The sequence below is a fragment of the Netta rufina genome (assembly GCF_964035555.1).
Source record: "Netta rufina genome assembly, chromosome: 2".
Classification (NCBI taxonomy): domain Eukaryota; kingdom Metazoa; phylum Chordata; class Aves; order Anseriformes; family Anatidae; genus Netta; species Netta rufina.
This window is the reverse complement of record NC_140124.1, coordinates 26,724,971-26,797,059: the sequence shown is the minus strand read 5'-3', so window position 1 is coordinate 26,797,059 and position 72,089 is coordinate 26,724,971. Positions and strand designations below refer to the sequence as shown.

At 41.2% G+C, this 72,089-nt stretch overlaps 1 protein-coding gene across 1 annotated transcript; it reads right to left on the bottom strand.

Annotated features, from left to right (window-relative positions):
- Positions 1-37,018: 37,018 nt before the first annotated feature.
- Positions 37,019-62,665, bottom strand: SDHAF3 (succinate dehydrogenase complex assembly factor 3). The gene is made up of 2 exons (XM_084282984.1): positions 62,459-62,665; positions 37,019-37,795 (listed from the first exon to the last, which is right to left on the bottom strand). Exons 1-2 carry the CDS (start codon positions 62,627-62,629, stop codon positions 37,592-37,594), a joined length of 375 nt encoding a protein of 124 aa, XP_084139110.1. The 5' UTR covers positions 62,630-62,665; the 3' UTR covers positions 37,019-37,591.
- Positions 62,666-72,089: the final 9,424 nt, after the last annotated feature.

The following is a 72,089-nucleotide window of genomic DNA, read 5'->3' as shown; positions in this document are numbered from 1 at the left end:
TCAGAGATCATATTCAAAGAGAGGAAAACAACAGGCATACTAATGCCCTGCCTTTCTGAAGAATATCAAGCTTTCACTGTAAAGGTACTATGTCATTTGTTTGTTTACCTAATGAGATCTAATCAATATTAGCTTCAAAAATCAGCTTGGGTAATATTAGCAGTTGGCATCAGAATACAACCCATACAGTACGTGGCTCATGAAGCCCTTTGCTGTGGGAAGATCCCATCTTGCCTTCTTAAAACTAATTGCCAGAGGTGCCACTGACAATAGCCAGGCTCATCAGCCAAAGCCAAAGTGATGTGATGTGCACTATAGCCTGGGTACTCCATGGCCTCCCAGCCTCTTCTGGTCTGCCCCAGCTTGCAGAGGCAGAGAGCTGTACAACCCCCTCAAAGGAGAATCCTTAGAGAACCTCTAAAAGAAGAACCCCATGAGTAAGCCTAGTCCCAGCCCCCAAGAGCCTGGCAGAGCACAGTGGGGAGAGGATGCATCACTGATCAAGAGAAAAAAATGTTCTTCAGCCTTGTCAACTGAAGAAAGGGTGGGAGAAGAACTGCTGTTTCTCCTTATCTGGTGACAAATTGGAGGATACTTCAATTACCTCTCCTGCCCCATCTTTTGACCCCAAATAGCACTGCTGATGAAGTGGTACCATTTTATTTTAATGTACACAATCTGAGAACGTAGCTAAAGCTAACAATGGAAACTAACTTTTTTTTTTTTCTTTTGAGGATTTTTTCCTGATTGACCTAAAATGAATTTTTTTTCCAGAATTTTCTTCCACAATAAATTTTAACCTTAGTTTTGCTTCATCTTGTATCTTTGTTTGTTGAAGACAGAACAAAACTACAGAGATACCACTGAAATGGAAACATGATTCCCTCCCAGCTTAAACACCTCTGCTCTTCCCTGAGGAAAATTCTTTCAGCAAGAAGTCACAGCAGCTCAGCTGTCCTAGCTTTAGGACAGAGGTAAACTCAGCCAAAACAATTGCTTGGAGCTGAAACCTTCCTTCTCACAGGCAACCCAAGGATTTCTTTCTCCTCAGCTCACGTTGTCTTTGGAGGACTCTTCCTTTCTTCTCTCTTCAGTGGATAGCAAAGGCAATATTTGCTAATCTATATTTTTCAGAAATGGTTGAGGCAACAGTCACAAGCTGAAGAAAGGGGAAGGCCAGTTGCATACAGGAAAAACAAATTCACTACAAGGGTGGTCAAGAACAGGAGTACATCATCCAGAATTGTGAAGTCTCCAGACTTGGAGACATCCAAAGACCAACTAGAAATGGCCCATACAACCTTGAACTTGCTTTGGAGCAGGGCGTTGGAGGAAATGGCCTCCCTTCCTACACAATTCTGTGATCTTAAAAACCAGTAAAATACAAAAGTTTTTTTTTGCCTGATGTATTCTGATACTGTGCAACAGGCTTTTAAAATTATAAAAATAACATTAGGTAAATAGAAGTTCCCCCAGTTCTCGGCTGCTTTTGCAACAATAAATCTGTTAAATGTTATTTTTCATTGGAAGACCATGAATCAGTGTCCTTGAAAATACTCTATCCATTTTGTCAACAAACCTTAGTCCGTCTGGTTTATGTTAGGCACGCTGGTTTTATTAAATAAAACTTTGGATATGCTATCTATCCAGCAACAAAGAAGACCATTGCTAAAGACAATTGGCCCAGTCTGATCTCTTGTCCGTGTAAGTGAAGAGCAACTTCACTGAAGTCAAATGAATTTATACTGGCATAATAGTAGTTCCTGGGGGAACAAAATGAATCTTGGCTGTCCAAGGCTGTTTGACAATAGAGAATAGCAGCTCAGCAGAAGCTTATAATTTTATAGTGTTTACTTCTATAATCCCTGGCAGGGCAGAATACCTCTGCAATTCATGATTTCATGCATAGGTACATTAGGGATATGGTTTAGTGGAGGGCTGTTAGCGTTAGGTTGGAGGTTGGACTCGATGACCTTGAGGTCTCTTCCAACCTAGAAATTCTGTGATTCTGTGATTGGGTCAACAGCACAAAGTCATTTCTGGCAAGAGAAAGACCAGTTCACCAGGTGGTAATGGGAATTGCTACCACGAATAGGCAAAGCATTCAGGATGTTTGGTGTAGGGCGGCTCAGAAAACAGTCTTGATCTCATCTACCTTTCTTTTATTTTCATTTTTTATGTCTGTACTAAAGTGAGTTAGCTCTATCATTACCTGAGCCAATAAAGATGTCTAAATGCAAGACACACCTGAAACCACCACAGCAAGCCTTGAGGTGCCAAGGAGGAAAGAATACTTTTGGGGCTCCTTCCATTCTGTGGGTAAAATTTAATAAAGCATCTGCTTACAGGCTATTGATGACTTGCTTTGCTGAAGGCAGATGGAAGGAATACAGCTGTTTTACTTTGGGGAAGGACGTTGACAGGAAAGTGGTACAGACACCAGCTTGTGATAAGTTTCTGTATTGGTCTGAGTTTTCTGCTAAGATTAAGTCCACTCAGTCTATAGAGTCATTGTAGTCATTATAAATCTAATCAACATGCTGGAATCGATGAAACAAAAAACAATTGAAGCAGACATTATTTTTTTTTACTTTTTTTTCTGGTCAATGAGAGCTGAAGCAGAATGCAAAGTTCTTTTTCAAATTGATATAGACAAAGGGGTTTAAGACTAGAGCATTGGTAGTGTGCATGCTGCCTCAGGAAAACAGCAGAAAATTCTTTTATTGTGGGAAATAAAAGATCTTCACCATTTATTAGGATTTCTTCTGAAATATAAAACCTTATGTCAATTTAGGTTCAAGAAATGCACTGCTTTGAAACTTCTGTAAATCTTCATGAGGAAAAGAATATATGTAATGACTTCAGAAAACAGGGCTGAAAATAACCATTCTACAGATTTGTAGAAGCTTATTTGGAGGAGGAAAGAGGGCTGTAAAAGATTGCCTCCATGAAAATAGCCTCGTAAAGAACTCTGCATTTTTAAACTAAATCAGCTGAAGTTCTGTGTGTCTTTAAGAAAAGAATCCAAACTCTTTTTTTTTTTTTTTTTTTTTTAATATACACTTTTTTCAAGCATATTTAGACTAATTTAAATTACAAAAGGTCCTTTCTGGCTGAACAACAGCTTTCAGTCTCTAATACCACCTTTGTTACAATATACTTTCATACAATTCAAGAGTGTTTTTTTTTGCAGGGCCCAAAGCTAGCTTTAGTCATCACTGGGTCCTGCAGCATGAACCATTATACTGTATAGAAAATATACATATAAACTCATTCTGCTTCTGGTGGTAGTTCTGGAGCCTTCTTTTTTTGTGGTTTGTTTAAATTGCTTTTTCTGTTATTTGCTCACATTGCAGCTGGTGTTTTCCTGATGCTGTGCTCCTTCAACATTCAGTGTCTAAGAAGAGAAGGATCATCACCAAGACAGTGATGGTGGCCAGTGGAAGGGGTCAGGTCCATGCAGTTCTGCCTGGTTTTTGCCAGGATAAGTGGCAGGGACATTGCTTTTGCAGCTGGGGTCTACTTGTATCTACGGTCCCCAGCTGAAAACACCCCTGCCCCCTGAGACACTGGGTTTATCCACACGCGAACTGCAGTTAGGTTAGCAAAGTACTGGTTACCCCTTGTTCAAAACAATCCTATTAAGTGTCAAAGCAAAATCTCAAAGGCAGCATTTGCATAGAACACCTCAGCTCTCCTGCTAACAACAAGATATGTTTTAGAAAAACAATAGCACCTTTGAAGTACTTCTTGAGTGTTCTAACAATGCACAGGAAAGTGCAAGAGCACTTAAAGTGTGGATCCATTTGAGTAATGAAGCATGTGCATCTGACAGCGTCAGGTTGCTGTGGAGAGCCCTGAAATGATTCTAACTTTCCTGTCTCAGTAAAGAGCCAGGAGAGCCTTGGTTTCCGAAAACAAAAGGCAGTTTACTGGTATCAAGAGCTAATATGGTATTATTGACCAACATAAGCTCTGTTCCTATTGATGTAGGTAGAAACCTGCTTTTGAAGTTATACCTCCAGTATAAGAGTCTGGCTTCAGTCGTTAACATCTTAGCCAAACACAGACTATGTCCACCTAAAAAGCTACAATGCAGGCAGGAGGAGGGGAGAAATTATAATGAAAATGATATAACCATTTCTCAGAGCTCATTTGCCCATCCTAATAATTCAGGCAATTATTCTTGTGGAATTTGGCTGGATATTGTACATGGCCAGGTCAGCTCTCCTCCTATCCCCTAAAAGAGCTGCTCAGGTTCAGACACAGTTAAAAAGCTTCAGCTGAGAGAAGTCATCTCATATGAAGGGTACGGTGTGACCTTGTAATTTAAAATTAGACATAATGCATAGGCAGATGAGAGCCAGCTGCTGGTGTGAAGGCCACACAGCTGTGGCAGGACAGTGCTGCACTCCCTCAAGCACCTCCTGGTTCCCAGCACAGCCCAGTGGCTTGAGCACATTGAGGCTCAAAAATTTCCTTAATCAGCTATTCCCTAGCTTTCTAAAAAGTATAGGTCATCTCTGAAGTTACACCAGTCAAGAAAAAAGTTTTGATTTCAAAGTAGTTATTTTTCTTTTGAAGTTGTAAAATTTCAGAGGAGCTGGTGTTTTGTATGCAGTCTTAGCCTGCTCGGTGAATGCCATTATAGCTAGAAACAATCCTACAGAACTGATAAAATAAGACACTAATTGTTGTATTTATTCCCCTGTGAAGGTACACTCTGGCACTATTAATTGTACTTAGTCACAATCTGTTCATCATCTAATTGTTCTCCACAGAGCTGAAGAGAACCAAATATTTACTCACATGAATTTATTAATACTAAGTCATGAATCATAGTTCTACAAGGTGGTGTTTTTTTTTTTTTTTTTTTTTTTTTTAATAAGGCAAGAAAAAAGTGCAGAAAAGGAGATGGGCAATGTGGAATAAGGTTTAGGTGTAGGGTTCAGGTGTTGGGCTGTCATGCAGGCTAGGGGCTCCCTGGAGTCCAGGGCCACAGGGGTCCCTTGGGAGGATGAGGACAGGGATGTGTAGCCGATGCCTGCCCCACTGCCCCAACCAGGAGCAAGGTAACTCAGTGGCACCAGAACTGCCCTGGCCCCAGACATCGCTGTGGGTGTCGTGGGCAGAGGTTCCCCAGCCTGCAGGAGCTTGCCCTGCCAGGGTGGTTGGTCTGAGACTGTCTCTGAAGAGGAAGGTTTGGCCCCAGCTGGCTTTGAGCTCTTGTTTTGGCCTGCCTGTGCACTCAGGGTGAGGTTTCTACTGCATTTAACTTTAATGCAGAGGAAGCTTTTCAGTGGCACCTCTGGAGAGACACCTTCTTTAAGACTAGCCTGAATTAAACACATGAGCTGGCACTCTGGTAATCAACCAGTAGGGTTAATTGGCTTTCCCTGCATGTCCTACAGGAAATGTACTAAAAATACTTTCCTGATAATAATGTGGGATATTCTCAAACTCTGAAGGCAGAGGCTTCGAGTCACTTATCACACACCTTTGATGTAAGGCTATGGGGTGAGCTAAAAGCTCACATTAATACTTGTTTCTTCCAGATAGATCTTTCCCTTTACACTTTACAGCATGGATTATTTGTTCCTATATGTGACAGGTGACTGGATCATCTCACAGGGATAAAAATGCCTCTCTTCTCCTTTGATGACAAGGGACATTTACCTTTTAGTACACTGTAAAATATGTAAAAGCGACAGGCTTTGGGTCACTCTCTTTTCTTTAATCAGAAGATTCCAATTTGCTTTAAGAAGTCCAGGGTTTTTACAACTTTTAGGCTGAAAATAGTGCAGTCTCTCTAGCTGGGCAGAAGTCAAACTCAGAGTCAAAAAGTTGGTACAGGTGCCTCTGTATTACAAACTGAGCCCTACCCAGGCACGCATACACCACAGACATTAGATGGGATTCTCAACCACAAGAGACCTGAATGCACAACATGATGCCTCCCATTTGCAGTGTAACTAGTGGGATCAGGGTCCACGATGATCTCCCTGAGATCCCAAATCAGCAGTGTTCAAGGAGGGCTGTAGTGCCCAATCTGGCTGTATGATAGCATCATTTTTCCACTTTCAAAGTGGAAAAAATGAGGCTTTTAACATTTTTTCTTGCTGCTGCAGTTTCTGAATACAAATGTGTGTTTGTCAATTGAATACTTAACCTCTGGATTGGGGTCTAATGAATTTTGAGATGATGGCACATTTAAAATATGGTGTGAAACCAAGGAATTTGTCTCCTCCTCAGTAAAGTTTAATAGCTAGGCTAAGTTTCATGCTCTAGTCAGGTGGGCTTGACTTTGAATGTTTCCTTTTGAAAGTAAACCAGATTTAATAAATATGTCATGAATACAATTTACCATTATTTCTGCCACTTAGTGAAATTTTTCACTATCTTTCAAGGAAATATAAACACCACTGAAGGTGACTTCTAAAGTAAAGCTCTCATAGCTTTATTTATTACAGGATTATTCTTCATTCACTAAACCCAAGGCATATTTTACAAAAATAAAAACATACTCCTATACACAGTGTGGCATATAAAAGCCCTGTGTGCCTTTAAATTTGGTACTTTAAACTCTTTCTTATTCCCTTGGAAGCTATTCAGCTCAGAAGACACTAGAATATATAGTATAGGAAGAAATGTCAAGATTCCTCTGTGAAAAAATATCTTCTCCTTGGTCTTGGTGTTTGGTAGCCTAAAATTACAGATCTAAACATGCTAGGAACATTTTTTTTCTATAAACTAAAATAAAATTTATCCTGTTAAATTACTTAAAATGCAAAGCGCTAGAAAACTGAGTGTGGTTATACAAGTCAAGAAAATTAAGTACCTTGCATAGGAAGTTTAGAAATATGAAGGATGGTAGTTTTTCATTCTGGTGATACTTCAGAGCAGAACAGCAGCCTCATCAGAAACAGATGAGCTACAGAAAACAAATTTTTATTTGTAAACACTGTGGGTTCACCTCATTAGTAATGTACTCCCCAAGAGACCATCTCAAAATATCACTCGATGTGTTGAAATATAGTTTTCTTTCACCACAGCTTGTGGCCGTTTGTGTTGGATCTTTAGATTGACTGCTTCCACATTACAATTGATGGTAAGAATATATCACCAAAATAAAATTTCCTGGAAGAAAAAGTCCCTGGAAGAGGGAAAATGTATGGAGCTTTGAGGATATTTTGGTTTCTTTTTACTATAAACCCAGGGTGCTGGCACATCCAAGTGATTATGCACCTGCTTCACTGAGCTTTTTTTGTTACATATTCCTTGCTGTTACTAGAAAACTTGTTGACTAAGTTCTCAAAGGGAATCAAAGGGAATAAAGCGTGAGCACTGCCCATGGAATCACAGATAACAGGCTTGCAAGCCTTCTGCATGCCCTCAGTTTCCATCTCTCAAAAAGACAGACGTTCTACTGTCACAGTGACATTTCTGACACAAGGTGTTGTCCCTCTCTTGACCTACAATAAAGTGTTGACACCATGCCCTGTGTGGTCCTTGCTGGACCAAGTTCTTGTGAACAAAGACAGTCTTTCGCTAAGTCTTTGTGAGGGTTTTTGTCATGAGCAACACTGAACTGGACAGAGAGCCAAAACCCAGAATGTGCCCCCTCAGGGCATTCAGGTGAGACTTGAAATCAGATCTTCAGATCAGATCATTGCAACCTGACTGTGCCATCTTGTTTCTCCTCTTTTCTTTTCCTTTTTCTTCTACTTTTTTTTTTTTTTTTTTTCCCCCAAAACACCAAATGGTTTATTCAAGAATTTATTTAAAGATATTATTCTCTGTGGATACATCCTCTGTTCCTGCCACCAAGCACTGAGCCAATCACTGTTCTCTAATTTAATGTTGACGTCCTTTTATTGAGCTGCGTACATAATGGGGAAGTTGGGAGATGAGTGAGAATTTTTGTTAACTTACATTATTAAGTAGATTCCATTAAGTCTTGTATCTTTTACTTCAGGGATGTCAATTAGATTCTTCTGAAATGCAAATAATCATGCTGCAAGACAGGAGCCACTTAAATGTGAAAAATGTTTGCTGCTGAGAGAAACCAGAGGCAGTGAAGAACACAAATCATCAGAGCATATGACACAGACAAAACCTTTGGAAAAAATCCTCTGTGATGCCTTCATTTGGATCAAAACAACATACTGGGTATGCACGTTACTGATACATGTTCTTTCATGTTGGCAAAAGTGAACAAAACCAGCAATAGATATTCAGTTGATAGGAAGGTAGTGGTGAAAGAGTGCACAGATGTGACATAATAGTTTTTAATAAGAATAGGTATGCTCCAGTTTTTCCCTTTAGCACTGTTATTCAGGATCTGTTCTAGACTTGTTGGATCTGCAGTCTGGGCCAGTTTTGCTCCCTGGTGCTGCTCAGGAATTTCTGTGATGAGCTGTGCAACCAGAGTGTCATGACTCCGGGCAGCAGTCTGAACGGAGACTGGGAGCTGAAAGCCAGACTGCCCAGCTCAGACCTGGCAATTTAATGAATCTAATCTAATCCTCAGCCTTCTCATACACATTTACATTGATATAACATGAATTTTCACCCCCAATAAATAAATAAATAAATAAAGGGCTAGAATTTTTACATTCTTTGCTTCTATTTTTCATGATAACATATATTACAGAACGCTCTGTGGTTTACAGTTTATTCAGTGTGCTTGGTACCCTCAAATCCAGACAGGCTGTTTAGTTAGTAAGAGGCATTGCTAATGAAATCAATTTATTTCTCAACTCTTGTCATTGTTCCCACTCTAAAAGCCAAATTTTAGTTTCTAGTGCCAAAAATAATCATTATGTATTTAACACTGTTCATTTTTTCCTGTTATATTCACAAAATGTTTTGTCCCATGGATTTCCTTGATTATTTCCTTTTTCTCTGGGGACTTACAATGACAAAATGAACTGCAGAGTTTTCCAGTAGGTCGCATGGTTTCGGTCTCTTGCAGTCCTGTATAGAGACAACTCTACATGGTTTCAAAGATGGAAGACAAGAACAAAGAATTTCCAAGATGACTGATATAGCTGGGTTTTTGTTTGTTTGTTTCTGAATACCCTTAAAACTATGTGTCCCTGAAAATTCCTACCTTTCTATATTTATTTAAAAAAACTGTCATATGTGACTAAAGGTTGGGTACATGATCCTATACCCAAATCCAGCAGGAAGGCACAGAGTACCAGAGCTGTATGGTAGCCACACATTTTCTGAGAAGGAAATCAGAGGGGTTTGTAGGGACCCACCTTCTTACTACTACTGTCCTGAATCAGACTGTTCAGTGCTATGACCCATTTGGGTAATTCCTACACCTGAACTGGTGAATGAAAAATAATTCAGTTGCCCACGCAGATCCATACTAACACCTAAACTCTTCTGATCCCATCTGTCTTGTCTGTAACATTGCTTCTTTCCAAGTACCACGTGGCCAAAAAACTCTTCCTAAAACTTGCTGGTGTCAAAAGTAAAAGCCATCAAAGCATTGCTCCCTCAAAGCATCGCTATAATCACAGTGAGGCATATGACAAGCAGCAATAACTTTGGCACATTCTCATGGATCAGGTCAGTCAGGACCTGCCGCCACTTTCCAGAAGAAGGTCGTGCAGCTCCCGTTGACGGGGAAGTGAACAGCAGCAACCAGCATTCGGCACTGGTTTCATTGAGACTGACGTTTTTCAGGCCAAGTTTTGTTACAAGCTGTTAGGAGATGGCAGCGAACTGTGAAGATGAGATTTCACCGCACTGTGAAACTCCCACAAAAGAGTGGTAATTGAAATTGCAGGTCTGCATTGAGGACTGTTTGTTAAGATGCTTGGCTCCACTTAGAAGCAGGCCTTAGCAGCAAATGACTGTTATCAAAAAATGACCCTCCCTCCATTTCGTCTGCAGCAATTTAGAGAATTTAACCCACCAGAAAGTTGTGAAGGTTTGGGGTTCTTCAAGCATGTAACAGGTACTGGATACCTGACTGGTGACTGATCAGGTGGAAAGTTTGAGGGATCTTTGCAATGAGGAGGAGCAGGAGTTAAAAGTCAAGACATTGTAACTTATTCTGTTAGTAGGGAAGCTTACAGATCTGTGGCTAGCTTGGGAAACATTTGTAGAATTGCTTTAAGAAAGTGAGAAAGTAGCGTGGTCTCACAGGCATGCTGTGGGCCTCACCAGCTCATGGAAGGTGCCCATCCATGATGACCCCATCGTTCTGAGATGAGATTCACCGATCAGGTAAGTGGGTGAAACCCCACAAGAACTTTGTGACTGCCTGTAGCCCAGTGTTTAAACCTACAAACCATAGCCTCCATAAGCGACATCCATCCACCAGAACTGGGTGAGCTTGTACCACCCTGAGTCATGAATGAGATACCTCCTGACCAGCATCCATTGTGCTTTCTCTGGGCCTCAACTATCCAGTCACATGAGACAAGTAAGGAAACCAAATCCACCACAAGGCTTTCCTTCTCTGTGTTTCTCTGAGCTGAGATTTTCATTGCTTTAGCTCGCTTGCATGGAGGCATGATAACCTGGGGACCACACTTTGGCACTGAAAGTAACAATTCTGGTCAGAAAGAGAGGGAACAAAAAAAAATAAATCTGAATATTTCTATGGTTTTGTTCCCTAAAAAAATGGTACCACAATGATATCATTCCTTCCAAAATCCTTGCAAAACTGAATTATAAGGGGAGACATAACCATGCCCTGTAGCTTGGTGGGATGTGTCCAAGCCTTATATATTTCTCAAATTCATATTTCAATAACTGTGCCAAGACACAGAGGATGACAAAAAATCTGTGAGTATCTTTGCTGTCTTCAGAAACTTTCCCGTTTTCTGCAGCTTCCATTTCCTTGGAGTTTCTTTAAGGCACATAAATGAAATTCCTGGAAGCGACATAACAGGGGAGTTTCCACCTTTGTGGAAGATTAATACAGTCTCATGCATTTATATTAAAGAGCAACCTCAGTGCTTTCTTAATGGAAGTAAGGTGCTTGAGCTGAGTACGATCTGCTTTACAAAATAAGGGAAATAAAGTTAAGGAAAAAAAATGGTGAAAACTGAGCTGAACTCTGGTCCCACTGAAGTCCGGGATGGACCTGACATAACTGTTTCAGCCAATGCACTTTGCTGATCCAAGCCGTGCTCATCAGAACACTGGAAGAAATATCAAACCTGACTGGGTAATAAACACCTCAGACAGTTTTAGTGGTATCACATTAAACAGCTTGTGAATCTGTTAATGATTCCCACTCTAGCTCTTTCACTTTCCTTTCTCCCTCATTGTTAAACCCACGCATAATAAACTTCAATGCTGGGAATGTATGAAATTGTTGCCATTGTTAGGTCCATACGGCTAAAATTGTCTCCTTTTCATAACCTGCATGATTCTCCACTGCAAAGCAGCAGCCTGTAGTGTATGCTTTGCTACTGCAGTTGTGTATTTCAAACCATTTCCTTCTTAGTGTGGGTGCCTCATCATCTGGTAAATGGAAAAGATGTTCCATCATTTCCAAATGTAAAGTACTTGCAGCTCTGTCCACTTTCACGAGACAGGGTTTGGGTGTCACAGGGAGTCCTGCAACCATCTGGAAAATAAAATTACAAGGGGCATTGGAAAGCAGCATTTGCAACAGGACTTTGCAAGTGATGAAGGTCTAGAGCTGTTTGGAGTGGATAGCTGAACAAATACAAGAGTAAACAATGAAAAAACCTGCTTTGTTCAGAGAGCACTAGCACCTTGTTAGAGGATTTCAAGACTATACCGTGGAGTTAGATTGTAAGAGGTGTGCCTTTGTTAATTTCTGTGCTAAGAAGTAATTGAGGTATTGATTAAAATCCTGAGTGGCAGCATATCAAGGGAACATGGACATTTTCATTAACTTACGGTCTTGTTCCATGTGCTGAAGATCAGCTGTTGGCTTTGTCCCTTCAGTCCATGGCTTTGTCCCCCCATCCTGTAGGGATCTAGTCTTACTCTAGGCTACTGGTTTGTGCCACGTGGGAGCTGTGGGCTCAGCTGTCCTGCGTCCTCCCAGGAGGCATCCCTTGGGCACAGAGTCTCCCAGTGGGACCATGCAAAAGGCAAGGACAGGCTCAGGTCCTCCATTCTCTTTGGGAAAGCCAGGTGATGCCACACTTGCCTCTAATTAATGGCTCTGTGAAGTTTATGCACCTTTGCTCTAACTGCTTGGACTTTTTCTGTGTTCAGAGATACTGTGCAGCACTTCAGCAGAGGACAAACTGGCAGAGATGTGGTATCTGACCATGAGAACTGCTTATATCAACAAAGTGACTGGCCCCATTTGTATCACAGTCACACGTTTATTAGTTATGAGAACCAATCTAGTGTGTCTCAAATATATCCTGCTTTCAAAATAATACTCACCAAAAAATATATATATATATAGGTCAGTGATGATTTTTGTTTTTCTCTCACTTTATTTTCTCTGCTTTCCTCCCCCACTCCCTTACAGAATAAAATAGATCATGGCAGATGGTTACATTTCTCATGTTCATCAAGGCAAGTAAGAAAACCAGACATGAGACAACAAAAGTTGTACAAAAGGCAAGTGTTTAGTATTTTGCAACTGAATATATTTTATGGAAGGCATTAATTTATGGTGTAAGAGATGCAAAACTCCATGACTTATAAAGGAAATTAAGAGAAATACATTTCCAGGGCAGAACAGAGAACTCAGAACCCTTTATTCTTTGCTTAAATTGTGAAGAATGAGAAGCTATCAAGAGATTTGTGTTAAATATAAAGAACAATCTACATTCCTTTAACTAATGGGGGAGAAAAATAATAAAATGTAAACACATTTCAAAGGAGATATCCTCAGTCAGGCTTTCTTTTCCATCTAAAGGCTTCATCTACAAACCTTTGAAGGCACATAAGTCTCAATTCATTGCCATTAAGAAACACTAGAAACTTGAGAAAGACATGAAGGTAAATAATAACTCATTCTGTGGCTGAGGATAAACTTTTATATTTAATACCAAATTTGAGTGTTTACCTTTGTTCTCGTCAAAATGCATGGCATAGTACTGAACAACTCATTATACTCTGAAAGAGTGGGATTTTTTTTCTCTTGATTTATATAATTTGTTGCAGTTCTCCTAAACTTTCTGAAAAGAGAAGCCTTTCATCAAGTTTTTTGTTTTGTTCTTTTAAATTTGGGTGACTTCTGCAAGGTTTAAAAGCATAGACATGACCTTGTCACATTGTATATCAGTCCTGATGTTGCACTGGGTGCTTTTCAGGACCCATGGGAACCAAACTCCAGCCCACAATGAGGACATCCAGCTCTGGCAGACAGCTGGGAAGAGGTCTTATTTCTGACTTTCCACAGAATGCTCGCATTTGGATGCTACCAGGTCTATTGGCTCTGCACACATACTCTTATAACCTCTTACAGCACACAACTTACTGTCTTTTCAATAGTTATCTTCTCTGTGTTGTTCAGCAGTGAGGTTAAGATCCCAGATCTTTGTTATTATTCTCCATTCCATCACCAAAGGGAGTTGTCTTCCTTATTCATGGGCTTTCCATACCACACTCAGTTGCCACAGCTCTGTCTGTTGGGAGCTACCCTTATAAAAGCTGGAGAGTTGTAATGTTACTTTTCAAGAGGAACAAAATTTTTCAGATATGGAAATGACAACATAATCTAACTTCAATTCAACCCAAGCTTGTTCTGATGTGTGAAAGGGTTGGATTCATTTTTTTTCTTGCAAAATATTTCCATCCCTGAATTTTCAAGTTCAAATTAAGCCAGAAACAATACAATCCTTCAAGACAAGCTGTTCTTTCTGGATTTCTAATGTTTTCCAAATGACCAAAAATCTTGAGACAGTGTGGGTAAGGCTTACCTGCTCAAAAAAAAAAAAAAAAAAAAAAAAAAAAAAAAGACACAATTTTTGTCCATGTCTTGGCTTATTTGCACTCTAAAGTTTCTTGCCAGGAGAAGGCAGGAGAAAAAATTATTTTTATTTTTGGCTCTCAAAGAACCAAAATTTCATTTTCTTCCTCAGTCAGAAAGCTCTTACCCTATTGTATGGAGACACTTCTGTCACGTGAAGATAGTTGTCAGAGGCTGCCTTAACCCACCAGGACACTGTGCTTGACAGGGAAGGCTAGACTCTCAGGTTTCAGTCAAGGAGAAAAAAAAGTAAATAAACAAAACTCATGGAAACCATTGCCACCACTTAAAAAAAAATGTAGAAGAATGTATAAGAGTGTCTGTCTCATACCGTTAGGTAGGCAGCAATGCTGAAGAAGACTTCATCACATCCCTCACTGATGTAATTACATCACTTGGGGATGTCATCCACATGCCTCATGATTAAAATATCTCATAGGTGATTTAACTGAAACTTTACTTGTGTACAGCACAAAGAGAACAAATTAATTTGTCCACACACAATACAATGATGCTTATTAGCTATAATCACAACTACTTACAAACTATAATGCATAATGAATACTAAGGGAAAATACTAAAAGCCAAACAATTTGCTGTAACAGAAACATCTTATTTTATAGCAAGGCCTTAACAATTCATACAGTACATTCACATACTTTAAAGTAGAAAGTGGCAGTGTTATTCCACTGATGTGCAATCGCAAATGAACTATATTTTTTTGACTATGTTAGGTGCATTCCTGGTGTCTACTACCAAAGCACCAAAATATCTCCCACATTTTCCTAAGCCTATCTCCCAGTATCAAGTAGTGTCCTAATTTAACAGTTAGACACAGAGAGGAAATGCAACTTGGCCAAGCTCATACAGGAAGTCCATAACAGGACAAGAACCTGACAAGGGTATCTTGACTGGTCAATTAAAATTTTAACAATTTCTGAAATACTGTAGAGTAAGTAATTTGGACTGTATGATGAAGGCGGGGTAGTGCAGTTTTAACAGTGTTGATTACAGCAAAACTTGTCATGCAGCATGGAAGATACCCTTATCTGTTTATATCGGGGATCACAGATGCCCCATGCTGGTGAATAGAGGTGTACCCCAGTCAGCCCCCCGGGTACCAGTAGGACGATTTGCAGAGGAAAAGAGAGCAGTAGTTCACATTAGCCTGGCAGTACTTCTGGCCACAGTGTGCATGTGTGCAGATTCTCTTCACTGTGTAGATAAGAGCAATGAAGAATGCTGTGAATGAGGTACCATTGTTTAGGCTGCAAACGATGCTGTGGTACCTTGGGTTTGTCCTGATATGAAGCAAAGTAGAAGGCTTCATTTAAAAAACATCTTTTTTTTTTTTTTTTTTTTAATAATCTTTTTGTTCTTTTTTGAAAAGAAGTTCATTTTGAAGTGAGGAACAGAAGAGTACTTCATACCCCCGTACTTGTAAGCTGAGCGTAATTTATTTCATCGTGCACTGCCTGCGTGCTGGTTTTCTCAGTGCTAGATGTTTCCCCTCGGAGTTTTAGGTTGCTGTTCTCACTAATCTCATTCATGCAAAGGTAGACTTCAACACCTGCTGTCATGCCATTAGTGTTACTATTTGATTTTTTCTCTCTGCTGGTCTATACCTTGCAAAGTAATAATTACAGACATCCTTCCTGTGAGTCCTGGTCTATAAGGGATTTCTCCCTAAAGGCAGTCCTGTTTTCATTAAGCTTCTTGTGCCTCGCTAGAAGAAAAGCTTCTTGTCACAGTACAGGAGACAAAAGTGAAAAATGCCTGTAAATCTGCTTAAATGATCTGCTTAAAAACTTGTTCACACCTCTAAGTTTGCAATGTAAGTAATTCCCACAGACTGTAAATTAGGCTTTCCAATATAATTTAACTGCTTCTTATATTATTTTTAAAGGCAGTTGAATCTGCTGCTTTGAAAGATCTTTAAAAATAAATCTTCTTAAAGACTCAAATTGATGCCTGGTCAGTGTCTAATGATCTGGAAAATTGCTGGTTCAGAACAACTGACTTCATGCATACCAGTGCAGTGGAAGCTTGTCCGGGCTGGTGAAAGAAAGGCTATAAAATAGTTACATGGTTAGGCTGCAATCCATCCCTATTCGGATGTAAATGCATTTTTAACATGAGGCACAGATTTTAATCCCACTTAATTCAGTGGGTCTATCTGAATGAGATCTTATTGTCAGAAAATTGCAATTTCCAGTGATTAATATCCAGTGCTTATTGATATCAGCTTAAGGATGTGCAATTAAGGATCCTAATACATAGCAGTATCCTGTTCATGTCTGTAAATCTTGCCTGGAGCCATACTAAAGGTAGATGTCTCTTAAAGACTAAAGCAATATTGTTTCTCATAATCACATAAATCACCATTTCCCATGAAAATCTGAGTTGAAGAGGTTGGGTGCAGGAATAACGGCCACAAAATACCAGAAAGACTGTATTAATAAGACCCAGGTTATATCAAATCATTATTTTTTTTATTAAAGCCTCTTTCATATTGTTTTTACATCAATTATATAGCACTCTCTCGCAGTAGAAAACATAACACTGTCCTGTTTGTAAAGTATAGAAATGCATTAGGTTAAAAGGATGTGTTCCAATTTCAATAGCTACCATTTGTTTAGAAATTAAATAAAGAAATCATTTTAATATCTGTTCTTTACTCAAGAGTAACCTCTCATAAAAGGTCTATTATTTATTCCTTCAGACTTTATTAAATATACAGCATTGCTTGCATCCTGCAGGTTACTTACTTCAGCTCATGATTAGAGAAAAATGCAATTACCTTAAAACAAATTTGATACATATATACATTTTTGGAGGACATAGCCATTGTCATTGTGCTGGAAAATAGAATTAATACCAGGTTCTTCAAAACAGAAATGCTCAGAGATAATGACCTTAAAAACTAATGGCAGCTTGGCTTCATTTACTGACTTTCAATAAGAAAATAAATGCAGTTAGTGCTGCCTGTCAAAATACACGTTTGGGCAGTGGGCATGAATAGCTATGTTGCAAAAGCTTTAATATTTTTGGCCTTTGTTCTTGTCATAGTAAGGAAAAAAAAAAAAAAAAAAAAAAAAAGGATTTCTAAATATTGTTTAAAAAATCAGCATGTAATACTGTAGGTAACAGACACACCTCTCTAGATCAGAGCAAGGATGTCCTTGAGCAGCTCCATTCAAATATCCAGAACCTGACTCCACAGATCAGTTTTCCAGAGACCATTACATGTATATGCCTGCAACTGCTACAAGTAATTTACTCCCTGGCATACGTTTTTTTTTCCACTTTTATGTCAGTGACGTATTTCCTGAAATATCTGTTCCCATAAAACTTTAATTTAGTGAAGCCATTTATCAATGACAGAGTCACCATAGTTGAACATGGACCCTGTGCATTGCAGTTCACCAAAACAAATCAAGACTTTCCACCTGCTTCAGGGCAGGCAAATATCTATATCAGCCTTTGCTATGAGCAAGGTCCCCTGTGCACAGTTATCTTTCAGCTTTATTTCACACAATTTATTTTAGAGTAACCATAACCATTTCACAGAATCACAGAATCATTGAATTTCTAGGTTGGAAGAGACCTCAAGATCATCAAGTCCAACCTCTGACTTAACACTAACCAGTCCTCCACTAAACAATATCCCTAAGCTCTACATCTAAACGTCTTTTAAAGACCTCCAGGGATGGTGACTCCACCACTTCCCTGGGCAGCCTGTACCAATGTCTAACAACACTTTCGGTAAAGAAGTTCTTCCTAACATTCAACCTAAAACAACCCTGGCTCAACTTTAGCCCATTCCCCCTCGTCCTGTCACCAGGCACGTGGGAAAATAGACCAATCCCCACCTCACTACAGCTTCCTTTAAGGTACCTGTAGAGTGTGATAAGGTCACCCCTGAGCCTCCTCTTCTCCAGGCCGAACAAGCCCAGCTCCCTCAGCCGCTCCTAATAGGACTTGTTCTCCAGACCCCTCACCAGCTTCATCGCCCTTCTCTGGACTCGCTCGAGCACCTCAATGTCCTTCTTGTAGCCAGGGGCCCAAAACTGAACACAGTACTCAAGGTGCGGCCTCACCAGAGCCGAGTACAAGGGGACGATCACTTCCCTAGCCCTGCTGGTCACACTGTTTCTTATACAAGACAGGATGCCATTGGCTTTCTTGGCCACCTGAGCACACTGCTGGCTCATATTCAGCCAACTATCAACCAATACTCCCAGGTCCTTCTCCACCAGGCAGCTTTCCAACCATTCCCCTCCCAGTCTCTAGCTCTGCTTGGGGTTATTGCACCCCAGGTGCAGGACCCAGCACTTGGCCTTGTTGAACTTCATACAGTTGACCTCAGCCCATCGGTGCAGCCTATCCAGATCCTCCTGCAGAGCTTTCCTACCCTCGAGCAGATCGATACACACACCTAACTTGGTGTCATCTGCGAACTTACTGAGGGTGCACTCGATGCCCTCGTCCAGATCATCGATGAAGATATTAAAGAGGACCGGTCTCAGCACCGAGCCCTGGGGAACGCCACTAGTGACCGGCCTCCAACTGGATTTGACTCCATTCACCACGACTCTTTGGGCCCGGCTATCCAGCCAGTTTCTAACCCAACGAAGCGTGCGCCAGTCCAAGCCACGAGCAGCCAGTTTCTTGAGGAGAATGCTGTGGGAGACGGTGTCAAAAGCCTTGCTGAAGTCAAGGTAGACCACATCCACAGCCTTTCCCTCATCCACCTTTCATAAACCCATGCTGACTGGGCCTGATCGCCTACTTGCCTTGCAAGTGCCACGTGATGACTCTCAAGACAATCTGCTCCATGAGCTTCCCTGGCACTGAGGTCAAACTGACAGGCCTATAGTTCCCCAGGTCTGCCCTCCGGCCCTTCTTGTAGATGGGCATCATGTTTGCTAGCCGCCAGTCAACTGGGACCTCCCCCGATAGCCAGGACTGCTGATAAATGATGGAAAGCGGCTTGGCCAGCTCCTCTGCCAGTTCTCTCAGTACCCTCGGGTGGATCCCATCTGGCCCCATTGACTTGTGCACATCCAAGTGCAGTAGCAGGTCGCCAACCATTTCTTCGTGGATAGTGAGGGCCACATCCTGCTCCCCTTCCCCTTCCACCAGCTCAGGGTACTGGGTATCCAGAGAACAACCGGTATTGCCGCTAAAGACTGAGGCAAAGAACGCATTAAGCACCTCCGCCTTTTCCTCATCTTTTGTAACTAGGTTTCCCCCCGCATCCAGTAAAGGATTGAGATTCTCCTTAGTGCTCCGTTTTGCGTTGATGTATTTGTAAAAAATTTTTTGTCGTCTTTAACTGCAGTAGCCAGATTGAGCTCCAGATGAGCTTTGGCCTTTCTAATTTTGTCCCTGCACAGCCTCGCAACATCCTTATAGTCCTCCTCAGTGGCCTGCCCCTTTTTCCACAGATTATAAACCCTCTTTTTTCTCCTAAGCTCAAGCTGCAACTCTCTGTTGAGCCAGGCCGGTCTTCTTCCACGCCGGCTTGTCTTTGGGCATGTGGGGACAGACCGCTCCTGCGCCATTAAGATTTCCTTCTTGAAGAGCGCCCAGCCTTCCTGGATTCCTCTGCCCTTCAGAACCACCTCCCAAGGGACTCTACCAACCAGTGTCCTCAGCAGCTCAAAGTCAGCCCTCCGGAAGTCCAATACAGCGGTTTTACTGGTCCCCTTCCTGGCCTCACCAAGAATAGAGAACCCCACCATTTCGTGGTCACTCTGCCCAAGACAGCTTCCAACCACCACATCTCCCACCAGTCCTTCTCTGTTTGTGAAGAGAAGGTCTAGCGGGGCACCACCCCTGGTAGGCTCACTAACCAGCTGCGTCAGGAAGCTATCTTCCACGCTCTCCAGAAACCTCCTAGACTGCTTTCTCTGGGCTGTGTTGTGCTTCCAGGATATATCTGGGAAGTTGAAGTCCTCCACGAGAACAAGCGCTGATGATTTCGCAACTTCTGTCAGCTGCCCGTAGAACTCCTCATCAGTCTCCTCATCCTGGTTCGGCGGTCTATAACAGACCCCGACCAGGACACTAGCCTTGTTGGCCTTCCCGCCGATCCTAACCCAAAGGGACTCAACCTTGTCATTCCCAGCCTCGAGTTCCACAACACTGAACGATTCTCTAATATAGAGAGCCACACCACTACCCCTTTTGTGCTGCCAGTCCCTTCTGAAGAGCTTATAGCCAGTCATTGCAGCACTCCAATCATGAGAGTGGTCCCACCATGTCTCCGTGATGGCAACCAATTCGTAGCCTGCCTGCTGCACGATGGCTTCCAGCTCCTCCTGTTTGTTACCCATGCTGCGTGCATTGGTGTAGATGCACTTCAGCTGGGCCACTGCCTTATCCCCCGGCCTTGCCATCGTTCCCCCTGGCACAGCTCCAACAAGCCTTGAGTGAATGAACGGCTGTGCGAAGGGCTGTGTGGTGCTTAGCTGCCGGCTGGGGGAAACCACGACGACAGCAATGTAGTCAGGTAACCAAATTAAAGCCAAAACTTTCAGCCCAGTCCTTGACCTGAATAGGGAGTGAGGATCCGGATCCTGGCATTTATACGTGATAGTTTATATGCAGCCAAAGTAAATACTGCAGTCGGAGGTCGTGGCACTAGATTTTGAAAAGTCCGGCATAAAGAAGAGATCTCAGAAAAGCAAATTTAAGCAACATTAACGTCAAGTAAAGTCTTTCTGATTGCTATATTCTTTATCTGTTGTGACTAGACAGATGAAAATCTATGACGGCAATTTTGCCTTTTAGGTCATTTTCTTTTTTATTTATTTCTTTTATTTATGTTTATTTGTCTTATTTTAACAGGCTCTGTACTAATTTTCCTCACAGAATGACTAGCAGCAATATGACCCTTACATGCCTTTTGTATTTAATTCATTAGGTCAACTCTAACCCCCACTAATCCCCTTGTCAGGTTATTTCTATTAGCGATAAGGAGCAATTGAACCTTAAACATTGAAACCTAGGCTGATGAGCCTATTCTACAAGGTCTCATGACTCCACACATGTGAAGTGAAATCTGCCAGGTGGGGATCATTTGACCTTTGCTATATAGGAAGCATGAGGAGTTATGGGAAGAATTGCCACTTCAGGAGAGTTTGAGGTTCAGGTCACTTAGGGTGCTTTTCTACTGTCCTGGTGACATGGACTCAGTGTTCCCAAGTGGGGTGCTTTTACTTCGTGTTTTCTACCATCTCTGTGAAATAGTTTTGGAGACTCTATAAGCTACGAACATTGGTGGTGATTACACAGAACAGGAAAACCCTGGTGGTGCTACTTCCCTGTGAAGCCGTTTGGCAGTGAGACAAATTCAGAAGCTGGCAGGTAAGTGTTCTGGGGTTAAAAAATTGATTTGGGTTGGGGAGATTGAGGACTTCTTTCAGCTTGTCTGTTTCTAGAGAACGTAATTTCATGGACTCTCAGCTGGTCCCTGGTCCCGGTCCCCGGTCCCGGTCCCTTGTGGCATCCCAAGCAAGCTGCTCCAATTGCTATCCTTTGACAGAGGTTAGACTTACTGTAGTTCCCAGATTTTTTTTTCCTGCCCTTCTTGAAGATCCAAATGGCACTGTCTTTCCTCCTGTCTTCAGGCACCTCATGTGTTCTCCAGGACCTTTCCAAGATGATAGGGAAATCTCAGCGATCACATCTGACAGCTCCTTTAGCACACACGGATCTAGTAGATTTGTCGTAGACCCCTGCCACGGTGTCTCCCATACCAGCCCACCCCTTAATTCTTACTCACAAGCTCTCCATCTGTCCATCACCCTCCCCCAGCTGGAGCTAGGTACACTCTAATTGCTCCCTCACATAAAGGGCAACTCCACCCCCTCACTTCCCCAGCCTGTCTCTCCTAAAGAGGACTTTGCCCTCCATGACTGTGTTCCACTCGTGTGAGACTAAGGAGACGGGGAAAGCTGAAGAATGACTAAAAGACAAAGCTTGCAGGGGACACTGCACAAGTCTCTGCCATACAGTCAAGTTGGACAAAGGAGAAGAACAAGAGGACTGTTCACAAAGGGACAGGTTATGCGTATGTGCAGGAGCATTGGGAAACTTCATGGATATATAACTCTTTACTAGATATAATCAAAGCAAGTTGCCACGTTAGGCATGCATGACTTTGGTGGGACTACCCCCACCGTGCTGCCCAGAACTGAGTAAACATGCCTACTTTACAATCTTACTGATCATGGAGTCAGCTTTCTGTGAGCCAGGCAGGAGACACTCTGCTCGGCTGTGGGATCGGCTGCAGAGCAGACGCCCCTAGGTGCACCCCGAGTGTTTTGCTCGGAGGGGACTCCACTCTCAGACGCTCACCACAGGAGCAGACAAAGACCTCCTGAAGCTGCAGACAAATGGTATGTTTTCAGCTGCTGGAGGGATACAAACTGGAGTGTTAATAATTGCATGTCTTATTCTTAAATGTCCAGGTATTTTGTGTTGAAAGTATTTGTGTAAGTGTAAGGGTTTGAAACAAAGTGTTACAAGTCACTTCACGAAGAACACAGTCAGAGATAATACTTATTTGGGTTGGTTATTATTCTAAATTATGTTCTTGTGGTATGAATGAGATGCGCTAGAGGCCTCTTTGTGTGATTGCATGATTGTGCAGTGTGAGTGAAACACAGTGTTGCCGCAAAACAAATCACACAGAATCACAGAATTTCTAGGTTGGAAGAGACCTCAAGATCATCGAGTCCAACCTCTACCTAATGCTAACAATCCCCACTAAGCCATGTCCCTAAGCTCTGTCTAAACGTCTTTTAAAGACTTCCAGGGATGGTGACTCTACCACTTCCCTGGGCAGCCTTTTCCAGTGTCTAACAGCCCTTTCAGTAAAGAAGTTCTTCCTAACATTCAACCTAAAACAACCCTGGCAAAACTTTAGGCCATTCCCCCTCGTCCTGTCACCAGGCACTCTCAAGATGACTCTCAAGACAATCTGCTCCATGAGCTTCCCTGGCACTGAGGTCAAACTATAGTTCCCCAGGTCTGCCCTCCGGCCCTTCTTGTAGATGGGCGTCACGTTTGCTAGCCGCCAGTCAACTGGGACCTCCCCCGATAGCCAGGACTGCTGATAAATGATGGAAAGTGGCTTGGCCAGCTCCTCTGCCAGTTCTCTCAGTACCCTCGGGTGGATCCCATCTGGCCCCATTGACTTGTGCACATCCAAGTGCAGTAGCAGGTCGCCAACCATTTCTTCGTGGATAGTGAGGGCCACATCCTGCTCCCCATCCCCTTTTAAGATTGAACAACAGGCTGTATGGAAAAGGTGCCTTACTGTGAATTCAGACCTTGCTTTGTGGTAAGAAGAAACAGATTTGGGTAGATACTGGTGGCGTTATCATTACTTTTGTAAAGTGTTAATTGTGAGAATGTGCTTTTCATAAAAGAAATGCTGTTCTCACAATACACAAGTCAAAAGCCTTTAAACTACTAGAAGTTACAGTTCCAAGGAGATAACTTGAAAGAAATTATTGTTGGCCATCTCCACCTGACCCCTCCATAGACCAGCTACCTGAAGAAAGTGTGAAAGATATCATTATTAATAGTTTCTGAGGTAGGGTCAGGGGAAGACGTGTTTTCCTACTTGTTCATTCTCCCTTTCTTCTCCTCCAGGAGAGTTATGGCAGCCTTCCAAAGCTTCTGCAATCCTTGGGATGTTCAGACGAGCACGTTCTCCTCGGTATTTCTTCAGAATGCACTTGAGGTTTTCTCTAAGGTTAAAGAAATCCTTAGGAGTGTAATCCAGAGAAGTGTCAAGAGGCAGGATAGTTATAAGTGGTAGGGAGAGTGGGAGAATATATGGTCCCTGATCTGCAGTCCTGGTCCCCAGTCCCGAGTGACTGTTTTCAAAGATTTTTTTCATTATTTATTTGAATTTCATCACTGATCCATTAACTTATCAAGGATAATAGGGAACATGTTGCTTCTTGTGTTACAGTGCTAATGTATAGCAGTTGTCAAATTTGGTAATTTTCTGTTTCCAGGAAGTCCACATTTATCAGTCATTAGTCTTTATCCTTTTCATCCTTTTGCAGCAAGGAGTGAACTGTATTTTCTCCAGTGGAGTCACTGAGATTTGTAAGGCATATAGCCTTGAATCTGATATTATTTACAATGGGAACACTCTCTCAAATTAACTTATTGGAGAGAAATGTAAATCAATTATGTTTACAGCTCTCAACAAACAGAATTAAAACCTTCCACCAGTCTGCTTCGAGCTCTTAATCATCTGAGTGATTAACCCAGTGTCTGGGATTTGCAAGGGAGCATGAGATGAATTGGCTTATCTTCGTTATCTGATGTGGTTCGGTTATTCCTGGTGTCCTGAAAGAAACAGGCAAACAAGCAACCCCCCTTAAAACAACTATCTTCAAGAAATGGATAACACCCACTGGCATACCTCAGGACCAGTGCACAGGGTATATGCATGTCCAAACGCTGCTCTCTCGAGACTGCAGATGAAGCAAAATGAATCATGGGCCAAGAACAAACGTATGGCTCTGGTCAGGGTGCTCACTGGGGAGTGTGGGTGAAGGAAAGAGGATAATATAGAGAAATTATATATAATGATGATATATAGAAATGCGGCTCTTAGAAATAAGGAGCAGTCGCCATGCAGGTGAAGTTCTCAGTACTGTTACCTCCCAATTGCAACACTTTAATATTACCCCCTGAAGCAATCCCTGTCAATCCCTCCTTGCTTGGACCCATGTGATAGGAGACTCCAATGATCCCCAGGGTGTCAGCTTTTGCAGCAGTGTCCCACACCAGCCCCATGCCCAGCGTGGTTCCTGGCCACGAGGAGCTCCTTGGGGTTGGGAGCGTGCCTGTGGACAGAGCCCGCTGCCCTCAGCAGCCCATGCCCACCTCTGAATTTCAAGAGCTCAGATCCTCCACATCCTCATTGAAACCTCTGCTCATTCATGAGTTTGAGAAAATGTATACCCTATGTGCAGTCTGTACTGACATCTACAAATACAGCACTTACTGGTTTGGCACACTGATAAAATATCACCTATTATTTATTTCAACCTTATAATCAGAAAGTCAGAATTACAGTAAGTGGAATCTTTTCTATCTTCTGTTTTAAAAGGTCTAATTATTTTATTACTCAATGTATGTACATGTGGATAAGTAATAATTATTCTGAGTATTATCCTGCATAGTAGAGCCAGTTAATGCTCAGAGATAATAGCACAGAGACAGCTCATTATACCAATTTGTACTAAAATAACAGATTTTTTTCTTCTGAACAAACTTGATCTGGTTTGATAATAGCAAGTTTCAATCACTTCTTTATTTGCTGGAAGATTAAACTGTGTGCAGCCAGTATAGTGATTATTATTTCAGAGATGAATCACTGCATGCTTCTATATCAGTTTCAGAGAAGAATTAGCTGTCCAAAAGATGTGAAGACAAATTCATATAAAGCTACACTGAAATAAGGATGATCCTGGAATTATTGCACACCTATTTGTAAACAGCCTGCTTGCAGGAAACATCATTTATGCTTCCGTGTTATTAACAATTGAGAAAACTGTGATGTGAGTGGGGAGGAGGAAAGGGTGATGTTTTCCAGCATCACAAACCACACAAGGTTGAGATGCAGACAGCCAGTGAGGACACCAAACAGGTTTGGTTTCAACAAGGCTAAGGTTATACCACAAAGCAGGAGAATGGCAACCCACGAGGTGACTTTTCTGCACCCAGCAGAAAAATGACAGCCTTATTCTTTGATAATCCAGATGCTCAAAGTATTCCGTCCTCCAGCCTGCTGCCCTCGACCTGCGTAAGGAAGGAAGTCCTGCAACAGGGCAAGAGACCAATTTCATCTGCCCAAAGCTGGAAATCCAGACTAAATTTTTTGTCCAGGCTCCTGTCAAAAACGCAGATGAGGGAGATGGGATGGGATGGGATGTCTCACCCTCAGCAAACACCTTGCTGTTGCATGCACTGTGGCATGAGTCTAGATGGCCAAGGTATTTAGGATTTGCAGTCATTCTCCTTTTTCTAATTAAAATGTAGGGGAATTCTGAACAATGGAAAACTGACTTTCTTTTTCTAAAACCCCACACATTTATCTGCATTTGTGTTGCTTTGAGATGAACAAACTGATGATGCCAGGTGCTGACTCCCGAGAACCCCCCACCTGCGAGCTGGCTGTCACAGACTGGTGAGGGCAGAGGATTGATATGACAAAAAAATAAGAAGTTGTCCTTTCCTGGGTGTGCTGGAGCCCTTTGCTGAGCAAAACCCCTTTCCTGGAGGAAAGCCACTGTGACATCTCTTGTTTTGGCCCAGGGACAAGAGAAAATGCAAGTGCCCAGGTCAAAAAGGGCGAGCCCCTGGAGGTTTCCCAGCTTGCTGTTAATCCTCAGTACGCAAAGTGTAAACACATCAGAGGGCTTAACATGAGTAATAGGTTTGGCTTCCAATTGAAACTCCCTCTCTGAATCAATTTAGTATTAAAGAAGGAACAACTGCCTCAGTAATTAGTTAAAATTACCAATGATTATAATCTTATACAATTAGTATGATAAAGGAATTGCTCAAGGAAAGCAGCAATGGCTTTGGAAAGGATTCAGAGCTCCTCCTAAAGACGTTAACGGGGACAAGGTGGTGGCTAACGAGGAGACAGAGGCACCTCACCTCTCAGCAGACAGATGAGGGTGCTCACCAGAAGTAGGTGTCTGCTGCCCCAGATCTTGTCTGGTCAGGACCTTCAGCTATTCAGCTGTTTTGTTTTTTTTTCCCTACATGTCTCATCGGCTCCTCTGAAGCCTCCTGGTAGCAATTTAACCCTGTTGGTCCACAAGTGTGTGTCCTACAGCAGCAGAAGGACTTGGCAAGGTGGCCAAGGGATGGCCGCCCCTTGGCCAAAGATCCACACTTAGAGCACTGGAGGAAACTGGGCCCACCTGTCCCCTCCAGATGATGAATGGTTTCTAACTTGGGTATTTACATCAGAAATGGGGTGAACTTGACTGTTTGAGACTTCTGACATGTACCTGCTTGATTTATTTTCAGTTTACATGAAAATGTTTTGAAAAACCTCCAGACTAAGGAAACCTACCTATGGCAAGAGCCTGGAGCCTGCAGCCTGTGCCTTTCCCTAAGAGGGAGCGTGCCAGGGGCTCCTGGCTGCGCACTGACTTTCAAGGAAGGAAAATAACTCACAGAGGAAGAACAAAAATAAAACCTCCATAGGCAAGGAGGACTTTAATTCGGAGACTTTCTATCTTGCATCCCTTGAGTCCTGTTCTGCAGAGAAAAGAGAAAATCACTACTATAATGAACACAGCTTCATGGTTCAATTCTGTTTTTGATGAGAACTCATTCATTTGTGTATTTTTCTGCACCAGCATTTATCTGTGTGACCAGGGAATGGAAAGGGCTCCTTTAAACAAATGAAATATTGTTCCTGCCTCTGGACAGACATTACGGATTTTGTGATTTCTATCTCCCACCAGGGAGGGTTGTGAAGTTATTTGCCTATGGCTTTGCTTTTTTTCTCCATCAGCCACTGCCCTTGCTTTGGCTGGCTCTGCAGCACTGACCCATTTTCCTCGCTGGCACGACCAACACCAGCCCAGCTCCACATGCACAGATGAACTTTGCCATCGCCTTCACTGCACCAGGGATTTATTGGAGGAAAGATGGTTTCCTATTTCCTGGATTCCAGATAGTGATGGTGCTGGTTACAAATCTTATTTCCATGGTGCTGATGAGTTCCTTTTCTGCAGATTACAATGGACTTTTTTATCATCCAAGCTGCATGGGCCAGCAGTATAATTCACTGGAATATATTGCCTCTATAAATATTTCATAGGAAGATGCCAAGCACTATAAATTGCTCATACGACCACATTTAAATGCTTCAAAGTATGTTGCACACCAAAAATATCACAAGATCTTTGCTCTGCAGCCAAAAAGGAGGTGTTGTCTGTCCCACCCACTGGCAAAGGGATACCCAGGAATTTTTTGTTTGTACAGAGACTACATCTCTAGTGACCAGCTCCCTTCCTCAGGCTTGATTCTATTCCTCTGTGCTGTCTGAAAGAGGCAGATCGGGGATGTCACAGAGCTGGAGGGGCACCCTGAAAAGCACCAGTCAACAGGAGCCAGCAGGCTCGTCTCACCATAGCCTGGGACCAGCAGAGTCCAGAAGGTTCACTTGCAGCCCAGGACAAAGAGATGAGAAAAAATCTCCTTTCTGTTGCCCTCTACATTATATTAAAAATATCAGGGGGGAAAAAAAAAAAAAAAACCTTGGAGGTCCCTGCTCATTTGGATGGAGGTGATCTTTTACGTGGTGTGCTGGGCACTGAGTTTCCTGAATTTTCAGATATGGTAGTAAAACTGTATCAATTTTAAAACTCTAAATCTGTGCTGGTTCAGCCCTCACTATATGGGAAGGGGAGAGGGATCAGCCTTCCCCAAATGTCCCAAAGAGGACAGTGTGGCACTGGCTCCCTGTGCCATGGAGCAGAAGGTTTGCAGGCTCTCCGCAGTGGTGTGTGGTGGCAAGACAAGAAATGACAGACAGAAATTTAACCAGAGAGGTTCCAGTTCTGTATAAAGCGAGAAATGTTCATTATGTGGGCGGAAGAAGTTGTGGAGGCTCCATCTGGGGAGGTTTTCAAGACTGACCAGGTACAGAGCAGGAGGTTGGAGGGGAGACCTCCCCAGGTCCCTTCCATCCTGAGCGGCTCTGCTATGCTGTGACACTTGTCCTGACCACATCAAGCTGATCACCTTCACTGAGTATTTTCAAAAGGTTTTCCCGAGGGGAAGATAAATGCTGACTGCGGGTATATCACAGAGGTGGAGAAGAGGCAAACCCTTTGCAGTCCAAACCTCAGCCGTCTGAGGACAAAGCCTGTCCAGGCTGAGCAGCTTCAGCCCCAGCAGATAACACTGGGATTTCTGCCAGTGGCTTTCTGTGCTGTGCCAGGAGTTCCCTTCCCCACAACATGGGAAGGGTCCACTCTCCCATATGGGGATGCACCCTTTGGGCCATGGAGGTGCTATAGGGGTGTGACATCCCAATGAAATCTGCTTTAGAAGGAAGCCAGAGCGTGTGGTTTAGCTTTTAATCATGGCTAAGCATCATGCCTTGCATTCCCAAAGCATCCATGCTGCAGAAATACGCTGTATAGCATCCTGTTAATCATATCAAGCTACTGCAGAACAGCAGCTGAATCCCACTGGTAGCACTGGTATTTCATCTTTATAGCTCTCCCCGGTTCCCTTTCATCAGGAAACAAAGTTTTGCTCTTACAAGTGATTACATCATAGCCAATTACAGGGTGATCTGTTTGTTTTAGTAGAAGGGGCTATGTGGCTGTGGTTAGACCCAGAAGAGATTACAAATCACACGTAGCGTCCCTGTGACACAGCCACAGAACTGTGCACGCATCTTGTTCCGCACACTCTCTTTAGGAACAAGCAGTGACATTATTCACTGTCTAAGTCTTTTTCTTTTTTTTTTTTTCCTGCGGTATAGCCCAGGCACTGATTTCTAGCACCTCAGGTTCTTACAGGAACTTTTTTATGGTTATCTTAGTAGCCCAGGTGTGGTTGGTGACCCTGGCTGATGCCCATCCAGCCGCTTGCTCACTCCCCCTCCTCAGCAGGACAGGGGGAGAAATAGGATGAAAAACACCCGTGGGTTAACATACAGACAGGGCTATCACTCACTGGTTACCAACATGGGCAAAACAGACTCAGCTTGGGGAAGGCTAATTTAATTTACTGCCAGTTGATAGGAGAGTAGGGCAATGAGAGCTAAAAAAGAAACAGAGGGAAAGACCTGCTGGAAATTGGCTTTGAGAGAACATCACAGGATGTCAATAACATGTGGCCAGCTTTTACAGGATTTCCTCCAACTCCAAATACCCCCTGGCATTCCAGGTCAATATTCCTTGTTTGTTTTGCCTTACTGCATAGATTTTACTAAGCTATACGATGAGCTCAGAAGTGAGCTTTTATACCAATACCTTATAAAATCACTATCGCAGTTTGAGACTAGGGTTCAAATTAGTAAATTCCTATAGTGTGATTCCTGTCACTCAATTCTGTTTATTTTTCACTCCGAGAGTCCTTTAAATCAGTGCCAGTCAGCACAAAAGGCAGTACGTGGTCAGCCTGACTGCCCTCAGTGCATGGTGGTTATAGTACATGTTTACAGATAGCCAGGAGGACAGCACTGTCCAGGACAGCCTACGGCACTTTGCAGAGCCAGCGTGAGCAGATGAAAGTAAGAGAAAACCCAAACAGTAATTCCATATGATTTGCTTATCCTGGAGCATCCTCATTTAGCAGATTGCTTCTTCTGGGCTCACACAGACTGGTGGGACAGCACGGTGATTCAGGTATGTCCTGCAATGGGGTCATGGTGACAGCCACGGATCTGAAAGGTCAGGGATGGGGCCACACAGCCCTCCCGTGTGTTCCTCCAGCACAGGACTTCAACACTTGTCAACCAAAAGGGGTGATTCTCCATGCTGCTCTGAAACCTCTTTGATCACTCTGTCAGCGATGTCTTGTGCCTCTGCTCCAGCCTTTGGATCCCATAACATCAACATAGCTTTAGTCTGGCAGGGTCTCACTCGGTGGTGTAGATGTAATATTTTTTGAAGGGGCAATCTGTTGTGCTTAAGATGTGTCTTTTTTTTTTTTTTTTTTTTTTTTTTTTTTTTTTTTTAAGTTTCCAAGCTGCTTTTGAAACTGTGCCTAAGCAAATACTGCAACGATCTACTTAGTGTAGCAACATGATCAGGCACACTTCACACTTTGATCTGCAATACAGAAGGGTACAGACTTCATGCACTGTCATTGTACCGTACTGATCATGTACCCAAAAGGAATAGATATATACTTGTGCCTTACTATGCAGCCATGTAGTTTCTGCAGTAGGTTTTGCCTCAGACAGTGGGCTAGCATGGGAAGACTCTTCCACAGCCATTTAGAAGGTAAAGTCCCAGAATTCATAGCCAAGTTGTTTTAAAAATGGATTATAGAGAAAATACATGTAGGTCTTAATGTTATAAAGCATCACATAGCTATCTGTAGGCATCTGATCATGACCTGTGCATGATCTGAGGGGCCCGGAGCAGTGGCCAACACTACACAACCTCCAGCCTCTGCAGCAACAATGGGAAGTGCTTTCCTCCCTCAGTTTTACAAACCCAATGCTATAGTCTCACAGGCAGGCTGGGTTTTAACCTATGAGAGGTGGAGTTGCTCCCCACCTCACTTGTGAAGTTTGCCAAGCAGGCTATGGAGGAGAGGGGTGAGGGGCCAAGTGAGGTCATGAGGCCTTCCTGAGCTCTATGGTGTGACACGGCGGCTTGGAAATGACACACTGGGGACTTTTTTAGCCCTGCAGGACTCGTATGTGGTAAAGCACAGTACTGTGACACAAGCCAGCTAGGGCAGGGAAGGGCTGCCCAAAGTGATGGAGATGAGAAAGCATGCAAGGACTGTCTTGATTACACACTGCCCCACCTCTCTACAGGAAAGTACCTACAGGTGCTTGGAAGACCTTTCTGTTTGTAAACCAGTTCTTCCTAAATATTTTTTTCAGTTTTTCAGTGATAAAGGATTGCAAGATTTGTCCTAGGAGGCTTAGAAATTCTCATTTAAAGATATTTAGGTCAGATCCATTTTCCTACCACTTGGTAGCATGCACTTGCATTAGAAAAATCAATAGAAAGAAATACAAATTCTCAAATCAACTTTAAATAGATCTTTGAAAAACAGCATTTTTTTTCTGCTTTGAAAAGTTTAACTTACTGGAGCATAATCAAAGGTAACAGCACTGACGACAGACAGCATGATCCCGTTAATCTGCACTCAAACAGTAGAAAGAATGTCCTGGGAAAGAATCCCTCTCTGAATAGGAAACGTGGACTGTGATAAATGGGATCAGTCTACAGCTCCTTATGCTTTTCTGCAGTACCAAGAGAGAATTCAGGCTCTTTTAGCAGCCCTCTCAACCCAGAACAGGGACACATACCACAGACTTTAAGGTTCTGACAGAGCCGTGGGCAAGTTAAATCTCAGTCTGGTTGGCAAAGCCTGGTGAAAGGTCCTGCCCCAGGCTGTCACCCACTTGGGTTACTCACCGGTTCCTCCACCTCACCATCCATTTCTGATGTGGGTCTCTTGTACAATGGTTGAGCAAAGGGAGCTTTCATTGCCTTGTTGGACTTTCTGTGCTACAGGTTCTGTGTGTTATTCCTCCACAGCAAAGCGATACCCTACCTTTCTACAACCCCAACAGCGTACTTGGCTGTATATATTTTACCACTTTTGCTGTTGATCTACCATGATAAATGCGTACCGCCATTTAGATTCTGTACTGGATGTTTTACCAGTCAAAACAGAAATAGTAACCTTCCGGAAATGAAAAATGTTAAATATGTTAGCTCTCTTAAAAGAGGATTTAGCAATTTAGCTTCCACTTCAACCCTCCATAAGTGTAGTTGGCATAAAACAGAAGGCTCAGCTTTGCTGGAAATGGTGTTGCAAATGGCAGTGTTTCAACAAACTACTTATTAAGGGCTTTACAGTAATAACGCACACTTGTTTCTACGTTCCTCAGCATTTATAACATGTTGGCAGACACCGGGTAACTCAAGGTCAGCTTATTAAATAAGGGATTCTTGTTTTACAGTCTCAAGTACTGGCTTTGAAATTGGTAGGGAGCAGATAACGGAGTGAACTCCCCAGGCACAAGGACGGGCTTGGCTGGATCATCTATCACCTAACAGGGCTTGTTGAAACACCTGGCATTTACTTGTAACACTGCTACAAGCAGCAAAATCTCGTTTCAATTCTTGGTCACTCAGAAGTTGACTTACAGCTTGATTTTGATGAACAAATACTTTGTGTTTTTTTTTTGTATAATGGTTGCAGCCAGATGAATTTCAATTCTGTGACCTTCAGGAGCTTTAATCAATAGGCACAAATCACTGGAAAAGTTGGAAGAACTCAGCACTGTCGAGGCTGTTCCCAGGGCAGAGCTGTACCCACTGAAATGCTGAATAAATTCCTACCAAAGCCATGGTTTTGCATCAGGTATGTAATCCGTGAACATGGGCAGATCTTTTTCAAATGCCATTATTGTCACTTCTAACACCAGCCATGTAAAAATACCTGCACTGAAAATATTGTCAGCTTCTGGTGGTAGTAAACACAAACCACCTGGTCAAAAAAGGCTCAATTTGAAATTACTCATATTATCCTAATGGATTGTTTGGAAGCACTGTAAACCAGCAGCTTTTCTGGCACTTTCATGATGAAAAGGGTTACCTTCCCTCGGGAGGCAGCACCTTTTAAAGTATTTCTGTTACCCAGATTCCATCGTTGGGCAAATGTAAATGGAAAGACGATTCCAGAAGTGTAAAGCCCCTTACCCGGCAGAGAAATGAAAACTGCTTTCTTTTCTAAGCGCACATTCGGTGAATTCCATCACCCATTGAAAAATGCAGGGGTGGCATGAGAAATGTATAATGCTCTAAGGATACATAGCGTACTGGAAGAAGTTGAATCATTTGATTTGTGCCAGGCTTTACTGAGAACTTCCCGATATGGTTCAAAACGCCTGGATTTCCAGCACCAGAACTCCTCGTCGTGGGGCTGCTTGGTACCAAACACTGCCAGGGCTGGGTCCAGCACAGCGACGTGAATGGGAAGGAGGTGGATCAGGTTTTGAGGCTCAAACCGCTTTCAGTTTCTGAAATGGGTAGAAAGTATTTAGGGGAAAGGCAACGTCTGCTGTGTGAATTCCTTTAAATGAAAGGTATGTATGAGGGCTTTCAGGAATCTGTGGAAAACCAGCCAGAAACACAGCTATTGCTAGGGCAGGTGACTGAATTGGGCACAAACTGGAGTCTGCACCCTCTGGTATATTCAAAAGCCACAGGGATCAGATCAATCTGCTCTAGCCAATCCAGCTGTATTAAATCACATTCCTGTCAAGAGCAGATCTCACAGTTGCTTCTCTGAAAGAAGTAGCTAGCAAGCCATTCATCAAATATATGCTAAAAATTATGTTCTTGGGATGTCTATGGGCATTAAAACTGTAGTCCCTAAGACATGTTACAGGCAACAGCATGCCTGAGAGATCCTCCACTATTACCTTGGCTAATAGAGTAAAAAACAGACTAGATTACAACAGGCAGGGTAAGGTCTAATTATTACTCCTTCACTCACTGTTCAACATCGTTACTTAGAAGACAGTGAAAACTTGGCTGCTAAATCATCCGTGGAGAACCAGCCTCTCATAAATACATATCCAAGATGAAGAAATGGAAAGCCCACTACTAATTCAAGAAGATTAAAGTAACTCCAAATAGCTGAGAAATGTAACTCCTTCATAAATTCTCTCTTCAATGTTATTTATTTATTTTCAGGAAAGAAAAGTCATGTTTTAACAGTTCTTGCTGGGCAGCCAGTTAATAAATGGATAAGCTCGCATCACTGAAATAATAAAACATTGGAGGAATGACATTATTTTGTTGTTCTTTTTGAGATATATAGCTGTATTTTGCACATCAAAAGTGTGGTAATTTTCAATAAGACATATTTCTCAAGACTGTTTGCCTGTTGGCATGACCTCAGCCCATGTGTCTTTCTCAGCTCTCACAACCTTCCCTTCATTTTCATCTCCTGCCAGCTCCTACCAGTTGCCAGGCCATCACGTCTTACTACAGACAAGGTTTAGCCAACTTAACCAATGAATTTTGTCACTCTTTTAGCTCAAGAGAGCCAATGACTTTAAGATCACCAAAATTCAAAGGATCTTCCTTAAGGGATAAGTTGAATGGCCTTTTTGAGTGCTAGCAGCTTTTCAATCTTCAGCCGCGTAAAAGCAATCCATCCCACTACACACACAGCACAGCTTAAAACTTTGTACTAATCTCTAATGTGGCTGTAACTATTCTTCATCATCTTTTTTCAATACAATTAATTATATTTTTTCAGAAGGTGATTGATAGCTTTTTCCTAAGCAAATATTTTGCCACTCGAAACCACAAGCTGCTAGTAGTTTGGGGGTAATTTTGACTGATGCCTTCCATTGTGTAGAATTCCCGAAATTTATAATTTACACAAATAAAAAATTAAATTCCCCACAAAAAATATCCTATACCTTAAAAAAAAAAAAATCATCTTTGTCACTCTCTACGGACATCATAAGATGTCCATTGCCTGCCTCAACTAACAACCATTAATACATACACTTACAAATCAAATAATTTCACTAATCCTTGGTGTTGTTTGGCAGGCCATCCATGTCTGGTGTTTGTCTGAGTGCTGCTTGGATCATAGCATGCCTTACTGTTAGCATTGGCTGTCTTAAAGCCAGCAATCTTCAAAAACATTTTGTTCCCTCGTGAAATTCTGGCTTTTCCAAGAGCTGTTTGAAACAAAAAAAAAACACAAACGCTGTACAAAATATTGGCTTCTATTGGGAATGAAAGAAAAAACTTGTCAGATTTATTAGAAAAGGGGCTGTGAGCTTGCAGATGTTTACCTTATCAACTCGCTTTAGATCTCATTACAAGCTTAAATGTCTCATACCAAAGAACAATTTTCATTATAAATTAATTTAGCCTCTAGAAATGTGCATTATCTAGGTACAAAGGTACCTAGCAGATACAAAAGTTGTAGTTTCTATTTCTGTATTTTCTAACTGGTTTCATTAAACATTAATCGCGGTCCTCCCTATTGCAGCATTCCAAAGAAATCTGAAAGTCTGGATACTTACATGAAAGTAGGGTCATGGACTAGCAATCGAGGAATAGAACCAAACTATGTTGCCAAACACATGAACACTATTTCTGATATTAAAATTCAGTAGATCTACTGTGGAAAACTACTAGTTACTGTAAACCTGAAGATAAATGCAACAGAATATATCTTTCTACCCTAAATTCTGGAGATGGATTAGATTCTTACAGCCTTTGATATATTAAAAAAAAAAAAAAAAAAAAGCTTCAGTTATGTGTAAATGGCAGTATCAGAGACAATTTTCAAGCTTCCTGCACACACATCCCATCGTCTTCCCACTTTGCTACTGGGCAAGATCTCAGTAGGCAGCAGGCCAGAAGGGAGCTGCACTTCTCCCCAAGAATCTGCCTGAAACACCAACACCTGAGACTTGTGAGCCCCAGCCCTACAGCCTGGGTGTCATCTCACCTCTTTAATCTGTTTGGATTAGGAACTCTACAGCCTGTCCATTATGCTAGAGAATGTTCCTACAGCACAAACAGCAGAGGCTGAGGCTGCCACAGGAAGATGTAGTCTGTAAGCATACAAGAGTCATGCAATTGATCTTTTAATAGATACGAGCCACCTGCAAGCTAAAATCCCAGCAAAGGCTTCAGAACTGGGAAGAGAGGTATGGGAAACCGAAGCAGGCTGCTCCCCGTATTTGCCCCCTGTTGGGATCCAGGAGTGTCGCTTTGGCAAACAGCATGTTGTTACAACTTGAGACAGATGGAAATGTGCTTACTTGTCAAAGCTGTTATCCCCAACGAAGCAAGAAATTATGTTGTCTCGAACGCTCCACGGGTAAGGAGACAGTGAAAGGTCCAGAAATAGAACAAAACTAATAATATAAAACTAGGTTTGGAATATGAAATGAAAACTGTCTTTTGAACAGGGGGTTGTTTCTTCTTACCAGATAAAGTAGGATTTTTGTTATTTTTTTTAGTTACAATAATATGAGTATTACAATAGATATGCATTGTCCTGATGAAGACTTACCCGTTACCCCAAAAAACTGATGTCTGTTATACATTATTATGAACCAGGTGATTTTAGTGATTGAGGACTCCATAAATTTGGTCAATATAATATATTATATATGATAATATAATATAATAATATTGGATGCAGAGCTTATAAAGATTATTTGAACTCTAACTATAAACCAACCAACTAATGAATGTGTTTAAAAAAAAAGTTTAGATATGAATAATAGCTTTCAAAAATAATTTCCTTCATAAACCAGCAACTCCTTACAAGTCAATTTAATAATGAATCATACCTTTTATTTTAAAGCAAATTTCACAATACAGCTCAAGAAGAAAACCAACTTTCAATTTCAGCAGCTCTATGTGTTTAATACTGCTCATTTCTTTCTGTTGAAATAAACACACTTTAGCACCACACTTTTGTTCATTGTCTACTGAATTCACATCAGAAAACAAATGTTAATTGCATCTTTTCCATCATGGCAGAGGATGATGTACAAATGGAAAGAAGTTTTGCTCTATGGGTGCTTAAATTAAAAATAAAACTTTTGATTTTTTAAAATGTCAATTTAATGTTACCAAATTCTTTAAGTCTCCACCTTCCATTAGGAGAAAAAACAAAAAAAAAAAAACAAAAACAACTGCAATTAACATAAAAGTGTTATGATTCCATTTTAGCAGTCATTCTTGCACAAGAAGCCAGAGACATCAGCTTCAGATAAGTTATAGCAACAGCAGCATCCGTCATTCCACAAAAATCACATTCTAGCCCAGCTGGAAAGGGAAGTTGCAAAATGCTTCCGTATGAATTAAAAGAATCTTTAAAACCTTTTTAGCTTTTGTGTTCTGAGTCTTTAGAAACTGTTACTTCTTTATGAGGTTTGGTAGCCTCATCCATCAGTTCCTTCAGCTGCCCAATCTGCTCATCGCGGAAGTCATTAAGTTTTTCTTCTGTGAGCTGGATGCCAAATACAGTCTTTTCTCTTGAATTTTGTTTGTCCTCATTAATTTGTTGCCGTATCAGTGCCGCGTAGTTCTAACAAAGAAAGAACACAAAGGTCACAAAAATGACAAGTGCAGGATGTCAACTTTTTAAATACCATTTTACCATAGTATCATACTCTTACATAACCTTCTATAATAGTCTATTTACACCAAATGACAAAAAAGTATACTTTCTGTTAGAAAGAAAAGTTAAGAAATCTCTAACATCTATGATCAATTTTAAGTAGATAGTTTAAAATACATATATAATACAAGTACTGCCCCTAATGATGGGCTCTGCTTTGCATCACTCCAAAGTGGCTCCCATCTGGACCTGTCACCCCTGGCTCTTCTTCCCCACTCATTCTCTAGCTGAACAAATCTTCTGCACATGCCAGAAAGCCACAGTAGTTATGGCTTCACTTCGATTTAAAGTGTAAAGAACAAAAATTCAAAACTGGACCCTGAAAAATGCTGGGGTTTTGTTTGCTCATTACAGAAAATGGTTCTCACTTCATTTTGCCAAAAGGCAATGATGCCCCCATGAAAATATCTTTCCACCTTTACAAAAAGGCTGGAAGCAGAACAAATACACACTATAGCTCATTTTCTCCATCTACAAATCCAGCTGAGAAACAAACAAATCTCAGGATGCCTCGTTGTTTACACATTATTGTGCTCTGAGAAATTCATAGTTTTTTCTGATATCAGGGATCTGTGGAAAGGCACTACATGTCTTGCTGGTACGTAGTTCTGTAATTTAAGATTCAGCTTCTGTATAGAAGATGCACCATTTTTCTAACTGCACATGAACTTTAATTCAGATGAAGTTCAGAAATAAGTGGAAAAACAAAAAAAAACAGCCTGCAGACACAGCAGAGCCACACTTAGTACATGCACAGCACCAGAGGTGTTCTCCCTTGCATGGATGCCAAAGAGTGACAGTCAGGGACTACTTCTGCACCTTAGGATTTTTTTTTTAGGTTGGTTGGTTTTCTGTTTGTTTGTGTAAGAAGCTCTGATAGTCACAATACCTTGTCTGAACCTGCTGTACCCTATCAGGCATTTATATGAAGAAAAAAAAAAAAAAAATCAAACCAAGCCAAAGCAAAACCCACCATGTTTTTGCCTTGTATATGACTTACCCCTTGTATATGACTGCCACCAGAAACAAATAAGACCAGAATCAAGCCCAAGTCAAGTCAACCTCTCCTGATGGTTTCAGTCAAAAGAGAACTATTTATCTCACAGTATGTGGCCATCGGTGTCACAGACACTCGGAGCCCCTCTCCTTGCAGCAAATGTCCCAGGCTGAGAGCAGGTTATGAGCAGCACAGGGTGCAGGCAGCCAGGTCCCTGCACTGCCACGACACACGTGAGGACATGGAAGCTCTCCTTGCAGGCAAGGAAGCAAGGCAGATGCCCAACCATTAGCCTGCTTTAAAATCCTATGTCACTGTTAAATACATAAGCTTGTGTTTGCTACACAAACTCAGAAAGCAAGTATTTGCTGTAATCAATAACCTTTCTTTCTGAAAATAAATTAATTTCCTGAAGTGAATAAGTGGTGTTCCTCTTCTGATTCATAAACTTTCACAGAATGCACAAATTCATCAAAAGGGCATGGGACAGGCAACATCAGAAGTTTTAAAATACCACACATTACAGAAACGGTGTAAGCCTTGCTGTTTCCAAAGTTTAGAAAGAATTAGATACAAAAATAAAAGTGACAACCACACACACACAAAAAAAAAGCCCCGTTCCTGACTGCCAGGTGCAGACTGCCATCTTGCCCAGTACCTGCTGGTAGATCTGATATGTTGATAGGAAATGTTGATAGAAATTTGTGATTTAATTGTAAGATTAAATGGGTTAAGAGCTTGTTTGCATTGGGAAGAGTGGCAATCGTCTTTCCTATCTTCTTCAGCATCTTCCTCAAAGGTAGGCATAACATGTAGTATGTTACATCTTAAACCACTCCCAAAATCTCTGAAAGGTTTTCATTCATTAAGATAGAAACATTCAGGATGGATATGCCTATTCACAGTAACTACCTGTATGGTTCATTTGGCTGCCAGATTTTCTCTTAAAAAGGTCTAAAGGTTTTTAATCTCCCTTCTACGTGATAAGCAGTTAAAGTATAAAGCTGACGTTTTTGTTTCATCCAGACGACCATCTTCACTTGCAGCCGAATTAATGACAGCACTGATCAAACAGCAACATTACTGGGGCCAGGTAGGAAGCAGCTGCTCTGTGCCCTGTTTGTTTAACATCTCAGCCAGGCACTGAAAAATGGTATCAGCTTATTTTAAACTGATTTCCCAAGGTGACATCGAAAAACAAGCATGGCCTGGCAGGCCACCCTCATCGGTCACCGTGAGTTAACTCAAAATCACAGCATTTCAAATTCTCGTTCTGCTGCTAGGAGCAAAACCAAACACATGCTGACAGGACTGTGGCATGAAGAAATGATGATGTGAACAAACAGCACAGCAAGGAACGACCTGTTCTCATCTTAACAGAGAGATGCTGAACGCATGATTATATGCGCAGATTGCTGCAGGTGATTTACGGTGTCTTTACTTTGAAAAAATAACGTATTTGTTTTGTATTCTGTTAAAGTAATTAATTAACAGTAAAAGAAAGTCTTCGCAGAAGTGAATTTTAAATGGGGAATATACTTCGTGAAACTCCAGAGCATTTTCCTGTGATTTTACTTGCAGCTGTAAATATAGTTAGAAATGTAAGAGCAATCCCAGAAAAAATTTACCACACATTAGCTCAGCTTAATGCCTTATTTCAATGGATTTTCATACACTCATGTACACATAAAACCGGAACAACCTACACTTCACCCTTTAAAACCACTTAAAATATCCCATTAAACTTTAAGAAACTGTATAGTTACTCATTCAAATACAATTACTCATTCAAATAAGTTAGTCGATCTGAATAAACAGCTATTTTAAGTCACACGTCCTCTAACAGGAATATATTAGACAACTTCACATCACCTGTCTTTGTGTAAAGGACACGCCGTGATGACTTCATACAAATTGAGAATCTACTAGAAAAGGTGGTGAGTAAGCCCTCCTCCTGCTTTTTAAAATACTCAGTTGTATTTGAATGATACCAGAAAGTGACATATTCCCTGCAGCACTCAGGGTCCCTTATGTGGAGAGTCAAAGCAGTAATTGCTGTGAGAAGGGCACAGAACGAAGGCAGGCGGGTACCCAGCGCAGCCCAGGACCCCTGTGGCACAGCGTGGTCGTGGGCAGATGCCCAGCTCCGGCTGGAAGCCTTCACTGAAGGTGGGAAACCCTTTCTTCTGGAAATGTCAGGCATTTAAACCACCTGAGCAGCCACTATGTTTGTAACACCAGGCCAGAGGCAACCCCTAGCAAAGGGAGCTGTTCACCAGCATTCAGCACTGGCTTAACGCTGCTCCTGCTGGGCGATGCCGTGGGATTTCACACGTAACGTGGAAAACAGCAACATCCAAAAGGTTCGAGGCCAAATGTTTCAGTCCTATTGCCACAGACGGTGCTTACATTCAGAGGCTAAAATAAAGCCTCTAAAATCACATTTAAATGAAGCACTAGAAACAAGCTGATCTTCATAAAATATGGCTAAGTATATACCTGTTACATTTATAACAGGTCAGAACTACCGGCAAGCTTATTTATGACAGAAATCAGCATTTTGCCTTATGTTTTCTTGTTCTAGCATCTCCTTTATTACACTGCAAAATCCATCAACAAAATGCTTAATATCTACTAGAAAACAGAGAGTTGTGTTAAGTTACATTAAGTTCTCCGGTTTCCAAATCAGGAAGAGTTTCCCACGTCCCAAAACCCCAGCACAGCCCTTCATCAGCAGGGCTGGGCTGAATCAGACGGAGCTGCAGACCTGACACAGCACCGAGGCTAGCACAGGCTGCAGCAGGTAAGCAAGAGGATGTTCCTCAAGTGCTGTCTTCACACAGGTCCTAAATAATATGCTTACCCTCCCTGCATTCATACATAGACCTCTGCTGCTCGAATTCAGCAACACCATGAAGCACATGACTAAAATTGCAGTTCCTTCTTATCTTTACAGAACTTTGAATTCCGTGGTATTTTAATTTCTGAGGATGAAAGACCATGTCGCCATTTCTGATGCACAGGGGTAAAACAGATTTCTCCAGTACAAAGTTACAGTCGTAATGACTGGAAACAGCCAGAAAAAAAGTGTCCTAAAAGTTGAGCTGGAAAAAAAAAAGCCATGAGAAATTTAAGAACACCAAGTTTTCCCTGGAGACTCGGGAAGGATGCTAGAATATGTGATTATCAACCAAAAGTTAAGGCTGGTGACCACAGCAACACAATGATGCACACACTGCAACTATACTGAACTGTCTTGGGGTTCGTTGGGGTTTTTTTTGGTTGCTTCTTTGCAGTTCGGAAGGAGTAAATTAAAAAATGTTCAGCTAAAATGGATCCAGAGAACATAATTATGCAATACCTAGTAATCAGCATGGAGAATTACTATTTGATCAGGAAGGTATAAATAGACTCCTTTTTGAACAGAGTTTACTAATGTTGTTAAACTGGAAGAAATAACATTTGTTGAGAGGAATGTGAAACAAGTTCAAGGACCAACTCAGCTTTGCTTGTAGCTTAAATAATATGTAATTTTAACGTCCTTTTCACATGTAAGACTTATGAGATCATAATTTGAGGTAAAAGCGGAAAGCCCGTGGCTTGACCATCAAGGTAAACATACACGTATACCAATTCTATTCAGGCAAAAGAAAAAAGGAATGCAACACCGTTACAGTTCATCAGAGTGACTCTACTGTCACTTGTGGGAAAACAAGCTGTGATTAATCATTTCTTTCTGGATGTACAATACCGATGTAAGTACTGTGCCTCAGGGCCAAAATCTAGGTCACTAAAAGCTTTTTGCACCATCTGGTCACAACCACAGCCTTTGAGATCCATTCCGCTTACATTAATAAGCTTCATCGCAGGCCTTAAATAGAAAGCTCGAGCTCATTCTAGTGAAGGAGAGAGGAAAATTCAGCACATACCGGGTAGGAAAAAACAACTCTAGAAAAAATGAATTGACCGATTAAGTTCTGAGAAGAGCTCAAGCTGCAATGTAGATACAGCACAAGAAGAAGTGGAGCAGAAACAAGAGATGGGAGGTAAGCCAAAAGAGACGGTCGCGTGAATGGGTTCCAACAGCTCACCAAGCTCCTGCAGTGGTCTTCTTTCCTTGGACAGGCTGCAAAATTCAAACTGTAAGCTCCTACTAAGCCAAAAAAACTTCTCTTATGTAATAAAATTCTTCTCTGAAGCATAAACCAGTGTTTGAGAAGCTTTTAAGTTGGTACTTGGAGACAAAAATACTTGAAGAGAAATACGTTAAAATGCCATTGAACTCAAGGACAAAACAAATTATTCAGTCTAGACCGTATCTGTAAGAATTACGATGAAATTACAGCGTTACATACGACAAGCCCTAAGGCTGTTGTGACTGGACAAATAAGCAACAGACCAGAAATGTCAAACTTCTTTCAAGAACATGGTTTCATATTTTTAAACAAATCCTAATAAATCCTCAACTATTTGAAAGATGGTTATTCCCTGACTCAGTTTATATTTTGATTTATTTTTTAATGCTGCATGTGGCAGCTCTCAGGCTCATTAAACAGAGCTGTCCTGTGCACTTTTTTCTACTCCTGATGTTTTGTCTGGCAGATCTCATGCTACAAACTCACAGAAAAGTCAAGGATTTATCACATGCAGCTAATTTAAAGCAGGGTAAAGGAAAAGACCTGAAGTGATAGTCTCAGTACATACTTTAGGAACGTAACTTGTTCAATACATCCGTTATACTGTAATATTACTATTTTAATATTGACCTAGAAAATCCTGGCAGAGTGGTTTACAGCAGGTAATTCCAACACAAACATCAGCTTAACAAGTGAGTAGAGACATTTTAGGTTTTTTAAAGACTGTTTTAGCAACATAATCACACTACAATTAAAGCACACAATACAGACATCACCTACAGACTTCTGTACGAATTCTCTAAACAGGAGACAAACACCTGATTATTTTTTTTTTTTTATTTCTTTGAGAAGTATAACTTCCAGATTTTCAAGGAAGACAATGATTTCACATCTAGATATTTGCAAAAGGAAAATAAAGCCTGTTTCCAAGACAACCACATTAGCTTCTAGACTGCTAGATACTAACCAAGAACATGTAGAAGATTACATATCCCAACTGATGACACTTGAAAGACTCACCATGCATGTTCTTCTACTCCATTTATACCCAGTGAAGCACTTCAGTCGTACAGACACATACAAAGGATACTCAGCATTCTTATTTTTTCCATTGCTCATAGTCTTACACACCCATCAGAGCCAAAGTTTTCAATAAACTAATGATGAAAAACTCAAATATAAACAAAATTTTAATCCGCAAATAGGAATCTTGCACTGATTTCAATGACACCACAAATAACCTTCCTGCTGAAAGTGCACTGAATTTTTCACTGTAATGGACCTGCAGAAAAATAATGTGATTGAACGAATTATGTAAAAAAACATGGGTGCTATTTAATAAGCAAACCAGAAGGTCATTAGCATAAAAGTCAGATCCATTCCTCAGGACAGACAGAAGCATCCCCAGTTTCAACAGAACATTTTTTATGTTCCCTGTTCCCATGCAACACAGCGGTCTCTCTCCTAATTTAGCAAAGCAAATTTGTCAACAGATAATCCTGAGTCAAAGTCTGTCCCAGAGGCTCATTTCCTTGGCCAGCCCTGCCGTGGTCCCTCTGATAACTACGGACAGACACAAGCCCAGCCTGGCTGGAACTACCACCCTGCACTTAAAGCAGAGTCCTTCAAGTTTATCTACCTGCTTCTTCACCAGAAATGTACACTCACATTTCAAGGAGTGCTCTTCACAGAGCCTTCAATAAAAGAAAGCCTGAGTACAGGTGGACTCACAAGCTTTCAGGAATAAGAAATATATTGCCGCTAGGAAATGCAGGTGAGTTCTTATAAGGGTGCTACTTCGACAAGTTGGACATCCAGTCTAGTCATTTTTAAAGTCCTACTCTATAGAAATAACTCCGTGTAGTTAATCACAATGATTTGGTTAAAGTTCAGTCCTTCTTGTTTTCAAACAGCACTAATACAGCATTTCTGTGAAAATAAATGCATACTGATATAACTGATGTTATTTCAGACAACTACAACATACTGGCTTGTATCTGTATACTCACACTTGTGGTAAAAAAGGTTTATTAACGCAATTAGCATGTATTTAATAAAAGGCAAAAAGATTAACTCACTAATCTCTCTGCTAGACCTAAGGCATATTCTTTTAAAGTTCTTGCTGCTGAGCAACAAAAGATGCTAAATGACGTTCACATTTTAGACCAGAAATACATTTCGTATATACATAAACTTACCACCATTTAATGAAATTAATAAAACTGTTTACAAAACCTTCTACACTCTCCACACAATAGAACAAATCACAGCACTTTTTTTTTTTTTTTTTTTTTAACTGTACTGCTCTCAAAATTGCAATAAAAGATTCTTTACTCTGTTTTGCTTTTCTTAAAACAGGTTGATGTAATGCAGCCAGAAAATCTCCTGATATGAAGCTGCAGACAAAAAGATCAAAGAAATTAAAAGTTGCCTTTCTAAACATAATTCTAAGATAGTGATGATTTTTTTTTTCTGGTTCTTTGAGGTCAAGAAATTCTAAAGCCTGCAAATCTATGCAACCTACCAGGGTTTTTAACTCGCAGTCTGCAGATTTCAATACAACCTCTGAACTGCTTCAGAAGTAGCCAGAGAGGTTAACTGAAGAAAGCAAGTGTGCTATGGCCGTGTTTAAGAGTAGCTATAAATGAGTACGCATCTCTACTGACTACATCAGAGCCCCAAATCTGGAAAATGAAAAAAACCTGTGTAATCATCTGCAATCCACTATCTATTTATCCCTCTACCCAATGGCTCTGATTAGGAGGATTTTTATAGCATCTCTCACTTTACAGCAAGTATGGGCTGAGCTGTCACGGAAGAGCAAAAGACTGGAAGGATTACGTACAAAAGGAAAAAGGAAAATTCACTTATCATGGAATCATAGAATAATATTCCAAGTTGGAAGAGACCCACAAGGATTACAGTCTAGCTCCTGATCTGCTGAACAAGTTTCAAAATTCAGTAAAGTACTGTAGGGAGAGCTAATTTAAAAGTGCTTCTGAAAAACTCCATAAAATATTCTGTACTTTTCTTCCATAAAATATTTCTGTACTGTTCTTCTGAAAATCAAATACATATATCAAATTCATGCCTGAACATTCTCCAATAATCTCTCATACAACAAATACTTCAACTCATCTAAATCTTCTCTTACTACTTCTTTCTTGTTTCTGCCACTGTAAAAGGCTTTTCTACTATTAAAGGGAGCTTGCTTTGAATTATCAGATGAGAGGGAAAACAGGGTGGGGAGTAAGAAAGGTACAGAAATCAAAGAAGTCAAATCGTTCAGAGTTGTATTTAGTTTGAAATGAACACTCAGTTACCAAACCTTAATCCTTTACGACAAAAATTCAGGCTGCCTGCTTATTCCTAAAAATTCTCACGCACTTGGTATATTCCTCCTTTCCTCTGTGCAACCAAAGGCTGTCCCCTACCAAGCCAAAATACCCGTCCGACTGGAAAACAAAGCAATTTGCTTCTATCATTTAAAGGAAAAGACAGTAAGAAGAATGTGAAAACACTAAAGTCAAGAAAACATCAGGGCAACCTTTCAGGAAAGCAAATACACCCTGCGGAGATCGGTCACACTGGCTTAGTCCTGCTCTCTGGTGCTTTCCCAGCTGAGCGCGACGCTCTCCAGCTTCAGGTGAAGAGGTATTAACATTCAGAGCAGGAAGGGGCTGCCTGTACGTAAGACAGCAAGAATGGAAAGTGAGGTGTATTAGTTCTACTTGTGGGTCAAAGATTCCTGAGATAAACTACCCCTGCTCTGATTTAAGTGGTAGCATTTACTCATTTCGGTGTGGCACATCTGCATCCCTTCAAATTTCTCTCCACACTGATACCAAGATACTTTTATCATTAGTGCCAATGACAAACTGCTGCATTGTTTTATTTGTACTGTATTAGGAAGCATGTCCTTCTTCTGTTGTGTATGACAACCTGGAAGAGAAGAGTTTTCAATCTGACTACACAGTAAGTCTACAAAAAAATCTTTAGTTGTCATCCAGTGATAATATGAATAAATAGCTTGCCTCAAGATTTCTACCAGGTAGAGAGTATTTAAAATAGTGAGAGGTCCCAGTTTGTGTTTCAAGACTTCTCAATATTAAAGAATTATCTCAACTCATATTAGCACGGCTTTAAAATTACTCCAAAGTTGCTTAAAACTATTCAACGCTATTTTAACATTAAAAACTTGAATTATTTTTGATCTGTTTATACATCAATGATTTCTATTCACTAATCAAGAAAAAAGTGGAGAAGAAGGCCTGATGTGTATCTCAAGCTCACAAGCAGGTAGTTCTCACTCTCCACTCTGTAGGGTAGCTTTTGGACAACTAAATGTGTCTGCTTTGTAATTTAGGCACAGGATTCCTACAGCACCAGACCAAGACCTAGAGACCCAACACAAAAAACTCAAACAAGTTACCTACAGACACCAGCAAGGTGATCTTGGATAACACTTACATCACCTATCAGAGATGCTTACCCTTGAACCACACTGATGGTAACTTACGGGTCTTTTCCATAACATGGCTTAACATCTACTTTTAATGTCCTAAAGCAGGGTGACACCGAAAACAAAACAGAACACTGGTATGAAAAAGAGACACTAGGAGACCGATTGCTCTCATGTTTCTTTTGCACACTGCTTACCTCTAAATGAACTTCAGGAACGTACGTATCAGAAATCAAATTGCATCACTACAACAACACAGGCTCGGTCAGGAGGATTTGCCTAATACCCTACCAAAAAAAAAAGTGCCAAGCTCTCCTAAAATAAAGCTTAAGAGAGAGAGTAGTGGGTGGAAGAACCAACGACAACACATCTTTTAAGGCCTTTTGTTTTGTTTTCGGTTTAATAGATTGTACTTCGACAACTTGTTTTGGGGGTGAGGATAAAGACTGGCTGCCTTCTGAATTTCAGCCAGAGTGAATGAACACACTGTCAATGCTGTTTTGAGAGACCAATTTGAGACGTGGTTATAAAACCCAAACATTTTATTTAGTTAAATATGATTTAAGCTATAGAAATGTAAAATCCCTTTAAAGCTAATATATAGGTTTGTAGGCATATCCTTGTACATATTTTCCTTTTCTTTTTTTTCCTTTGGCAGAAAAGCAGTGGGATCATTTGTATTCTACTGTATTCATTTATGAGAAAAAACACCAAACAGATCTCCTTATCTTCACTGAACTGCTTGTTATACCTGCTATAGGAGTGATTTTAAAAATAATAGCTTTGCAAAACACCTTTCTTCGCAAAATCCAGCACCACAATGTTTTATTTCCTCAGGTGGGTGTTGAATTTCCCTAGGAAAGTTCTGCCACTAGTGCTGTCAAAATTATCACATGTATTTGAAATAGCTTTAGGATCCTATCTTCCCTCACAAACACTGCCTACAAGCATCTAGTCACAAACGAAAACAAACAAAAAATACTCAGGAGAAAGGAAACCTTTGGCAAGTAACTAGGTAACGTGCACTGATCCTTTGCTGTACCAAAAGCTTTAATCAGGAAATGGGATATGCTGAATAGCACAAAGGGCTTGAGAAGTCACCTAACCCAACAGATTGGGAACATCTGAAGGTGAAAAGAAAAGACAAAGCCAAATACAACAAGTTCAAAGTGCTCGTTCATACTGCAATTAAACCCATTACATGCTGTTGCATGCTTTCTGTTAGACTACTGAATGCGTTCAAGTGAAGCCCTGGTAGATATCAATTTAGCTAATGCATCCTCAAACTGTAATGCCATGAAAGGCATTAACTGGAACCAGGTCTCTGATATCAGGGAATTGATTTTCAAACCAAAAAAAAATCTACACAGACTTGTACACCTAATTTAAACCTACCTATACCTGTTGCTGTGCTCTGAAAGTTTGAATTTGTGCAAATAAGTGCACAAACGATACATGGAAAACAAAATAAAAGAAGTTAACAGCGATGAAGACAGCACTTGCATCCTGTATAACACCGTTTTCCAAGTCCTTGCTAACTGCCATAAAGGTTTTTTCATCAGAGCTGTGCTTCATAATAACACTGCAACCCTCATTGCTTCTATGTTGAAAACCCACATAATTTGTATGGCTGATTTTGGTGTCATAATATGGAATGTCACATACTAGCGCATACCAAACATCATTGAAACACACAGCCAACACACATCTACATCGTCACATTACACATAAACTAAACAAACGATTAAGCAAAAATGAACACAGCACGATTTCAGTTCTTAGGGACGTTGTTCTTGGACTGCAAACAAGCAATTAGCTGCCCCACAAAGGATGCTGATGTGTGCCAGTGACCGCGTACCTTGAGAGTACCAAGTTCATGCTTGTACTTTAGTCCTACTTTGTTGTGAATGTTGATTTAAATTATGGCTTTCTGATTGCTATCATTGTAATTTATTTTGCTTAAACTCCAGAAACTTCAGCAATTTTCCCAGCTAACACCAGAAAACTATGCTTTAAGTCAAATCTCTTCTCCATGTCCTCTAAACCAAACTAAAATCACATGGACAGATATAATAGTATGGTTTGTATGTCAAAAAACAAGTACTATAAGCACCACAACAACATGCATTTCCAAAAGTAAACTCTTCAGATAAGAAAACACAGGTAAAATTGTAATCTTACCAGAATTAAATTACACCAAGGTTGTGCCACACACACACACAAAAAAAAAAAACTAAAACATTTCAAAATTCTATCAAAGATTTGAATGCTATGAAGCAAAGGCAGAAATGATTTCCTGCTGTTAAGTGCTTAAATATTACATGCAATTAATCTCATTAACTGAAAAAAATATTCACATATTTAATGGATAAATATGACAGATCTCACTAAAACAATTTTTTAAAAAAAGTTGGAAACTAAAGCTACTTTCCAAGGTCTTCCCAAACTCTTATCCAATTGTTTATTCCTTAACAGAAGCAGCACCTTCCAAGTGCCAATGGCAACACGCCAACAAAATTCCTCAGGTTTGCTCTCTAGGTGGCATTGTTGCAAAAAGTACCCTCGGTCTTCAAAACAGGCAAATTATTGAGTCAAGCACACATTCGGTAACTAAGACTGGAAGTTTGGAGCAATTCCATTTAGCAAAGTTAAAATGAAACAGCAAGAAAGCTAGGAAGCACTTAACAGATCCCATCCCAACTTCTGTCCCTATTTCAGCCAGCAGTGCCAGAAACCACAGCACACTAGAAAGGTGCTTATTTTATCCAACATACGTACCAAAAGTACAGTAATTTCAAGACTGTTTTCCTTACTAGCCTAAAAGCTCTTCAGACAAATCAGCTTCCTCCAGGTACTGCTCCATACCAGCAGTAATTCCCTGGCAGCCACCAACCTGATGCACTTCATTTGTCCCCCGGACTCCACTCACCACCCTGGCATCACCGCTGACCCGGCCATCTTCCAGCCTGAGCGACCCACAGTGTCCTCAATGCCAGACAGCTCTGCCATGGTGAACTCGGGGGAAGGGAAGCCAAAATTGGCCAATATTTTGTGACTGAACTTACCAATCAGGTGGCCGCAGCTCACATACAGCAGGCAGCACAACAGTGCCACTGCCCACAGAAAAGATTGCTGGTGCTTCAGAAGGAGCCACTGAAATCATCGCCTGATTTCCACATGCTTTGCTGCTGACCATGACCGTGAAATACTCAGAGAAGTAAGGCACCAAGCCTCTGAAATATAGCACACAAACACACGAATACAGGGGGGAGAAAATCCTGAAGGGAAGGAATAAGTTAACACCTAGAAAATTCAGCGCGTAAAACACCCGCTAACACGGAATAGTCAACACTGGGTCATGCTGCAGGAAGTATCTTCAAAAGGAGAAGCAAGGTGGTTCCAATGCCAAATGAGGTCAGACAAAAAACTTTGTCCTGAAGACAATATGAACTAAGCAAAATGCAGAATGGAAAATTTGGAAAAACTTAAACAAATTCAAGAGCAAGGTTTAGAACCCTAACCAAGCCCATGTTATCCTTTACGAAAACAGGTTATTGGTGAAGTAATTATTAAATGAATGCTGATAAAAAAACCTTGAATAGGTTTTCAAACTACACACACACAAAGCATCGCAGAGTATCACTTTAAATACAGTCAGTGGTCCCATTCCTGTCTCGATCAATTTGTTAAATCCTATTTCAGACCTTAAGTTTTGATATAGAGCCAACCTCTACAGCTTGATGGACACATCAGTCACAGAGTGCCTCAGAAACACTATTCCTTATCTCCCCATCTCTTATAAAACATCTTCATAGCTGTTCATCCAGAATCAGACAACATACACTCAGGAGAAGGACCTGTAGTTGTCAATACTGACCTTTCACTTAATCCTTGCATTTTAATTGTTTCACGGCTCTCCACTGGACTAAAACATTTTAAGCATGCTTTTATTTACTTCTCCATTCAGAATAAATCAAATCCAAATGACCACAGAAATTAAGTTTACCACTGGAAAAACATACACTTAAGATCATTAAAACACCCTAGCTTTGAATCATCTCCTGCACAGAAAGTTAAAATTTAAGAAGCAAAGCAGAACGGCAAACTTTCACCTTGCAGTTACAGCTCTGTCAGCCAGCCAAGGGCTATCGATGCTCTAACACCAACCACGAGGGCTGCAGCAAGCGGGTGAGGGCTGCATCTGGACAGGCTGCATCTGGACAGGCTCTACTCCGATCCTGCAGGTTCTCGGGCTCCTTTCTAGCTAAACTTTTAGAAAACCCAAACAGTAATGTCATGGAGCCCTGTGGATCAAGTCTGGAAGGACGGCATCCACCACCTCAGTCCGGGGTCTGCCATTCTCAGCCACGTTTAAATTCCCAGCAATTGTGAAATCAGTCTGCTGCTGCAGGTGTCTGCAGGGACACGACAACCTCTATCCACATCCAAACATCAGCTGCTAAAGAAAAACGGTGCATGTGTTTTTGTTTACAGTTTGGAGATGGCAAAATGGCATTATTCACAACCCAGGACATCTCATCTAAGAAGAATCCCTTTCCAAAATTAGAAAGGACAAGAGTACTCTCGCCTAGGATTCCTTATTTTTAGGGCACTGCTTCCTAGTACTTTTGTGGCAGATACACTAACAACTTGGCCTGTTTTTTTTTCAATATGCCTCTTAAAGTTTTATACGGACATGTCCTGCTGAAATTCATTGAGACTTGGGCTTCTAAGTCACCTGCCTTGCTACAGGCTTTCAGCAATCTTGGCACAGGCACCTTTGTACCACAGAGAACCCCTCCATAAAGATGCTTCTGGAGTCCCAGGACTCCTGGGTCACCACCTACTCAACCAAAACACTGCTCTACACCTCCACGCTGAAGACCAAAAGCAACTTATTCTGTGTATTGCCATCTCCCCTGCCACGGGATTTAATGCATCAGCAGGAAACAAAACTTTAACCAGCTCCTTCCTATAAGATAAATATTTAATTGTTTACAGCATAAGCTGTTCTCATCAAGGAAAACAAGGGCAGCACCAGGCAAACTGCCATCAACATTCCTAAGAAAAAACAAGGTCCACCACAACTACTTTCCTCTATCTGGTCCATGTTGGGAAACTGGTCTCCTGCTTTGGAGTGGCATCTGCTGGCAGACAGGCACTCAAGAGAAACCAGATTCACCAAGGACGAAGTAAATAAATCAGCATTCACATTATTCACAAAGTATCTTTCATTTCCTTCTTGACTGAGGACAGGATGTTTCTTCTTAACAACGTAACCTCTTTCAGTTATAATGCAATGATGGTGGAATTGCCATGAACCAGAGTGACACCCTTAACACTACCCATGAAATTTCTTTTCACTAGTCAATTAGCAGCAGAACCGGTGGGGAAAAAAAAAAAACACAGCTACACAAGATCTCATCCTTGCAAAACCACTAAGGACATAATACGTATTTGTTATTTAATTAAAACTCTTCACATCACGGCTCTCAAATCCTTACAATGACTCACCACAACGGGTGTTAGAAACCTTGCCAGTATGCTTCACTGAGAACAATCAACTGGATTTAAAAATTCAAGAGGTCAAGAAAACAACTGGATATCGTGTTTTGCTGTACACCTTATATTGAATTCTAAGTGTTAAACCAAATTTAAACTCCTGTAAATAAAGTACATAGAGCAAGATAAGTCATTTCCACATGAACCAGAATATACAAACGTGCTTGTAGCACAGCCTAAACCTGATCTACACTTTTCTTGTAAGCCACAGTTCCTGTTATCTGTGTCAGACTACAGCTCCTTGGTCTAAAATATCACGGTGTTTCACTGACACGTGCCTGTATGCATTCTGGAATGGACAAGAAAAAAGTCCAATATTCAGTTTAAACGTTTCAGCTATTTCCAGGAATGAACGCAGGAATAAATATATATATATATATTTATTATTTTACCTTTTGAATAAAACTTCCTACTCTTAAAAACACCATGCAATACCAATGTACTTTGCAACAGAATCTAAAATTTGGTGTTTTTTTTTTGTTGTTAGGTTGGTTTTTTTGGTTGGTTGGTTGATTTTTTAGGTGAAGACCATACCCATACTGGGCTACACTTCCAGAGACATAATCAATTTAACACTCAGTGGATCCTTTAAATAAACTAGACTAATTAAAAAAGATTTGTGCCTACATACTGAGGCTCCATCTCCTCCAGGCACACTATGCTGTGGCCCACTGTGGCTGATGAGGATTTTTAATGACTCTTCTCAGTTGCCAGATCAGTCGGATGGAACCAGTTCAGGAAGCTACGGTGTTAGTCCATCTCCTTCCCGACACCCCGGGAGTGAGAAAAGGTGTGCTTTGATGTCACTGAAGTAGGACATCTGACACCAGATCCGCAGGCCAAGAACAGGATGCTTATCCTGCAGAGGACACCTGCTGGAGAACCTAGTAGTGGTCTAGATTATGAGGTGAGAACTTGGAAATACTAACTGGCAAGGGAATAAAATAAACAAAATGCTACAGAGTGTACAAAAAAAACATGTATCTATTAAAGAGTACAGGAAAATGTAAGTATCTAAGGTAATAAATGTGCCATCAAGGCTTAAAGAGGAACAACAGAAGCAAACCTATTGCATTGGACCATTCTGTCACAAAATGATGAGGAAAAAATAGTTCGAAGAACTCCCAGAACTTTCCAACTCCAGGAAAAAAGGGACTCTTACCATATCAATGTCTGCTGTAAAAGTATTAACACTGTCACACACTGGCAGTCTACTAAGTTTCTAGAAGATGATGAGGATTTTTTTTTTTTTTTTTTTTGCATAAAGGCTAGCTCAGGGTGCTTATGTCAGGCTGGTTTCCTGTAGCAGGTTTGGCTCAACTGCAAATCCAATTGTGAAAAGCAATCTGAGTGAAAATCCTACCAAAATGAGAGACCAGAGGGAGAGTAACAGAGGGTGAGTAGGAGCACATTACATGGGATATCACTGCAGAGAGGTAAGACATTTCTCAAGTAGAGAAAAACAACCACGGGCTCCAGAAAAGCAAACTACAGCACCAACAGGGAGCCAGAGGATAGCGTGCCAGGCAAATACTTTGAAGCATAAAAGGGTGGTATAGGTCCCCTTTTCTGTGACAAGGGATCAGAGAGTCACTAAATATTGCAAACTACTCAGGTTGGTAACAGCTTTTGCTGCTGGGGAAGCAAACTACCCCAGTGCAAGTCAAAATCAGAAAGCACCGCAAGAGACAATTATAGCTACATCAGGTGGAAAGCACGGAACATTTTTAAAATAAAAAAGCCTTCTCAAAATCTGCAGCAGTGGTTTAGTGAATTACAATACATATTTCAAAACACATTTTAGCAAGAAATGAATATGTGAAAATTCAACTTTGTATCAGAAGATTCAAAGCCCAACTTGTTTCTGGTATGGGAACGCGCCTTATAACTTTGAGTATTTGCTGCCATCACGCGCACACTTCAAGAACTGCAGTCTTATGAAGGGTACTCACTCCTGATGTATCAACAGTCAAAAATCAGCTGACTACATTATAAGGGCACTGCAGCCTGAAGCTTGAAAGTGCCAAACCCTGAAAAACTGCAAATATAATACTAAAATATTTATTATATTTTTATTTAATATTTAAACTCAATTCAATTCCACTATGCAACTGTAAAAGGCAAGAGAGCAATATGTGCTAAGTTATATTTGGTGGTCTACAGAAAATAAACCAATCACTCTGATTCACCCCATGCAGACATTAACACCACCAACACAGTTCCATACCTCCAGTCAGGCCATCTCAAAAGAAACAATGGTGATGGGGGGATGTCTCAAGTCTCACCCTCCTACCAGGCCTCAGAAAAATGGGAAAACAAATTAGAGAACGCTGCAGTGACCTAATTATCTGCCCATTTCCTCTAAATTATAGAACAGAATAATTCAGGAAGAAAAAAAAAAAAAAAGCATAAAACTAGTGTATCCATTTCATGTTGTCCAGGAATTCCCACGTAGCAAGAGAATAAGCATCTACATTTTATGGATCAGTTGCTAGTCATTCTTGGAAGATGGGTGCAAGATCAATCTCAGAAGGTATTCTACAGCTCTACCTAGTTAAGAAAAAATTAAAAAAAAAAAAGGCATCACGATGTCTTTTACGTTGCTCTGTTGTTCACTAACATCCTTGCAAGAATAACAACAAAAAAATGGAACATATTAACAAGAGCATATTAAACTCCTCACATAGCCTTAAGATATAAAACTTAGTTAAGTCTACTTGCAAGATTGCTTGCAACTTACTTCTAGTATAATGATCATTTCATTAAAAAAAAATCCCATTAACATTACTTCTGGACCTTTAACATTACCTTTAAGAACCAGCAAGTCCAACATTTTGTCAGACTTAAGTAAGATTTTCAAATCACAGCCTTCAAAAAATGTAGTTTTTAATTAACAGGCACGGAAATAAAAATATTTCAGGATATTTTTTCTGCTCAGTTTATTCCAAGGAGTGAGTTGCAGTATAATCACTAGGATATCAATTAGGAGATATCTAACTGTAGACAGAATCAGCTTCAGCGTTAAAACAGCCAAAGCTTTCAGCATCATGAAAGCCAGCAAAAAATAAATAATAATAATATAAAAAAAAAAAAAGATAAAAATGGTGCTAAATACAAGATTATGAAGTTGAAATTTGAGGTTGAGCTTCTTGCAAAAACACAGTTGATTAACTCACACTACTATTAGTGAACTGTATAAAAGAGCCTTGACCCTTTAATGGGTTCAAACACATTAGCTGTATATTCAGACATGCTATACACAAATCTGGGGCTTTAAAAATCCTCCAATTTGTGTATCACTTGTGCAGATACCTCAGTATGATGCTGAAAGGTAAAAAAACAGTTCTGCAACAATTATTTAGATGTGCTCCAGATTCCATTTTAACTCACAGAAAAATATCAATTTTGTGTCTACACAGAACAGAAAAGCACATCCATACAGTATAGGCAATTACAGCACTCATAATATTATTGCAGTAATTACAAAATATGGTACTTGACAGCACTTGTGGAAAGTTGGCAGTGTTTATTTATAGTGTTGATAGTGGAAACGCATTGAAAACACAGTAACACCTACCATGCTTACAAAACACTACAAGCTGACAATATTCACACAAGTACCAAACAAATGCTGCAAGGAAGGTCTCAGTGAAATACAAACAAGCAGAACTCCTGATAAATTTGCAATTCCAATTTATAGCCAGTTTCTCTGTTTGACCCACTACAAAGTCATTTGTCGATCAATTGTCCTGTTATCATCTCCATCTGAAAGCCCACACTGATAAGGATTTTTTAATTCTACTGTAAAACACTTATGTAAGAAAAACAGACACTGCTAGAAGAGCAAAATGAGGACAAAATAATCTGAATACCCATCTCCTCTTCTCTCCTTTTAAGTCATAGAGGAAACAAGAAATCTAACTAGACTCGTACACATACAACTTACAGACAACTTTTAAGACTTATTTTTTTTTCTGTAGACCTGTACTGAGTTAAACTTTTTGAAATGGCTGCCAAGGAACTGTGAAAAAGCAGAACGAGGTTAATTTACAGCAATGAAATAAACTGTTAGATTAAAAACTACTCAGGGATCTGAGTGCACACCACTAAAATCACTGATTCCTGACCACTACAACTTTATTTCAAAAATAAGGAGACCCTCAGAGTTATGCGCTATTATGCATGTAATTTTTGTCCTTAGGCTATTTCCTGATTTTTAACCACATACACAAGTATTACGATACGCTACATAGCATGGTTATGCATATGCTGTGCCTCGCATAGCTTGGACAGAATTTTATACAGCCACTAGATGGAAACCTGAATTACTTTTTAAAAACAGCAATTCTGCAAATGTCATTGCTGGTTGTGTTTCTACTGGGTCTGACATTATTGCTAGTTTCTTATTTAGAGATCTAATCACATGCTGACTGTCACAAAGCTGTATTCATTTTAAAAGTGTCCATGAGCAGGCACACACAGAATTTCCCCTGATGTCCTTGAATCTGAAAGCACTAACGTTTCTATGAAGTTCCATCACTTCAGTGGCATTCACCTCACAATTAATTTATTATAACCTAAGGTGACTGGCGTACGCAAGGGGTATAACCTGAAGTGACTGGCAGCTATGGCTGTCTGATGAGACCCCAATGGCTCAGATGTTGCTTCTGGCTGTGTCCAGCTCCCAGGCTCTCTGCAGCTTCCATGGAAGAGGAGCAGGTCCCCACTCCTGCTTCTAAACCTGTATTGGAAGGAGCACTGAAAGGATGAGAGTAAAGCCACAATATCAAAAGGATGCTTTACCGTGAAATTCTGTTATAGGGATTTTTGGGTTTAGTTGTGGTCAAAAGGAGCTTTACACATGAAAGCTGGCTCAGGGCACTCACCAAATCATGGGTGCTGCACCCAAGGGCCATCTGACAGAGGCAGGCTTCACATCTGACACCAGAGCAGGACACCCCTGGCAGTAAGGCAGAGCAGGGCTGATTCCCTGTGTCCAGCCATACCCAAATCTCACATCAGCCATAACTACCCAGCTCTCAGAAAAGTGAGAAGTTCCTTCCTGCTTTTTGAGAAATATCAGAGAGAATCAAGGAAATTGTCTCCAATTTTGCGCTTACAAATTAAGACCCAGTGAACACCCTAAGTGGGGGCTAAATACGTAAGTCTCAGTAGGAATTTACTCTTAATAAGAAGGTTTTCATCCAGATAGCCATAAAAATCACTAAAAGCAAATTCCGACGTATCCGGTAATGTTACAATGAAATACTACTCTTAAATCCTATTTCACAGTTTTTATTAAAGTCATAAAATGGCAAAAACCTGAAAGTCATATTTCACTTCCCCCCAAAAATGTATTTCTTTGTCAGGCAAAGAAAAGATCACTTATATAATGTACTTCACGGAAACTCAGAATACAGAAAGTTAGCAGCAGTTTCAGACTTATGCAACCTATAAATTTGCTGAAAAGGCAACCCACATGTCCCACTCCTATCCCTGTCTGATTCCTGTACTGGCCACAGCTTCCTCGTCCACCCACCCAACTTTGGATATTTGCCCTTCAAATTCTCTTTTCAACTTCTCAACTTATTTTTCAGTGCCAGAGGCTTAACACAGATCAAAAATGGGGAGGGAGGATCACACCAGCTGAAAGAATTAAGATGCAAAACTTTCAGTATACCCAACCACCAACAGAAAGAGATGCATCATGACAGCTGTGTCCTGGGAGACATTATGGGTCCATGCCACAAATCATCCAGGCAAACCAAACACAGCAAGCGAGAAGGTTGAAAACAAATTTGATGAATGATAATTATTTTTATCACACCTGATATCATACTGACTAGAAAAATTAGCCATTTGCTAAGTGACCAGCTCCCCAGGTGGAAAGATACAGTTCCACCTTCATTTTGCCAATACAATGCCTGGACATGTTACCAGGAATGAAAAATGGTCACCTTCCTTCCAAGCGTACAACAGCAGATGCCAGCTCCCAAATCAGTCGCAGTTAATTTGAAAGCTTATAAAAAGGCTCTCTGAGTCAAGAGAGGCCAAAGCATTTCAAAGGCAATTTATTCAATCTCTCTGATGTGAGAAAATGTCATGTAATTCTGCAGGATGATTCTGCTCATCTCAGGAAGTCCAGACCTTCCAGCCTACAGGGTCAGACTTTTTAACAAGGTAAGTAAGAAATGACCTATTTCCAAATCAAAAGAAGAATTAACCTAAATGATGTAAAACAAATGATTACCTGAATTACTTAGCTGAATATTCTACACCATTATCATTTGTAACCCGGAATGAAGTAATCAATATTATCTTAATATTACCTATTCTTAAGTATGCTTTCTCATCAGCTACCACACAATTTAGATGACTTGAATGAATTCACTTACCATATCTGTCAACATTAATTCAATAGCATTCCAAGGTAATAATCACTATCAATCTAATTATATCAGCCACCTCCTGTAAATGAGTACCAATTATTTTAATTAAAATATTAAATATTTAGAAAATAGAAAGGAACGTATATTAATAATTTATATACTTAATTTCAATCTACCTGAACAACCATGATTCCTGAAAAACAAAGCTTGCTTTCTTTGCATCTCCCCTTCCTACTTCTCAGCGGGTTTCAAGAGGCAAAGCATTAATCTAACAGCAACGACAGGAAAAATGCAATTTTTGTATTGTTCTATTATTTTTATAACTTTTTATGTACCTGCAGACTATTTCTACCAGTCTTATTTAAGAACTATTCCAAGAATATTCAAAGAACAGTTTCCCCATTTTGTAATTTCAAACGAGTCAGTTTAGATTCCCCATAAAAAATGTCATTTGTGACCTGCCCAAACTGGGACAGAACAATAAATCCCTCACTTTTTCTACGTACGAAACAAGGAGATCCTTTCTCATCTCCTTTAATGGAAACTGACACTGCAGCAACATTAGGACATAGACAAGTTGTTCTAGAATCATTCACACACCAAGGCAATTATCAATTGGGTGTCTTTTCACCTCTTTTTTTCCATTTCTGTTTAAACTTCATCTCAGAAATCTCTCTTTAACCTTCTACTTGTGTTTCTGCGCCCTGCACGTATACTCAAAATGACTGTACCCCTGTTAAGATTACACATCATATTGGAGTCCTCATTCAAAGTCAAGAAATGTCAGTGCAATCATCCTATCCACAACTTTTGGTCTATCCTATGAAGAATATACATTAGGATGCACTATCCTTACATAAATTCCTAAATACTATTTTTCTGTAACATCAGACAACGTGCCACTTTGTACCAGATAGCATGCACGCAAAAAAAAAGATGTGAGGGAAGAACTTTTCCCATTGAAGTTGAATATTTATAGCACTGAACTGCAACCATTAAGGTACATGACTACTTTAATGAACAAGCTAATCAGGAAGAAAAAAAGCTTTGCATGCAATATGCCAAAATACTGTTATCTGAGCAGTAACTTTGTTTTTCCCCAAAAAAATGGTTAAAACTGGACATGAAATTTTGCATTAATGTAGCAGTGATTTAAGTTTTTTTTTGTTGTGTTTTACTCTTCTTTTTTTTTTTTTTTAATAAAAATAGATATGTAGACAAGAAATACAAAAATGGTTCATCTATATGAAGTAGCATGTTACAGCTTCAGCATCACTGAGTGAGCAACACACACACCCTTCAAGAACTGGGCCTTCACAGGTACGCTGCTGTGTTTTGCAAGAACTGTTCTGGAGCCTCCAGTCTATTTCTGATCAAAATTTAAAAAGAGTGTCCTGGTGCCCAAGAAAGGCAGAAAGAGGACTCCAAAATGAAGTGGAGCATCTTTCTCTTACCTAAAGCAAGTATTCTACAGGCTACCTTCCTCAGCTTCCTAGTTCAAGTCTTCAAGGTACTGCACACCACAGCATGTTGTGAGAGGCAGAGATTCCTACAGGCCAAAAATCTGGAAGTCTGATTTACAGATTCCCCCCATGAAGTAGATAATGATTTAAGGGAGAAAAAATCCAAGAACAAAACAAAAGATTAAAGGAAAGATGAGAAGAGCCACATTAACTACATGCTAGCATCTCGCTAAAAGAGAGACATACTTGTAAAGTTCTTTACACTGACACACTCAAAATAGTTATTAAATTAGCTTCTTTTCTTTGAACATATCATAACTAATAGCACTGCATGCCAGGTTTCAAAATTCAACTTCTCTTCCTTGTAATCTATTTTTTCCCAGTTTTCCCTGTAACCCACTTTTAAAATACTTTTGAGAAACACATTCACAGAAATGGCTAATGCTTTTTCAATTTAAACATTGTCTTCCTTAAAAAAAAAAAAAATTCAAAGAAGATTTTAGCACTGAAAATAGTAACGTACAACTTGTTTTTTTAGCTCATTAAAATTGGAGGCAGCGATGCAGAAACATTTTGGCAATATCAAATAAACTGCAACTGAGAATTATAATAGCATCAGCCATTTGAGAAAATGATACAAAATTTCCGATTTCAGCATCTATCAGTTGGCAAGAGGCAATTAAAATATATTTATTCATTTCCCCTGGAGAGAAAACCAGGCAGCGTTCTCCCTGCCTGCTCGTGACACCCCAGTGCAAGGCTAACGGAGCTGCTTCGCCCCTTGTATTTTAGCTACCCCTGTAGCTAAAAGCAGAAGAGATGGCTGGGCCAGGTGTCTCCCCGTCACTCTTCAGCTGCTCAGTCTGGAAGTCCTGCACACTGCCCATTCCAACCAGCTGCCAGGATGGAGTAGAAGAGAGGTCTGTTGGGGACTATTAGTGCGCTAGCACCTGCTAGAGCTGAGGTTCGTGGAGGGAGCACCTCGAGAGCCACCTCCTGTCCCATGAAGCCTGTCCCATCCCAATTACTTGGGCATTATCTGCCTGTCTCGTCCCAATTCCTTGTGCACTATCTGCCTTGCCGTCACTGCCATCCGGGTCACAGGGGGCAGCGCTCACTTAGGACTTGCTGCCTTAGGAACCACTCTGCAAAGCGAAGAACATTGCTCAAAAATGACCTGAAAGCTCACGTGGGAGCTATTTACACATACATATTAACTGTATTTATACGATTAGCTGCATATGGAGCTATACATACACATCTGTAATAACATATTATATGCAAATCACACGTGCGGCTGCGTGGCTGCCGTTTATAATGCATATATAGCTGGTTATATGCTTATAAACATATCGTCAGCTATACGCATATGTGCATACATAGCTGGTTATATGTTTATATGCACAGAGCTGCTACGTTTATCCACATATACAGCTGACGATACGTTTATATGCACACAGCTGAGGACACAGCCGCGTGCAGGCGGCTCCCCGCACACAGGACGAGGAGAGCAGCCCCCATGGGCCGCCCCCTGCCCTCGGGGCGCCCCTCAGGCACTTGCCTCCCATTCCCGCAGGAAGCGCTGGGCCTCAGCCGGCCCCACGGCCCTGTGCCTCCTGAACTCCTCCCTCACGTAGCGGTCGCCCAGCTCCCGCAGGGCGGGCGGCAGCGCCCGGTGCAGCCGCAGCAGCCGGCGGTAGAGGCCCCGCGGGCCGCCCGGCCCTCCCGGCATGGCGGCAGCGGCCGGGCCGTGAGGCGGAGCCGCTGCCGGCCTCCTACCGGGCGGGGCCCGGCCGCCGGAGCAAGCGCCGCTGTCGCAAGGGGGCGGAGGGCGGGTGAATAAATGGGGCTGGAGGGTGTGGAGGGGACGTGGAGTGAGTGAGAAGTCACTGGAAGGGGCACACGAGGATCGCCTCGTCCCTTCAGGGCTGACCGCAAGCTGAAACGTGTCGCCGAGGGCATCGCCCAAACGTCCTCAGGGTGCTGACAGGCACAGGGCACCCACCACACTCCTCTCCGGGAGACCCGTCTCAGTGTGTGACCACCCTCACGGCACTGACATTCCTCCTCACACCCAGCCTGGCACAGCTCTGAGCCCTTCCCTCATGTTCGAGCTCTGCTACCACCAGAAAGAAATGCAGAAGAAAACTGCATTTTACACCCGGGCAGAATTCAGAGCCAATAAAGCAGTCCACTAAAACCAAACTTCATCAGCTTAAATCTATCTGTGTTATTAAGCTTGTATCAGAGGGAGCTATGATAAGAAGCCCTCCCGTCTTCAGGGGGCTGCTGAGGGTTCATGCCGCCGCGCTGTTATCTCCGAGCTCCCACTTTCTGCTGCCTCCCACATGCAGAGCAAGCTTCATCTCTGCAGCTCGCAATACGGTTTTTTCAGCTGTTTAACATCATATCCAACCCACCCACGTGGAAAAATCTTCAACAGTCACAGATATTTTGACACAAGAAAAAAAGGGGTTGAAAATCAGGCAGCAACAGCAGCGACAGAAGTCCGGCCTAATCACACCGTCCTGTTAAGCTCCTTCCAGCCGCTCGAATAATTGACTCTTCAAAACAAAAAGGAAACATTTCCATAGGCCCAGGGAGCATTAAGCTTTCCCCAGGATACCAAGAAATGTAATAAAAATATACTGCCTTGTCAAAAGCCCGGGTCATTATGTCCAAGCAATACAGAAAAGAGTACAAACTATTACTCCTTACTATTTTTTGATGTTTATTTATTCTCCCAGGCACTTCAGTGAAGGAAAACTGAAGTTCCCAGTAACTAACTGAAAAGTGGCTGAAGCAGCAGAAAGCTCTCACAGTTCCAGTTTTCCTCACTGGCAGTTTTCTCCTAGTGCCCCTGATGTACCCTGGGCAGGCCTAATCCTCAGTCAGTTTTGCTATATTCTCAAACTGCATTTTCTGCAGATATTTCTGTTAGGAAGGATTTCTAAACTTAATGCATTTCGTTCACACCTGAGTCCTTCAGGATTTTCACATTTTTGAAAGGCCAGAGTTAAAAAACTGACTTGTAATATCAGTTGTATTTGCAATGGTGCAGTTCCCCTGAGTTACCTCAGGGTTCATTCATTTGCAGAAGTCATTTAAATATTTTTCATATAACAACCCCGGCACTCACACTGCACACACACACTGACAGCGATCTTGCTACATCCATCTCATGTGAGTTTAGGAGTCCTTGTCCTTCAGTGGCCTACTTAAGCCCTCTGCTGGACACTTGCTTTGTGGCTCAAATATTAACAAGGATACCTCAGCCAAGTCTGTAATCTACATTTTTTTTTTATTTTTTTTTTTTTACATCTTATCTTTCTGTCCACAAGGACCAAAAGACATCTTGCCCATCTTTTGTATAATATTCATGACATCTCTATGCAGTGAACTCTCAGCCATCTGTACACAGCACACCCATGCCATAAACAGCTTGGGTCCAGCTGCAGTTTCAGCTAACATGAAGGAGAGGAGTGACAGTAGTTCTGCCTCACTGTGGGCACTGGGACATCTGCATTGCCTTCCCCAGGGCTCCAGCACCTCCTGGCACCAAAGGATGGGCACCTGAGGGAGGCGATACATCCTGCCCCTCCTAAGCAAGTGATCCTACAAAGATCCATGAAGATCCTACAAAGATAACAACATATCTCTGTGCCGTAGTGCCTTTGTTTTTGGGGAGGTGATACCAGCTCTGCTACAGGGCAGCACAAAGCCAGGCAAAGTGGTTTAGCCAATATACCGAATATTTATTTCCATGGCTAGGACTGCATGAGTAGCATCTCAGCCTTTTCCCAAGGGTGCACAAAAGAGTTGTAGTACAGCATAGCTGCAAAGTCCCAGCCCATTGCTCCAGGTGCTGAGCTGCTTCTGTATCAGCAGCCAGTAATAAAAAGTGGAAGACAGATTTTGAGCCTCTGAATCTGCCAGAGGAGTGATGTTGTTTGCTACAGTCCCATCTCCAAGGGTAGGAAGACTGGAGGAACTTTTCCATGTTTATTTTTTGCTTTTATCAGGAATGTGTTGACTAGAGAAGATGAAGCTGAACTATTTATTGAGCTCTTATAATTGCTGTAATTTTAAAAATTAACAAGACCGTCCCGAGAAGAGTTCTCTTTGTGAATCAAAATAAGTGATTAAATATAGAGTGTAATGACATGATATGCCTTTCCAGAACCTCTGGTAATCCGGATGAAACAAAACTATATTGTCATCTGTTAAAATAACAGGATAATCTGCAATCTTCTTTTCTAGACTGTAGGTTAAATGTCAAAGTACAGAACCCTGGGGTGTTTAATTTCCTGCCATGATCAAAAATAACCATACAGTCCTGTCCTATGCATCCTATCTTTTCATTGTGCAGGTCACAACCAAATTCCATCTCTTACTTCAGAGCTGTGAAGTTTGTAATAAGCCCTCTAAATATTCAAATAAATTCAAGACTGTTCCTTTTTGCATACTATTGCAGACCAAGGCAGACTTTTCTGATTCAGAAGCCAAGCCAAAGATCTGTTATGACAGCTAAATGCCTGCTAGATATTTTGTGGCATCTTCCAGTGTGCCTCATAAAGATGCAAAATTATCTCTTTGTGGGAATCAACTACAAAATGAATAGTTTCATAAATGACTTAGAAAAAGCTCCTGATAATTGGAGTTCTGCAGAATGACTCTGCCCCTGTCAAAGTCGAGTATAGCTTTGTCCTTGATTCAGCAGGAGTGAGATGAGTCCTAGCATGGGGTAGCCTGCTTCAAAATCGTACGTGCAGGTGGGTATACGTGGAAAATAGACAGGCTGTTTCCCCAGGACTTGGAGAAACCCCAGCCGGTGAAGATACCAGCTGTGGTTGCAGTTTGCAGGGGAGGCAACAGCCTGTCCGCTGTGAGTCTGGCCTGGGTGAGACCTGTTCCTCAAACAGGCTGGGCACGACACAGGGAGTGGGACAGAAATGGTTTGTGTTCAAAAGCTCCATTTCAAGGAGGAAAAAAGCTGCCATAATAAATGCTGCTTGATGTAATTCATCAGGATGGCCTCGGGTACTCAGGTATGTGTCTCACAGTGGGATGAAACCAAATAACAGAAATTATTTCTTATGAAATAAATGAACTACACTATGATTGTCAAAGGGAGACAGAGCCAGCTGTTTTTGGGCTTCTGTCAATTGAATAACTGGTGTGTCGATGTTAAAAGGAGATTCTGTCATGGTTAAGCTTCTGCCTGAGCTGTTCATTCATCACAAGATTTCTTGTTCCTTTACCCAAAGCACGTGATTGGTATCATCCAAAACACATTTTTTGACAGTCAAAGCAGAATTTCATGAGCTCTGCTTGCCTCCTGCAGACCTGAGAGATGCCAAGTGTATTGGAAATCCTTAGAGACTTTAGCTGCCAAACTCCACCAAGTTTCTACTTGAACGTGTGTGAACAGAGCTTTGCAGTGAGACAAATTTAGGCACCTTTAAGCCCAAGGAGGAGTGCTAGGCTCAAACACAGACACTCGGACCCTCAAGTTCTCCATCTCCCCATTTTCCTCCCTGCAGCTCTCTTCTCTGAAGTCAAGAGCCAGGCCTCAAGTCCTGCCCATGAGCACAGAGCCACTAATGTTTCTGAGATAAGCGCTTCTGGAAGAGTGACGAACTGCGAAGAACCTGTGTTTTCATCTTTTTTTGTCCTTAAACTATTACTGTTTTCAACATTCAAGGTATATACGCAAAAGATTGCCTGGGTTGTAAAACAATCTTTCTACTTTTGAAAATTCAAACAGAAATTTAAAATGTCAATATTTAGAATCGCTCTGTGTCTTTTCCTTTTATGAAGAGTCTTTATGGCAAACATACTATTAATCCATTTGGTTATTCTACCACGTGTATTGTTTTGTTCAACTGCATTAAAATTCTATGAAATATGCAATATTCTCCTGTTAATTCACATAATTACAGTTTGAAATAGCATGTTTTGTTATTCCAACGACAATACGAAGAGTGCACCATTCATTGGCAAAGCTTTGTTTTCCTGGGCTCCTTAATAAGTCATTGTAAAACTTCAAGCCCTGCAAAGATGCTTCCACAAATACATTAAAATTCCTTCCAGAAGAGCACAAAAAGAGCACAGAAATTGTTATGTTGATGGTTGTAATGGGGGAGGGAACAGAGCAAGGGAGGAGATGGCCAAAGCAAATAAATAACTGTTTTGGAAATCTGCAGGGAAAGACCATGCGTGTGAATACAAAACAAGAGTTTAACCTCCTAAAGTCAGGAGGGGAGGGCTGGTGTCCCCCGTTGGTACTGCTGCTTCCGTGGGTGCTGAGAGCCCCAGGTGGTGCTCGGTCAGGGCCCCCCAAGTCCAAACTCAGGAAATAAAACTTGCCAGCCGACATCACTCGTAAGCTTTTAGCCCAGCTCCACATTAACCCAAGGGGAATTTAAAACACAACATAAACATGTGTTTAAACAAAGCTAGAAGAAAGCTTGTTGTCCTGTCTCCTGGTTTAATTAAATGTATTTTATATGAGCAGCACAGCTTACAAATGCAAGCTATGTGGTTTCTCTGGCAGCGCTGCAGCTCTAAGTAAATACACTATAGTATTATTTTGTTTGCTTTCTTCCCTAATTAAGTTTTAAAAGTTTCCTCAGCACTCTGTGTGGCTGCTGCAGTTTTGGCAGCGGTACTGTGGCAAAGGGGACTGGGAGGAACATGTGTTCTCTTTCCTCCCTCTCCCCACAGAGTAAAACAACCTCGGCTGAAAATCCCATATCTTTCGGAAGGATCTGCACTCCAGGGGTGAAGCAGGAGCCCTGTCACACAAGCATGAGAGCCCGAGCCCTCCTGCTGCGAGCAGCCCGCATCGGCAAGGGGCGGCGCACGGGGCTGTGCTGTGCCACACGCTTTGCAGCAGAAATGAGAGCTGAGATGCTAAATTGCAACCCAAACGTGCGTTTTGTTGCACTGTGAGGGTGTTTGGATTTGTCGCTTTACTTCAGCGTGAAAGCAAGGGTTCAGATGTGAGCTTCGCTTAGAGGCTGCGGGTTTTCAGCTTCAAGGCTTTCTTATAAAAAGCTCTTAGCATTTGCTTATAAAATGCTCTTAGCATTAGCTTATAAAATGCTCTTAGCATCTGAAGAATCCCAATCGCTGTCTGCCGTTTAAAATGAAATATGCATAACCCAACAGCATTCAGCATTTGGGCATAAACAATATGCTATTGGCAAAACATTTTTCATATCTCAGACTCTTCCTAGCCCTCTGATAGAGCTCTGCATGCATCCGGTTTGTGCAGGGCAATTTGACCAAGCACTGACCAAGCACTGGAAACATTGGCCAAAGTGACAAGCACCAAACATTGATCAACCTAAAAGTCATCGCCATGCTGCAGACTGAGGGGTATCACCATGGTCATTCACCCCGTTTTGATTCTTTGCTGGATCAGGCAATATTTGGAGATTAATTTCTTGGTAGCCAGGATTTTCCTTTGTGGCTTGTTGATTTAACGTCAGGTATTAATGGTTGGGATTCAGGAGGGAGCTGTAGGATACCACATGAAAAAAAAGCAGCTTTAGCATAAATAGTCAGGGTTCCTTGAACCTGTTTCATGTAACAGCACTATCACTGTTCATCAGTTCCTCCCTCCACCCCCCTCCCAAATCACCTGAAGGCAGGATTGGTAGTGATCAAAAGACACGCTGCATTTCTTGCCATTGAAATGATCACATCTGTGAAATATGGATTTTAATAATGACTTTATTGCTGTTTGCTTTGTGAGTTACGGCTTTGCGCTTCTCCTAAACCAAAACAAAAGTTATTTACAAGGTGCCACAAGAGCAGCTTTTGGCCTGAGAAACAAGTTAGCAATCACAAACTCCCCACTGTTTGGTGAGAGTTGTATTTGCTTTCTACTTCTCTGAGATTTTATTTTACTAATAAATGTTGAATTGTTGAATGTTGGCTTCTTATATGCTGTGGAGCAGCTCTAGGTGCTATGGAAAGAACAAAGCCCTTCAACTGCAAAAGCAAGGGCAGGAAAAAAAAAAGAAAAAAAAAAGGTTGACTATTTCAGGCTGACATGTTTGATGGTAAGATGGCCACAGTCTCTTCAGAAGAAAAAATGAGACTTTCCACCAACAGGGGAAAGCAGCTACAAAGTGTCACAGCATCCTTTATTCCCCTGATCCTTTTATTGAGCAGATATCCACTACAACACTTTTACAATAATTAATGGAATAGATTAAAATAATATATATATTTGAAATCCCTTGACAATGTGTCTTCCAAGCAGAGTGTTTTATGGTGCAGTGATGTGCTGCTGCGGTTTCTGCTGAAAATAGCATTCTGGAGACTGCCAATTTTTCTGTGAGAGCTGAAATTCAAACATTTCCTGGGTCACGCTGGGAAATCAGAGCATGCCACCCAGGTCTAGGGTACAGTCTGTGGTTCACATGTCAGGTCATTTAAGAAATGGATACCCAGAATGAAACTCACCTTTAAAAATACTCCAGAATTAATATCTAGCAAGTCTTACTGTGTTCAAGGGATCCTTTTTCATTTGTTTTTATGCATGGACGAACACAAGCACACCATGAGCTGTACTGGAGGGGATCAATATTTCAGAAATTCTTTAAAGGAGTTGTATCCTTTCTGTTGTTCAGTTTCACATATCAAATGGTGCTCCTCACAGCTTCCAGAGGGCTTTGCTCTGACTCATTTACTGTCTTCCTGCATTCTGTTTTCAAAGTTATGCCCTGGGAGCAAAGCTGCTTCTTTAAGAGCTGGATTTCAAAGTTCACTAAAATCCACAGGCATCTCCAACATGTTTGGAAAATTGTTATACCTCATCAGAGCCCGGGGCAAAATTATCCATGCAAGTCTGAAGTCCTTTGGTTTAGCAGGTCTTTGGATAATACCCCTTCTTTACAGCCTTCATGGGAAGGACTGCGTTTAGTACGCAAGTTGCTGTGAAATCCACTGGGATTTGACTGTCCTGAAAACTCAGTCATGGCAATGACTGCAGGACAGTTTGCAACTGTCCTGTATATATCTGTCGTGTATATATATATACATGATGGTCTCATCCTAAGCTCAGCTCTTCTACTTACCGAACTAGGAAATACTTAACACTACTGATTAATTGGAAAAAGTATAAAGCAAAGTCCAGATTTGCTTTTGTGATTCTAGAACACAAATCCCTTTTCCTGCTGCCCAAAAGTGCTGTAGATTCCTCTCAGCTATTGTCTGTATGATACATGGCTGTTGTGCAAGCAAAAGAGATGCACCATGAACCGTTAGTGTGTGCCTATATGTGCATACACCTATTTTTATATATACATATACACATATACATACACCCCCACATCCCTCCAAGCACACACACATTTGCCCACACACGCACACGCACACGCACGCATGAATGCACATAAAACTGTTGTGTTATTGTAGCGGTCTGAAGTAACGCCCCGAAACCATACTTCCCTGTTCTACTTTGTAATCAGATTTTTGTAAGGTTTATAATTTGGTGATTTTTTTTTTCTTTCTTTCTTTCTGGTAACTCATGCCAGTAGTTCCCACAATATAAACTGTACCCTGTACTTGTACACTTGATGCTCACCGAGTGCTTTACATGCTTGCATTTCAAAATGCGCCTTCAGCTACGTGAGGATTGCCTGCCGGTCCTACATCCCCGTTCAACGGATGGGAAACTTGAGAAACCGAGACGTACTGCACGCCCATCATCCAGTAAGACAGTGGCAGAGACAGGACAATAACTTCAGGCATTCCTGGTTCTCAGTTCAGTGCTCTAGCCAATAGCTCGTATTGTTTTTGAGGTTTTGCATAACTTTGTATTAATCCACGCTGTGTCAATGTGATGGCTTTTTATTAAAAACTTTTCGGACAATGCTTTGTCATCGCGTGATAAGTTACCCACGAGACCAGTGTAAAGTATATGGCAAGCTTCGTAAAATCTATGTGCAGACACTCTCGAGGTTCTCCCAATGAAGAGAGCACGTAGTTATTGAGGTTTGAAGTCTTAACCCTAAAATGAATTGAAAGAAGTTCCAGCAGCAGAGCCCCAGCAGCAAAAAGACTTGAAAGATGCTGATTGTCTCTGACTGACGTTGAGTAACAGAAATATGTCTTAAGGCAAGATTAAAACGTTCATTAAAGGGGGGAAATAAAACAGCATTACAAAAAATGAGGTTTCCCTCTTACACTCTAGCAGTTACAAACTATACTTCTGCGTCTTTAATAGCAGCTTGCAAAGGCTCTATAGCAAGTCATTTAGTTTCTGTAAGTAAAAACCCTGTCCTAGACTTCTTATTGGCATTTACTCCTATGCCACCCACATTGAACTCCAAATCTGGATCCGAGGATTGCTGAGCTGTGAACGCTGTATTTGTATAATTCTGCCAGTAACCACCCATTTAACCTCAGAAGAATCAAAGAGAACTAAAGATATGCTGAAACAGTCAAAAGCCATTTGAACACCACCTACCGGGAGATGCTTACAGGTCTGGGGATATTTTACATGCATCGTATTCCTTTCTCTGGTTGGTCTTTTCAGGGTGGAGGAGGACGAGAAAGGGTCAAAGATGGCTGTTTGTGGTTGGTCATTTAGCAAAAAAGCTTTGTTTTCCATCCGTTTCAACTCCAGACAGTGGTAAATCACATCTCGGCACTGCGCCACGCTGCAGGACCAGAGGAAGACAGCCGAGCATTGCCACAGGGTGAAAAAGCATGTTTAAGGACTAAAAGCTGCTAAGAATAATTAGCATGGCTGTGCTGTTTACCCATTCCACAGTTTGTTCATTCACTACCTAGTAATCTTCCCTTCCTCAGTGGGTAAGTGTCTCCGTTTTGCCTGCTTGCTGAAGAAAATGAAGACATTTACCCAGGGCCAAGGAGAGGTCAGTTGCAAAAGCAGAGCTCTCAGTTCCCATGGTTTGTCTGTCCAAGAGGAGTTTTGTCTCCGCTCTTCCCAGAAGTTGCTGTAAGGCTGGAAAGAGGATGCTCATCGCTTCTGCTGGCTGAGTTCAGTGTCCTAAAGTCTCTGTGCTCCTGAAAAGTGGGTTCTTCCAGGGTGTCTCAAAGTGGGCACCCAAAGGTGAAGAACCAAAACTTGCCCGTAAAATGTCTCCAGATGGAGACTGCAGCTCTATGCATGCAGAGCTCTCTGGCTCATCTGTACACACGTATGTGAA

Excerpts from the sequence above, each read along its gene's own strand:
- SDHAF3 (XM_084282984.1), bottom strand. The coding sequence starts at position 62,629 with ATGCCGGGAGGGCCGGGCGGCCCGCGGGGCCTCTACCGCCGGCTGCTG. Across the intron at positions 37,796-62,458 it reads GCTTCCTGCGGGAATGGGAG|AACTACGCGGCACTGATACG; the intron begins GCAAGTGCCTGA and ends TTTCTTTGTTAG.